At 48.4% G+C, this 69,871-nt stretch overlaps 2 protein-coding genes and 1 long non-coding RNA gene across 7 annotated transcripts; 2 read left to right on the forward strand and 1 right to left on the reverse strand.

Moving 5' to 3' along the window:
* Positions 1–14,823: 14,823 nt before the first annotated feature.
* Positions 14,824–25,937, reverse strand: NDUFV3 (NADH:ubiquinone oxidoreductase subunit V3). Of its 3 annotated transcripts, XM_043874592.1 has the most exons (4): positions 25,682–25,839; positions 23,734–23,854; positions 17,641–18,729; positions 14,824–15,409 (listed from the first exon to the last, which is right to left on the reverse strand). In XM_043874592.1, exons 1-4 carry the CDS (start codon positions 25,727–25,729, stop codon positions 15,249–15,251), a joined length of 1,419 nt encoding a protein of 472 aa, XP_043730527.1. In that variant the 5' UTR covers positions 25,730–25,839; the 3' UTR covers positions 14,824–15,248. The 3 variants fall into 3 exon arrangements, with proteins under 3 accessions (XP_043730527.1, XP_043730526.1, XP_043730528.1); XM_043874591.1 differs by lacking the exon at positions 23,734–23,854 and having other exon boundaries at positions 25,682–25,937; XM_043874593.1 differs by lacking the exon at positions 17,641–18,729.
* Positions 25,938–26,000: 63 nt separating this feature from the next.
* LOC122675624 lies at positions 26,001–35,380 on the forward strand. Its single transcript, XR_006335302.1, has 3 exons — positions 26,001–26,244; positions 34,568–34,695; positions 35,326–35,380. It is a non-coding gene; the product is annotated as an uncharacterized LOC122675624 (long non-coding RNA).
* A 6,339-nt stretch (positions 35,381–41,719) lies between these two features.
* On the forward strand, positions 41,720–60,332 carry WDR4 (WD repeat domain 4). Of its 3 annotated transcripts, none has more exons than XM_043874868.1 (11): positions 41,720–41,870; positions 43,384–43,449; positions 44,730–44,873; positions 48,523–48,679; positions 49,179–49,291; positions 51,386–51,446; positions 56,119–56,217; positions 56,910–56,974; positions 57,768–57,951; positions 58,686–58,755; positions 59,335–60,332. In XM_043874868.1, the coding sequence occupies exons 1-11, from the start codon at positions 41,782–41,784 to the stop codon at positions 59,529–59,531; spliced, it is 1,245 nt and encodes a 414-aa protein (XP_043730803.1). In that variant the 5' UTR covers positions 41,720–41,781; the 3' UTR covers positions 59,532–60,332. The 3 variants fall into 3 exon arrangements, with proteins under 3 accessions (XP_043730803.1, XP_043730804.1, XP_043730805.1); XM_043874869.1 differs by having other exon boundaries at positions 59,236–59,365; XM_043874870.1 differs by lacking the exon at positions 41,720–41,870 and having other exon boundaries at positions 43,407–43,449; positions 44,730–44,821.
* Positions 60,333–69,871: the final 9,539 nt, after the last annotated feature.

The following is a 69,871-nucleotide window of genomic DNA, read 5'->3' on the forward strand; positions in this document are numbered from 1 at the left end:
ACGAGCCATCCTTCTCCACGGGACGAAATGTGCTCTAAGGACAGGTCACATGTGGTACACAGGGGCAGGTGTTACTGTTATCTTTTCAACCTTTTTATTTTGGAAATTTTTGTTTGCACAAAAGTAGAAGGAAGGGGCTTCCCTGTGGTCCAGTGGCTAAGACTCCACGCTCCCAATGTGCAGGGGGCCCGGGTTCTATCCCTTGTCAGAGGACTAGATCCCACACACCACAGCTAAGACCTGGAGCAGCCAAATAAATAAATAAAAATAAAATATTTTTTTAAAAGTAGAGGGGAGAGTATCAAGAACTTGTGTCAAAAAAAAAAAGAACGTGTCACCTATCATTCGGCTATAAGATTATCAACATTTTGCCAATTTTTTATGACTTTTTTTCCTCAGCTTTTTATTATTAGAGTAATATAGTTGATTTACAATGTTGTGTTAGGTTCTGACATGCAACAGAATGATAATATACTTATCTGAATTCTTTTTTTGGATTCTTTTCCACTACAGACACTAAATATAGTTCCCTATGCCATACAGCAGGTCCTTGTTTATTTTATATATAGTAGTGTGAATATGTGTATTAGTCACTCAGTCGTGTCTGACTCTTTGTGATCCCATGGACTGTAGCCCACCAGGCTCCTCTGTCCATGGGGTTCTCCAGGTAAGAATACTGGAGTGGGTTCCTGTTCCCTCCTCCAGGTGACTATATTAACCCCAAACTCCTAGTTTATCCCTTCCCCACCCTTTCCCCTTTGGTAACCGTACATTTGTCTTTTATGTCTGTGAATCTCTTTCTGTTTTGCAATAAATTCATTTGTATCTTTTTTAGGTTCCACATAGAAGTGATATCATATGATATATTTGTCTTTCTCTGACATACTACACTTAGTATGATAATCTCTGGGTCCATCCATATTGCTGCAAATGACAATATTTCATTTTTTTTTGGTAGTTGAGTAATATTCCATTATATATTTGTACCACACCTTCTTTATCCATTCCTCTGTCAACGTTGTGCCAATCTTGTATTTCCCATCCTTTTCTCTCCTCACACAGTGAGTGAAAGTCGCTCAGTCATGTCCAGCTATTTGTGACCCCATGGACAGTAGCCTACCAAGCTTCTCTGTCCATGGAATTCTCCAGGCAAGAATACTGGAGTGGGTTGCCATGCCCTCCTCCAGGGGATCTTCCTAACTCAGGGATTGAACCTGTATCTCTGGCATTGAAGGCAGACTCTTTACCATCTCCTCACATAATTTAAAACAAATCCCAGACATTGTACTGTTTTCAACACAGTAGAATGCACGTGTTAAAAATTCCACTTTATGGGAAAATGGGAGGCCCTGAAAATTGAAGACTCTCACCCAAGATGAAACACCGAGTCTATGGGGGAAGGTTGGTACCAGAAGCCACTTTCCCTCCATCCTAACAGTCCTCCTGCCAACCGAAGTTACCTTCTGCACACGGGCTGTCTTAGTCGTGTGCCGAGCACATCACCCACCACACAACGCCGGAGGTATTCAAACAGACTCATCACAGTTATGTCAGCCCACAAGTATTTAAATTAAGAGCTCACTCCCTGAAAGTAAAAAATCAAAACTGCTCTAAAGAATAACTAGGAAGCTAAATGCCCAAAGTTACACTTACTCAGAAGAATGTTATGTAAAATCCAAACATATGGAATCATAAAGAGTAAATATGTGAACTTTTGTTCAACTGCAACCCTGAAAATACTTGTTTCTGTTGTTTCACTGGCAGCACCAACTTTCCTGTGAGGAGAGTGACAGCAAACACCACCTCCTGCCAAGACATCCAGAGTTTCTGGGGTTTTCTATTGAGTTTTGGATGCTGGGGCCTCAAGGGAACATTGCCAGACATCTGTGCCCCGTGCCGGCCTCCCCACAGAGGGCTGTGGCTTCCTTGGCAGCTCCCAGAGGCTTGTGGGCTGACTTGGGAATTTCCTTTTGTCCCGTGAGGTGCCCCCCTGGCAGATGTTGTATAACAGGATGTTTGGCCATCTTCCTTCCTGGGAGGGGGCCTTCACCCCCGTGACCACACCCAAGTTTGCTAATGAGGCGACTGTGTCCTCTGAGAGCTTCAGGATGGAGGCACAGCTTGCCAGAAAGACCTCCCATGGGTTTAGAGAGCGAGAACTTTGAGCCGTGTGACCTCCAGAGAGGGGAGGGGGGCTGAGACTGGATTCAGTCACGTGACCAGTTGTTCAATCGTGTGTTTATAACAAATCCCTAATAAGAACTCCAGACACGGGAAACTCAGATGAGCATCCAAGTTGGCGACTCACATGGCTGGGGGCAGGGGCCCCTACGTGTGCCCTCCCAGACCCCACTCTGTGGTCGTCAGGACAGCAGTTTTGGAGGGGGTGGTAGGAACCTCAGAATATATAGCCAGTTGGTCAGAAGCACGAGGGGCCTGGAACCCCCAAAGTGCAGATGGTGTCCAGAGTGAGGGCGGTCTTCTGGGAGTCTGCACTGACCCTGGGGTTGGTGTCAGAGTCCCACGGCCCACTCACCCAGGGCCCAGGAACCGCGTCGAGGGCAATCGTGTGACCACCCCCAAGTCTCCGCACAGCACTTCAAGGGCCTGGGGGCCACCCCCTGAGGGGAGGCAGGACCTCCAGCCCAACGTCTAGCCAGGGGCAGGTGAGGGCTGGGCCAGCCGCCCTAGTATCTCCCCTGTCACTGCTTCACATCTTTGGAAACAGAACAGTTATAATTAGATTTATTTTTTATTTGTTTGTGGTCACATGCGGGATATTAGTTCCCTGACCAGGGATCGAACCCAAACTTCCTGCAATGGAAGCACAGAGTCTTAACCACTGGACCACCAGGTAAGTCCCTGTATTAGATTTTATCAAATAGCACACGTCAGTAGGAGCTCAAATATAGAAGCAAACATAAAAATGTAGTTGTTGATAAATGAAAACCTCTCATGTCCCCAGGGGCCCTCCCTGTCCTCTGGAAGAGGTGTTCTTCTCAGGGAGCTCCCACATTTACCGGGGAGGAGGAAGCCAGACTGGCTCTCACAGTGAAGTTGGGGATGCTACCCACCCCCCACCCCAGCCAGGAGTCCACCCCCGCCTCCTCCTGCTCTGCGCCCTAAGGGACCACCGCACCAGCTGCCCCAGAGCTCCTCCTCTGGTGCCCAGGTGGGCTGATCAATGCAGGTACCATCTGAAGTCAGAGAGCAGCTAGAAAGCGAGGGGTCAAGCCCGGGTCCCCCCCACCCCCGCAACAGCCTGCTCCCGGGCTCCAGGGACGCCCCCTCCTTGCCCTCCCTTGGGGGCTCTCAGCTCTTGATAACCGGACGTGGGGAGCATCCCTTGACCACAGCTGGCAGCCAGGACAGCAGAGTCCTGAGATGACTGGGTTTGTGTGTGCGGGGCCCGGTCAGCGTGGGGACAGCGGTGGGGGCGACAGAGGGGCAGCAGGAAGCAGCCTGTGCCCTTTGAGAGCAGCCGCCACCTGCCCAGCACTGAGGCTCATTGTGGGGGAGCCCGAGTGGTTCTTGCCAAACCGAGATGGGGCGAGAGGGCAAGACTAGCAGAGGTCACTAAGGACAGGGCAGAGGGCATCAGTCCTCAGCTGGCAGGCCAGACCGTCCACACCTAGACTCTCTGTGCGGCAGAGACGGTAAGGCCCCTCTTCTACTGTGGGCCTGGGGTTCCCTGAATGTCAGCGGTGAGAGACCCACCTCAAGGGCCGACAGCAGCAAACTCCAGAGAAGCCAGCCGACCTGCAGACTGGCATCTCAGGACCAGGAGATGCCAAGGGTGTTGCCAGGGCAACATGGACCCTCCGGCTCACTCTGATGCCCCAGAGTGGACTTTCTCCATGTCTGGTCCAGTCCCACTTGCCTCTCGGTGGCTGAGCCCCAGGAAACCCCTGCCCCACAACTTGGGTAAGATAGGCTGTCTGTGAGTTCTCAAGCCTCCCACAGGGCTCACAGAAGATGTTCTTTACACACAGACCCTCTAGTATCCTGTTCTTTGTCTCATTCACAGTGAGCAGAGTTTCATCCCTGTGAAACCAGCTAGACACAGAGACAAACATTTCCATTCAGTGAACCGAGCCCTCCCCTTTCTGACCCTGCCTATCCAGCCCAGAACCACTCTGCTGGGATGCTCTGATCTCTGGGTGGGTAAGATCCCCAGGAGGAGGGCATGGCAATCCACTCCACTATTCTTGCCTGGAGAATCCCGTGGACAGAGGAGCCTGGTAGCTACAGTCCATGGAGTCACAAAGAGTCAGAATTGACTGGGAGACTAACACTTTCACTTTTTTGGATCACAGCCTCCCTTGACTGCAGCAGCCTGAATAAAACCAGTCTCCTCTCTTGTTTGTTCTGTCCTCACAGCCCCCACCCTGGGCCCAGGAATCAGCGTTCTCTCTGCCACTCTTGGGCGATTCCTATGAGGTCAGGTTTAAGCAGCTTGGCCCAGGAGGCAGGGGCCTGGGGACTTCTCCAGGGCTGCACACTCCGAGCTCAGACAGACACTGCGCCGAGCAGGTGGGGGCGTGCGGGCGGCCTGCTGGGGGATTCCGCTTTCCCAGTGCAGTTCTGTCTCCTGGGGCTTGTGTTCACAGGCTGCTCTGATTTGCCCCAGGGGGAAAAAAACAGACCTCATGAATAGAAACAGATTGAAGTAAATCAATGGTAGGAGTTTTGAGGTCGAAGCAGCCTTCTTACACATGCCTGGGACCCGGGGTTCTTTCCTCGCTAGTCCTCCCCACGCAGGCTTTTACTCTTTTGTCACCATCACCCCCGCTGACAATGAGTGATTCCCCTCCCTGGGGATATATCAAGGGCTGCGATGCTGCCAGGTTCCTTGGCACGGAATTCCTCTCTGAGTCACAGCCCGAGGCCATTAGCAAGGGGGGAACAGCTGCGAGGGCCACACAGCTGCGAGTCATTTGAAAATTTTATGATGAATAGAAACGATCCATTATACAGACTTATGCATTATATATTAACCTAATACCTCTGCAATTACACCAGCAGCAGTCTTTTGTTGTCCACATGTTTTCCTAAGGACCCTCCCACTCCCAAAACAAAACGTGACCATCCAGTGACACTACAGAAAATTTCCTTCTCGCTGTGTTGTCAGATCCTTAAGAACAAATCTAACTTTCTGTGAAAGGAGGAAAGAGTAGAGGAAACCCCTGGAATGCTAACAGTGTGGAAAAGAGAAAGATGCATCTTAGATTGAATAACCAAAAGATTCAGCAAAAATACAGGGACTATCAAAGATGCTGAAAAAGAAGTCGTAAATGTGGTTCAAACCCCTGCAAGCTCTTCAAGCTGTCCCCCGCATTCAGGTGAGCTTGGTTTGCAACGGGACATCTGGTGCTGCCCTCACAATGCTGTAACAGACTCGATGGCACAGTGAGAAGGGGGAACGATGGGAATGGAAAGCCATGAGCAAGAAAAGGATCTGCTAACTGTTATATAAAGGGACTTCCCTGGTGGTCCAGTGGTTAGGACTCTGCGTGTCCACTGCAGGGGGTGTGGGTTCCATCGCTGGTCGGGAGCTAAGATCTCACACACTGAGTGGGCAAAAAAGAAAAAAAAAAAAATATATATATATATACACAGACACACACACACACACACACACATATTCTATAGAGAATGGATAAATCAGGTCATACTATATACCACAAATAAAGTGATATATATATATCAAATGTATATATTTCAAATATATATGTTCAATATCCCAGGATAAACCATTATGAAAAAGAATGTACAAACATAACAGAATCACTTTGCTATACAGCAGAAATTAACACAACATTATAAGTCAAATGTGTGTGTGTGTGTATTAAGTCACTTCAGTTATACCTGACTCTGTGACCCCATGGACCATAGCCCGCCAGGCTCCTCTGTCCATGAGATTCTCCAGGCAAGAATACTGAAGTGGGTTACTGTGCCCTCCTCCATGGGGTCTTCCTGACCCAGGGATCAAACCCACATCCCTTATATCTCCTGCACTGGCAGGTGGGTTCTTTACCACTAGCCACCTGGGAAGCCCAAATCAGCTATACTTCAATAAAATCAATTTTTAAAATAATAAAGAGAAAGAGCTGCCTGAAGGAACGCAAGGCGTGGCTGGAGCTCATCCCACACATGAATCTGGCTGCACTGCATGGACCATCACCTCTGTCCTAAGTCTGTCTCCCTCCTTCCTGGTTAGCATCATGGGTAGGACACTCAGGTCCCAGCACCTACGTCAGGCTTCAGCAATCCTTTCCCCCTTTCCTTTGTTTTCATCAGCTCTGTCCCTTCAAAATTCTGAGAATAGCTTTTGGTGGCGTGAAGCTCTATTTCAGTGCAATAAACCTACATTTTCATTTGGCGCCGGAGCATTGTTTCTTTTCTGATTTCTCCCGATTCCAGCAGCAGCGACTTGCCATATGCTCCCAGGGAGACGGTACTCTCCTTGGGCTTCTCCCAGCTGGCTTGGAGCAGAGGATGATATATTTTAAGGCTCGCTCTTTAAAAACCTTGGCAAAGCTTCTGACGAACTAAAAACATCAAGATCGACTTGTAACCTGGGCTCTGATTCGTTTGGATTTTGTGAGATTTTAACACCAGTGCTTAGAAGAAAGAACAAAAGGCTAGGGGAGCCGAGGTGGCAGGTGGGACTCCATCCACTGAGGGCGGGTCCTGCTCTGGAGCAGGGCTGGGTGTCCCGGGACAGAGGGAGTTGCCCTGTGGCCCTGGAGCCTGGAGGCGGCTCTTGCCAAGGGGGTGCAGGTGGTCGGTCAGGCCTCCACCACCTGAGAAAGCACAACGAAGCTTCTTCCTGGCCTTCCCAAGTTTGCCCTTTAATGTGTTTGCCTGGTGGCCTGTTTTAGATGCGAGGCTGGCTCTGCTGTCCCTGGGCATAGTCTGCCCCGACTTGTCCTACCTGCTACATCCCACATTCAGCAGGTGGGGTCGACAGAAGAGACATCTTCAACCTCATTGGCAAAAAAGAGTCGCTTTTTTCTTTCTTTAAAATTGTTTTCAAAGATTTAAAATTCTATTTTTGAGTAACGAATTCACATACTTCAAAGATCCAAATGGATAAAGGAGCACACACAGAGAATTTGTGCTCATGTCCCCATCTGTCATGGCATAACTCTAACACATCTTTAATCATTCTTGCAGCCCTACTATCCACACCTTTGTGGAATCCCCTCCTTGAGTGTGGGCAGAATTTGCTTAACTGGATCCCGAGCAGCCCACTTTCTGGGGCACCCATTTCTGTCTTCACTCTCTGCCCAGCAGAGGAGCTGACTCAGGTTTACTGTTCCATCACCAGCGTTACCTGGTTAACCCTTGATTTGTAAGTGTCAAGCCCAACAGTATAAGAGGGAGGTATTTTCATATGTACAAGTGCTGCGGGAGTGCTGGTAAGAGGCTCAGGTGGTTTGGAGGGAGGGTGTCAGCACCCCTTGCCTTCCCCTGGCTCTTGCTGCACTCCCGTGTCTAGAGAGGCCTGAGGTGGGTCGGTGCCCTGGTCCACACCCCTTTCACCATCATCCTGTCCCCCTGGCAGAAGAAAGCCTGGCTTCTCACCCTTCTGGAAGCCTCCTCCTATACACCATCCCAGGACACCCCCACCGGTCAAGGCCTCAGGACCTCACGGTGGCATTCCCATCTCCCCTGGTCTTGTATGTGTGTTTCTGTGAGGAACACAGTGTAGCCTTAGACACAGGAGTTTTGGCTGTCGGGATGTTGCGTATCTGGGAGAAGGGATGTGAGAACAGTGGTCACATGGAGCTCGACCCTTCCACGTGCTAGTGAGGAAGAAGCACTGGTGTCCTTGGTCAGTAGAGCAGACTCAGAGTCAGACTCCCTCTCCAGGCCGAGGGGAAGGCTCCCAGCTTCATCCAGGAGATAACCTTTGAGAGGTCCGAGACCCCCCGCTCAGCTGTCCACCCATCACAGGGCTGCGACAGTCAGTGCCTGCAGGATGCAAGTGGGCCTCCCCATCCCGGCATCTTCTGTATTTTCCCGAGAGGAAGCGCGTGGTGAGCGCGTGGCTCAGCTGCACAGTTTTCGTGACTTCAAGGAGACTTGAGAAGGCCGCACTTGCCTCTGACAGATCAAGGCAACAACCTCAAGTAAGAGAAACAAATACTGGAGAAAACTGAACATTTCATGTGTTCGCCAGACTTGTAGGGAAAACAGTCATTGATTTTTGCCAAAAGATAATTGGATACTATAAATCCATGCTTTTTTTTTTTTTTTTTTTTTAAGAGGGGAGAGGGGCAATCTTGCCTGCTGTCACTCATTCCTGCCCACACGTACGTATGTGTTAGATTTAGAAGAGCTTAAAGGGAAGTGCTGAGGCTTTTGTGTGAGGAGATGCACTTGGCCATCATCACAGCACATGTGCAGGCTGAACATTGACCCCAGCCCCAGAGGTGGCCCCCCTCCCAATCCACTTTTGTAGCTGAGGAGACATGCCTCAGGCCCCTCCTGGGGGGAGTGGGGGACCAGCCAAGGCTTCACACAGTAAAGTGGGTATATCAAGCCATTGATCAAAATATGTTATTTTTCTGGATTTTGTGAGGCTTATGGCATCTACCAACTTAAAAAATTTATAAGCTATGTTTTTTTATTTTAAATAACTTTCACTTTCATAGTTAATTTTGAATTCATAATTCTGCATTGTCTTTGTTTGAAAGAGCTCTCCAGGGACTTTCCTGGGCTCTCCAGGGATTTTCCTGGTGGTCCAGTGGTTAAGACTTGACACTCCCAATGTAGGAGGCCTGAGTTCGATCCCTGGTCAGGAAACTAGACCCCATGTTCCGCAACTTGATGTTTGAATGCTGAAACTAAGACCTGCCGCAGCCAACATGAAAAAAAAAAAGAGAGAGTTCTCCAAATTCTGTAAGACTCAGGCCCCAGAAAACCTGAAACCATCCTTGGTAGGGTCTATACTTTCTCTCTGTCTCTCTCTCTCTCTCTCTTTTTTTTTTTTGCTGTTAATTTTCATTGAAAATTAGCCTTAAGTACTAGTCATTCACAGATACAGGAACTAACTGAAAAAATAGTTGCATTACAAGTCACTAAGAAAGACACATCCAGTAAAAATTTACTTTTTAAGTTTAGATGTGTTTGTTAAAATTGGACTTTATAAGTAGGTTAGTAAGACTTGTAAAAAAATGCTTTAAGAAAAATTAGGTTTTTATTAAGATTGAATACTGTTTTTTAAAAGCTTTGTTTTTTCAAAAAATAAAAAAATTTAAATTTTAAAATAATTGCAGAATTTTTAAATATTAATTTTTAAAAGTTTCTTCTGTACAAGAATCCATCAGATATAAAAGAACTCACCTGACACTTTAAAAAATAAAAAGCATGAAATTATTAACTGTTAACTGATGGAGAGAAACTGAAGTTAGAAACAAGGAATTGCTAAACCTCAGAAACACGCTTTTTTCAAGAGACACTGGTCCCTAAAAACCCCACTAAATCGAGAAACAGCCCACGTGAGCCATGCAGAGAAACAGCCACTAGGCTGTTCTTGGAGTTTCTATTTTAGGCCCCGACTAACTCTCTGAAAGTCGAGTCATTCGGCCTCCAGGCTGCCTCCCCGCTGCCTGCGAAGTCCCCCAGGCTCCTGGGCTTGGTGGATTCATCCTTAGTCAGGGTTTGTGACAGTTTCATTGTCTTGCCACCCTGACCCCCTTGTTCTGTGCTAGTTACAGGCAGAGGGACTGTGTGGTCAGCCTGGCCACCACCACGCCCCCCAGTCCTGGGTCATAGCGAGCTCACTGGGTCTCCGAGTGGCCGGATTTCACTGTCTCTGCCTTGTTCTTCTCCCACCAAACAACATGGTGATGCATGATCGGAAGAAAGGAGTTACAAGATGGTGTGTGTGTGGGGGGCGTGGGGGTCAGGCAGAAATGACACGGTATCGCTGAAGGTTAGAGGTCCAAATGCATGGGAAAAAATAGAAAAGGAAACGTATTAGAGATATGTGTGTGGGCACTCAGTCGTGTCCGATTTTTTGTGACCTCATGGAAGTAGCCTCCCGGACTCCTCTGTACTTGGGATTCTCCAGGCAAGAATACTGGAGTGGGTTGCCATGACCTACTCCAGAGGATCTTCCCGACCCAGGGATCGAACCCATGTCTTCTGCATTGGCAGGTGGGTTCTTTACCAATGAGCCACCTGGGATGCCCCATTTAGAGATATGTTGCAGGAAAATTTCCTCAAAGTGAAGAATTGTGTGAAGTAATGGAAAACACAGATAAAACAAGAAACAGGGACATGTGATTACTATCACAGCAACTTGCTTCTTTTTTTTTTTAATTATGAAGTTTATTAATTTGGAGATTTTTTTTTTTTTGGCCACACTTTGTGGCATACAGGATCTCCGGTCACTGAGCATGGAAGGAACCCATGCCCTCTGCACTAGGAGTGCAGAGTCCTAATCACTGGACCACCAGGGAAGTCTGCAACATGCTTCTTAACATTTCTAAGCCTGAAGAAAACATGTACTCACCCACAGTTAGGGGAGTGGGTTATTTATGAGTGCATACTGCAGACTACAGATGCAAACCACTGGACTGGGTCCTTCAGGGAGGCAGCTGGCTGCAGCCATCAAGGTCTCCCAGAGTCACCTGGCCACCCCACTGAGAGGCGCTGGGTTGGAGAGCAGGACACCACCCCTCTGCCTGGAGGCACTGCCGTGACCTGTCTCTTCTCTGCCTCAAGTGTCTCCCTTTTCAATTTTACTGTCCACGTAACTAGTATTTGTAAAAGTGAAAGTTCCCAGGGACTTAACAGATTGTGGAGAACAGAATAGTGAACTTGCCCGTGCCCAACACCCAGCCTCAGCAATCATGAACATTTATTTTCCTGTTCTTTCTCATCTCTGCAGCTCAGCTCTTCCTTAATTTTTGTCAGAATATTTCAAACACATTACCAGCTTTTCTATTTTTTTTTTTTTCAAGAGTGAAACCAGGTATCTCACTTCTTCTGCAGGACAGAACCTGTTATATGGACTGCATGTTTGTATCCCTCTCAAGTTCATATGTTGAAGCCCTGAGCCCATGTGGAGGTATTTGGAGGTGGGGCCTTCTGGGAAGGAAGTAGGGTTAGAGGGGCCATGAGGGTGGTGCTCCCAAGAGGGGATTAGTGTTCTTCTATAAAGAGATACCAGGAAGCTTGCTCTCTGACTCTCTGCCACGAGAGGACACAGGACAAGGCAGCTCATGTGCAAGCCAGGAGGGCGGCTCTCCCCAGGCACTGGATCAGCTGGCACCTTGATCTTGGACGTCAGACTCCCAGCGTGGAAGTTACTCCCAAAGGAACGTCACTTTGGCTGTTAAATGTTTTACCTCTTGGTCTTCATTTAGATCTCTTCTAGAAGAAAGCCCACAGGAGGGCAGAGGGAAGGAGGCGGGGGGAAAAGGCAGTAGAACTGGGTGCCAAGCACCCGAAGCAAATTCGTTTAGCCCACCCTTCACTGAATTAAATGACCTGTGGCTGCCCCATAACACTGGGGTATTAAAACTGTGGCTCTCAGACAAACCCAATCTCTGTCTCTTTTTGTAAGGCCCACACCAAGAATGGTTTGGTTTTTTTTTTTTTATTAGTTGGAGGCTAATTACTTTACAATATTGTAGTGGTTTTTGCCATACATTGACATGAATCAGCCATGGATTTACATGTAAAAACTGATTTCAAAATAGCTTTATCCACACAATCAAAAGCATTTGTAGTTCTTTTATTCCCCTAAATTGAAGGTATATATTATAGTCAAAGAGTTGTGCTCAAATTATTTTGAATTAGTTGTCTTTTCCCTCTGACATAGTTATGTTATTAATTCAAGATACAGTTGAGTTTACTTTTTTCTGTTTGCATTCAGTTTTAATCTCCCAATTCACAATTACTTAATTTTGCTTTTTCTTTTTTTTAATCTTTTTTTTCCCCATTTATTTTTATTAGTTGGAGGCTAATTACTTTACAATATTGTAGTGGTTTTTGTCATATATTGACATGAATCAGCCATGGATTTACATGTATTCCCCATCCCGATCCCCGATCCCACCTCCGTCTCCACCAGATTCCTCTGGGTCTTCCCAGTACACCAGGCCTGAGCACTTGTCTCATGCATCCAGCCTGGGCTGGTGATGTTTTTTTTTTAACATCTTCAAAGAGTTGAAGAAAAATGACAGCCACACTGATGGCATGTATGTGGCAAAGTCGAAAATATTTACTATCTGGCCCATTTATGGAAAAACTCCTCCCTCCCGTGCTCCCCAGATTTAAGAGCAATTTGGTTTGCTTGGTTTCTACCTCACACAGCCTTCCTGCAGACTGTAGGGCATTGTGGTATTAGCAAAGTCATTTTACAAGTCTTTGACTGCATTCTGCACCCAAGGTATAGGACCATGGTCGGACAGCGCTGTGGGATAGCCACTACCAACATCCTTGGGTTGGGAGACGAGGAGATTAGAAACCATCAAACACAAAGCCCGGGCTTGGAAGCAGGATCGGGAAAGCCACACGATCATCTGCTGGGTTTCTGTTATTAACCAGCTGCCAGTGAGCATCGGAGCCAGAACCCACAATGAGCAGGTCCCCATACAGCCTCCTGCAGTCCCAGGGTGTGTGTCGTAACAGGTGTAAGAGAACCAATATCCAGAAAGATGCCAGCATTCAGGTGACATGACATGAAAACCACAAAAAGAGAGGCAAATCTTGTTGAATTCAAAATGTATTAAGCCAACTTAAAAATCTCACAGAAATGAAAGCAATACACATGTTCACGAATCACTTGTGATTCATTAGCCTGGTTTCTGGAAATTCCTCTTCAGAAAACAACAGAAAATACAAAATGAGTTACATGCACACAGACGTTTTGGCAGCACTCTTTTTTAAAAGAGAACGTGGGAAATTACACAAACTCAACGAGCTGCGCTCAGTGGGTAGCTGTGGCTGCACTGCCCAGATGAAGGCTCTGGGGTCTGAATGCAGAGCCGTGCCTGGTGCTATTTATCGTGGCTCCTGAGACTTTCCAGAGGGTTAGAGCCAGGGGGAAATATTACACAGATTGAAGTATATCCAGACTTGTTTTGATGCAAAAAGAACTACAACTGAGAGGGTAACAGGCAGGAAGGCTATGGGTCCCCAAGTGCAGGAAATAGACTGCAAGCGTCAGATGTTTTTTTCTTTCTCTATACAAAATTAATAGGTTTCTTTTAAAATTCTGTGTTGCCATGATGGCAACTGGTTCCACCAGAACTTCTCTCAAACCTTGAGCTAACCAATGCATTTTTCTTATGGAAATGTTTTTCTTAAGCTATGTTAATGAACTATGTATTTACCTTAGACTTATCTTTCTTCAAGTCTCTGCCTAAGACTCAGAACCAATAATGGCTCAACAAATCAGTATGTTTTACTCATGAAAATGTTCTTAGGCTGTATTAATGAGACTATGTACTTGCTTGGAAATCTGCCTTTCTTCAAGATTCATGTCAATTGTTTTATGGCCTGGGTTGACTCAGCTTGTGCCACTGTTATCTCAAAATGCAGGTTGTGGATGAGGGGCCTGGTGCCACTCTGAGTTTTGAGACATTTCCTCTCTCCAATTAGCAGCCTGCTGATGGGTGTATAGCTTCTTGCTGAAAACTAGCAGGAGGGCACTCTTTTTGCCCCCTTCTGATGTCTGGGTCAGAAGCTTTCTCTTTTATATTTTAATAAAACTCTATTACACAAAAGCTCTGAGCGATCAAGCCTCATCACTGGCCCCAGATTGAATCTCTCTCCTCTGGATGCCAAGAATCCCGGCGTCTTTCATGGCTCAACAACAACCTTTCAGAATTCTCTGTGGTATTAACAGCCCAGGCAAGTGCACTCTGGCATGAGACCACAGCCCTTCACACACCTCCACACATCACAGGGGATCCATAGGCCACAGTGTAAGAAGCTATTAAATGAATAAAAAATAAAAAAAAAACACAACCCAGGATAGAAAGCTGTATGTACATTATATGGTTGTAGCACCAGGAAACCTGTTCTGTATTAACCATGGTCGGATGAGCAGAGATTTCAGGTTCTATGTTCCATTTGCTTTCTTTTGGTAATGGGTCTTAGTACTCTTATAATGAAAAATGTGATTAGAGAACTTTGTTGAGTCGCTAAGCCTCCGGGGCGGTAATGAAATCTGAGACAGATGATCACAATACTAGTTTTCCAACCCCACGTTTTCAGTCTTGGTATCCTTACTTGGACTCATTTTAAGAAAAGCAGATTATAGAAATGTGAGGCAGAAGTTATAACACACTGTACTGTTTGTTGTAAACTGACTAGAGGCCAAGAACCAGAACTGAAATGAACTAAGGCCCACAAGCTCGGGCACAGAAACAAGCAAGGAAGCATGACAACAGGCAAACCAGGAAATGTCCCAGTGTGTAGACAGGTGTTCTGCTGCGTGGCCCAAGCAGGCGGACAGAGCCTCTCTCTCAGCAACGATCTCAGCTGGATCTGTTACTTCTCAGAGTCCCCACGGGGCCTGGGGACACACAGAGGGACAGACAGACACCGTGGGATGCACAGAGCCTGCTCCCACTTGCACGCTCCCCAGCCTGGGTAATGTCACCCTGAGGGATGGGAAGTCACCGGGCCATCCCAGAAACCCTCCGTGGGCAAACAAGCTCATCCTGCCGGGCCACCTGGAACAAAGCTGCAGGACCCCATGTACCACTTTCACCTGTCTGTAATCCCACGGCTCCACAACTCCCCAAGTCTACATCACATACCCAATCCAACGGAACAAAAGAATTCGGATCCTTCTGATCTAAAATGCCATAATTTATTATAATTTCTCTGCAGTGCAGTAGTTACTTAAAATGTATACAACTCCTATATCTGATTCATCAGGAACTAGGTCTTATCAGAATGCCCCGCTACACTCATCGACTCCACACTGGTGAGCCAGAGAACATCAAGCTGACCGGGGCTCAGCACAGTGGAATCACACAGAGGGAAGACACCTCTGACTCTCTAATTGTGTGGATCTGTCCACTGAGCCGTACTTTATAATGAGAGAGAAATCCCCGCACCAGGTGTCTCTAACACATGGAGACTGAACCATCAGAGGAGTGCTGCTAATTCACTACTCGCCAGGATTCTACACGCCGGGTCTCGTGACTGTCTAGAGGATTGCAGGCAAGAATGCAGACAGACACAGAAAGGGTAATCTTTAAACTGGGCTCTCAGTGGCGGGGGGACTCCCGTCCTGAAGAGGGTTGGGGCATCCTGAACTTGGAGAGGTCCAGGTTTAGGTCTAAGAAGGTGTATGTGCTGTAGTCATGATGCTGGAGGTTCTTGTAGGTGGTGTTGTCAAACGGCTCGGTGGGAGTGGCTGATGCAGGCTCTGCGGGGAAAACACAACAGCGGGTAAGTGGGAAGCTTCTGAATGGGTCAGCTTTCTCTCTCTCATACACATACCCCAAGCAGTCTTCATAAATCCCACATGTAATAAACACATTGTCTACTTAGAAAAGAAAAGCCCAGAAAGCAACAGTATCTTCAAAAGCAAAATAAAGAAACTTGATTAAAATTTACACTAACCATGTAAGAGGTAGAATAGCTTTTATAATGCCTTTATATCTTACTTTGTGTAGACCCTGGACTTCTCAGAATTTTGCAAATGCCAAGAACAGTTATGGAGGGATGTGCAGGTCATTTAAAGATGCAGGAAAAAAAGCAGATCTATTAAAAATCTATCTCTAACAGCAATAAATCATTTACAGAAGAAAAATTTTAAAGTGGCAACTAAGTGAGACTTCTAAGTCTCCAAATACAAGAAAATCAGATAAAGTCCAATGTTTTTGATGATAACACAGTTAAGGGGAACTAGAAACGAGATGTGCAGCTTTTGTTGTTTAACTTTTTCGAAAAGAAGTTGTTGATAAACTTTAGATTCAGACTAAAAAACACTTAGCCTTCTCTATGTGGAAGAAAGAATTAGAACCCACACACCTACACAATTGGTGCTCTTAATACCACGTGTGTGGATGAAGCAAAAGACACCCCACTTCCCTGTGATGTGCCCTGAGACACAAGGATGGCACAGGGGAGCCAGCCTGGGTCATGGCTGATTCCGGATGGGTTCTCATGGCCCTGAAACTACTGTTGTCCAGACTCCGTTCACTTCTAATCATGCTGCAAAAAAGTAACTACAGTTTCCCACTATTTGAATTCATATCAAAATTTTCATACCAAAGTGTTTTTCATTTTCTTAGTCGCGTTAAAACAAACGATGTCTTATTAAGAGAACTGATCTCTTTCCCGTCTCAACAAGCAGGGTATCTTCTCGTGGGGACAGCTCAGGCAGGTGCAACCTCACAGTCCATGTGTAGGGGGGGAGCTGACAGAAGGGAATCGAACCCCCACCCTTCCCCGGCAGCCCAGTGGCTGGGCTGGGCGAGCTACAGCTCACCCCCTGCAGACGCTGCCCTGAAAGTCAGCTGCACTCTGGGTAGCGTCTTCAGCCTCCAAAGGGCAAAGAGAATGTTGGAAAAATAACACAATCATAAAAAATTAGCCAAATTGTTTTCAAAAAGATCTGCAATCTGAAAACTCCCAATTCTGTGTTACCCTGAAGGTCTGACAAGTCTATAGCAGAGTGACTATGATAGCAGCAGGAAAGCAGTTTTTGGGGTCAGGAGGAGGCTGGCAGGTGCTGGCTGCAGCTTCATATGTTCATGAAAGAGGGAGAAAAGGGGAGGGAAGAAAACACACAATACTGTAACACATTGAGGCAACAACAATAATTACAGGTAACGTACACTAGCCTAGAAGAGGCTTTAAACAGAAGAGTGCAGACAGGAAGAAGCTGGGTTTGTTAGTGATGGGTGCATTTCAAGAGCCACAGATCCTAAAACTGGAGACCTGCTTTCCCATTTTGCTGTGGTCCCCCTAAAGCACACTGTATTTTATGAAGTTCGATGCACAAGAAAGTGGTAAAATAAGAATAAACAGTTTCCCTTTAAAAATTTAGGGAAGCAAAAAAGCCCTTCATAAAAACTCAGTACAGAAAAACAAAGCAGCCTGCTGTGCTCCTCAGGTGGATGAGAGGACACGTCCAGGGTAAACTAGACTCGGGCAGTTCAGAGCTGCCTTAAGGTCCAGCTTCAATCCCTAAAGTGAGCTCTACCCTTAGGCATAACGATGCTAAACACAAAGGCCTGTTCAGCTCATCTGAAGGCCATTTCTCCAAGTGCAAGCACCGCTCCTCACCTGGGGAGTTTAACAGAACCCTCCCACCACCCCTCACTCAATGAGGTTCCCTGCAGGTTCAACACCCTTCAAAATTAAGAATGAAGATGTTCATCTGCCTGTCGTCACAAGTTCTACTGGTTAAGAAACAGTCGGAAGCGCCAAGGGCAAACTTTTTCATTGTGAAATAAATCTGAAATGTTTCAGGAATTTCTACCCATAATTAACATACACTCCCCAGCTTATGTGAGACAGTGCTACCGGCCACAGGCCTACTGGGGAACCTGATCGAGTGTAACACTTGTTTTCATCGCACCGTTCTTCAGAGCCTGACCTCCCCACCCAAAGGACAGAAAGAGCTCTGAACCCCAAGGCAAGGTGTACCCTGTGTGTGGTCCTGGCCTTCCACTTGAGCGGCAGAGTCCTCCATGATCCCGCCCTTCTCCTCAAGCTTCAGGACTGCAGGCTTTTCATCCAGAACATCTTTATTCTGAACAGGGGCTGGCTTCAAATTTTGCATGGGTAGCTGATCTTCCAAAATCTCTTCCTCAGCCTTTAAGATTCCTTCTGCTGCCTGCTTTTCCACTTTTTCTGTTTTGAACAGGGGAAGAGCCAGCTCCCCATCTGCTTCTGGCACTTGTTTCTCCAAAAGGCTCCCTCTGGCCTCAGGAGGGGCTGGCGGCTGCCCCCCGGCTCTGGCTCCTGTTGATGGGGTGGGCGCCGGGCTGCCATCGGGATGTGTGGACAATCCCCACGTTGTTCGGTCAGACAAGACTTTTTTAACTTCAAGTGGCTTTTGGCTTTCTTTGTCTATTTTGTTTGATCTAGATATCTTCTGCGATTGCTTCTCCTTTACATTTTGCTTCATAGACTCCTCAGCGGCGTGTGACTTGGGCGCTGCGGTTCTGGGTTTGGGGTCCTTTCTGTCCTCCAGGGGCTGACCGGAGGCCCCTCTTTTCTTTACCTGGCGGGGCCTCTCTGCAGGGGTGAGGTCCAGCTGTGGCTGCTGTGCCACTGTCTTCTCTGTGGCCGATATCTCAGTTTTGGGGGCCCTATCTGCAGAGGAACGTGAGGCCTCTGCTACGGGAGACCCTCCCCTGCGTTTGCTCTTCACCTGAGGACCTGCTCCTGAGCGGGCGCCCTCCTCGTCAGACTCTGAATCCGAGGAGCTGGATGAAGATGAAGACGAATCATCCGTCCCTCTCCTGCCCCACGGGGCTGCTTCTGAATCTGGACCCTGTTTTCTGAATGGAGACACGACTTTCTGAGGAAACTCTACCAAAGTCTTTCTTGACAAAAGCTTCGGAAGCCCTTGGTCTGTGTGCAGCACACTGGCATCGAGGTTAGGGCTTGCTAGCGTCCTGCTTTGGCTCACAACTGATGGGGAGGAAGTGGGTGCAGATAAGGGTTTGGATACCGCATCTGCTGTTGGGGGGGCGAGCTGCTGGCCCCTCTCCTTTGGTTCCACTACATCTAGGAAACGGCATAAAGAGGATTATTATTTTTCATATCGAGTAAAACAGTGTGAATTCATCAAGGTCACAGACATTTCATTACATATCACCTTGTTACTGACAGTATCTTCAACATCATCGTATTACGAACTGCTCCATGGAAACCCACTCTTAACGGAAAGCCAAGCCACACAGGAGAACAATTAAAAAAAAAAAAATCGCAGATGTCTTCCTTGATAGCTGAAGATTTTTTAAGATGGGTTTTTTTAAACAATAGAAGAAGTAACAATCTTATCTCCATTTTTCACAGTGAGAGCTTCCTGATGATAATTATTTTTTAAACTACTATTTCATCTCAATTTAAGATAAATTATAAAGATATTTTCAGATGATGAAAGTTTTAGAAATGCCTGATTTCTCAAATCCCTAAAGAAATTGATGCCTCTCAAATATTTTAAAAATGACCCATATTGCATGAACTTGACCTTTTAAACAAAAGAACAAAGCAAAAGTGGAGAAGAGAGTCTGGTTTGGGTCTGGGGGAAGCACATGCACGAGTTTAAGAGTTGGGGGTGGGAGGGAGGGGATACTGGGAGTCAAACGAAGGTGTCCTGAGAGGAACAAGAGTCCTGCAAAATCATGTCCTTCAGCGGTTTCTTCTGCCAAAGAAAACTGTTTCAAGACCAAAAAGGTCTAAAATAACCGAGTATCATATGTGTCATTAGAAACAGTGAGTCTTAAATTGTTACAGTAAGTGGTATTGTAAGTCTTAGATGTTGTAGAGTCAACCAGGAAAGAAAATGAAATCCCACAAAACATTCATTAGTTCTATTTTCACTCAATTGTCTCTGATGATAAATCTTTTTTAACCATACAGATAAGAAGAGAAATATAGAACAGGTTTTTATAAATTAAAATTACTTTTCAAGTCTAAAGCAAAATTTAAAAAAATATATTGCAGATGAGCAAACTCTAAATGCACTTCCTATTTTTCAAGTCTAGGAGACTATTTTATACTAAAAAGTATACCACTTCTTTAAAGTGGAAAAAAATGTATTTCTAACTTTACCATTTTACTGGTATCCAAAAAAAATCTCTTAATTGTTTTCTGAGATCAGGGACTATATATATACACACACACAGACTATATATATACACACACATATATATACAGACACACATATATACACATACATATATATACACACATCAGAATGACAGGAAATGATCAAAGAAAACTGAGAAATAATCAGAAATGGGCCAGAGAGAGGGCAACGGGCAGTGTAAGAGGCTATGGCTGAACAGCCAGAGCTGGGGTGCCAGCTTAAACCCCCGCCACGCCCTGTCTGAGCCTGCAGCCACGCACCGTCCCAGAACCCGCATTCTGACTGCAGGGACAGAACAAGCACAGAGCCCCGGGATCACATGAAACATAAGATCAAGGTGAACGCATGCACATGCACTCAAACCCTCTCATTCCGTCTTTCTGAACCATACCTGAAACAGCACAGAGGCTCTGACAAGGAATGTGTAACATACACTGGCCTCCAAACCCTGCTAGCCTGCTCACCTCTACCACTGATCCACTTTTATGCTGAGCATGAATTTTCCAAGTGTGAAAAATTAACTTCTATTAAGGCTTATTTTAGATAGGCTACTATCTAATTATAATGCCTCACCCTTTCAAAATTTATTATGAAGATTTTCAAAAATGTAAGTAAGTTACTAAAACATTAGACTTACCACCTACTGAAAGCAAAAAGAAAATCTCAAATGAAATAGTTTATTTTGTTTGAAAAAGGAAACTTTGGTCTACCATACTAAATAAGAATGTTTTAAAATATCTTCTCTGCAGGCTTGGTTACTGGGAGAACCCCAGAGACAGGCTAACAGACGGAACCACAGTAACGCAGCTGCCTCTCATCAGGAGCCAACCTCCGACGCTCTGCAGCGCAGGCCCAGCATGCTCTGTGACGTGGAGGGAAGCCGGCTGCGATGACCACAGCGGCCACCAGTGACCCCTGCCCACAGTGCCGGTGGGGACACCACGTCTGCACTCGGCCGAGTGGGCTCCTGCCGCCTGGAGACAGCCACGTGTACCGAGCAGCGCGCTTGCTCTGAACTTCAGCATGACCCTACCTGTTTGTTTTCGTGAAACTTGCATTTCTAGCGGCGGGACACCTGCACACTCTGACAGCGTTCTAGTTTAAGTGTGACTTTCCTCGAAAGACAAATATGCGAGACACAAAGCCCCTAGAATAAGACCAGTCACAGAGCCTCCCCTCCCAGCACAAGAGGCGGACTTTCGGGGGCGGGTTCTAATCCTCAGAGGCTGTCACAGCCCAGATAAATAAAGGTCTACAGACACAAGTCACAGTGCAGAGGCAGCACTCTCCTACAGCTTCTGTCTCTCCTCTCCACTTGAATCTCCTGAGTATCTTTTCTCACTGAAAATCAGGCGTGGGCACAACTTTCAGTTTTTTAGTAGCACCCTAACTGAAAACGGAGGTGACTTAGGTGTTTAAAACAGATGAGATGAGCAGCTCCACATCTTGTCAGCGGGTCACAAAACTAATTTCAGAAACAAAGGTACATTTCAACAGGATGCGAAACAGTTTTTCAATTTTATATGGTAACAAAAACTTCTTTTCACATGATTTTTACTAGTAAAGAAAAGTTGGGCTCTTTTTTTTGGCTTTAATAAATACACAAGAATTGATTTTTTTCCACCAACAAGACAACACACTGCTTATAAATATAGACTGGGGATCTTACTGCTGGGGCTCAAATCAGGCTCCACTATTGACACAGTGTGACCCTCCGTGGCTCAGGAGTCTCTCCCCTCTCCACTTTCTCATCTGTAACACAGGGATGTTAAACATAGGGCTTCCCTGGTGGCTCAGTGGTAAAGAATCTGCAGGCAATGCAGGAGATGTGGGTTTGACTGTGGATTCAACTCACTGATCCCTGATACCTCGGGAGAAATACTGAGGACTGCACATGCTGACTTAGAAGCAGGATTTCTTTTCTTTCATGCAGGGACTGGCATTACTTTTTAAGTTCTGAAATACAAGTGTAAAGTGCATTAAAGACAGTACAGCTCTAAAAGCTGTCTTCCCACCTGACCGCACACACACATCACACAGGTCATCAGCCTCACACTGACCTAGCAAGACTGGCCTGCTGACCCTGCTCATTATGAAGGGACTTGAGGCCTGCAGGGTTTGCTGTGGCCAGAGGTGGAAGCTACGTGAGCCCAAGGCCAACCCCCAGCTCGGTACTCCTTTCTCACAACTGCACCCAAAACCATCACAGGATGAAGCATTCCATTTCTATTCACATATAGAAGCACATTTCTAAAAAAGGGGATCTTTGGAAAAAGGAAGAGACTTTATGTTTAAGATTGTTGCTGTTTAGTCCCTGTCATGTCCAACTCTTTTGTGGCCCCATGAACTGTGGCCTGCCAGGCTCCTCTGTCCATGGCATTTCCCAAGCAAGAATACTGGAGTGGGCTGCCATTTCTGTCTCCAGGGGATCTTCCTGACCCAGGGATTCAATCCACAGTCAAACCCGCATCTCCTGCATTGCAGGTGGATTCTTTACCACTGAGCCACCAGGGAAGCCCTATGTTTAAGATAGCTATTTTAAAATGTGTAGATGAAAACTGAAAAAGAACATGGGCTTTAAAAACGTGGCAGGTGCAGGATAGAAAACAACAGTCTTCCTGTTGAATTTGGGCCTCCAGTGGATGAGCACGCAGACACACAGGGAGGGTATATGTCCTTAGCCAAGATGGATGGCATGTGAAAGGCAGCTGAAGGCTCTCTCAACAACACACAGATATTTTATAACCTACCTGTGTTTTTGTGTGCAGATGAACAGGGGACAAAAGCATCTACACACTTTCAAACACTCAAACTGAGGAAATAATATCTTGATGAAAATAAGACAAACTCAAAACAATCATTCTAAACCCCATATAGTCAAAGATTTACAAAGAGACTGTACATTGTATATGTATATTAAGAGTTAACTGAAAAAAAAAAAAAGAGTTAACTGAGGTTTCATCAATTAAGACTAAACGCAATGGGCCTCTTAAATAGTTCCTTGGATAGCAAGGGTCAAACCAGTCAATCCTGAGGGAAATCAACCCTGACTATTCATTGGAAGGATTGATGCTGAAGTTGAAGCTCCAGTCTTTCGGCCACCTGATGTGAAGAGCTGACTCACTGGAAAAGACCCTGATGCTAGGAAAGACTGAGGGCAGGAGGAGAAGGGAGTGGCAGATGATGAGATGGTTGGATGGCATCACCGACTCAATGGACATGAGTTTGAGCAAACTCCAGGAGACAGTGGAGGACAGGGAAGCCTGGTATGCTGTAGTCCATGGGGTTGCAGAGAGTCGGACTCAACTGAGTAACTGAACAACAATGATGCATTTCCTATATTCCCCCATGAGCATGTACTACACTGGATTCAGGGGCAACAGTCAAAACTGGCGGTAAAGTCAAAATGACCATGGAAAGAACTAGAAGCAGATAACCACACTTCGTTAAGAGAGTCCTGATGGAATTGGAGCCTACTCCTAACTCCCTCTCCAAAGTCATAAAGACACCTGCAGTCCCCGGCTATGACCATGCAAAGCCTGGGAGACCACTGACAAGTTCCAGAGACACAGAAAAAAAGTCAGTCAGGGAGGAAAAACAGGGTGGGGGTCACAGCCACCTCACAGGAGCACGTAAGCACAGCCATCAGATACCACAGAGTCGGCATATGCTGTATCCCATTGCTACCCATGCAGTCTGATGTTTAGAAAATACAGAGAACCAGTTCAGAGTCAAAGACTATGATGTTACTGCTGTGTTTGGTCTAAAACTAGTCACAGATCTTCTGTCTGATTGTAATCTGGACACCCTTTAAAAAATGAAGCATCAAATTATGTAGCTAGAAAATTCTAATGCCTAGGAAGCTGACTTATTCACTCTGCCTCCTCTCTTACTTATAACGACCATGAAAACCTTACTCTTTGGTGGGCTCTGCTTCTTGGGGTTCGGTGGTAATCCCTTTTCATTCTTTCCTGATTCTGCAGAGAGAGAAACTGCAGGAGCAAGTCCTCGAAACACGCCTGCTTCCAGAAGCACAGTCTGACAAAAGAATGGCACAACAATAGAAATTTTGGAGTAATACCATTTATAACATCTATTACGGCATGAAAATTATGAATAGTATTATCGCGACATATAAATGCTGTGAATTCATATGGCATATTTCTAACAGTTATGATAATTTTCAGCATCTACATATATTATGGAAAGTTTGGAAAATACAAAAAAACTTCGAGCAAAAAACGCCTGAGTTCAAGGACAGTCACTACTAACATTCGAGTATTTCTTCCAAAGTGACTTTCTCCTAAGCATATTTTTTTGTAGTCTCCAATTACCTATCAATCTACAAAATACTTGATTCTTTTCATAAAATGTTTTCCTGTGCTTAGAATATAAAGCAGAAGCACAATCTAGCCACTAAAAATGCTACTGAAGATGAAAAACAGTTGCTTCAAAACTGTCTACTATATACTGTAAGTGAACACTTCACACTTCACGAGTGTTCATTCACTCAGTATATACTCACTAAGCCTACTATGTGCTAGACACAGAACACAGGCACCTACAGTACCCACATGAAGGTGAAGCATTTGTTTTTTCTGGTTATGACGTCAGTTCAGTTCAGTTGCTCAGGAGTGTCTGACTCTTTGTGACCCCATGAACCGCAACATGCCAGGCCTCCCTGTCCATCACCAACTCCCCGAGTCTACCTAAACCCATGTCCATTGAGTTGGTGATGCCATCCAACCATCTCATCCTCTGTCGTCCCCTTCTCCTCCTGCCCTCAATCTTTCCCAGCGTCAGGGTCTTTTCAAATGAGTCAGCTCTTCGCATCAGGTGGCCAAAGTATTGGAGTTGCAGCTTCAACATCAGTCCTTCCAATGAACACCCAGGACTGATGTCCTTTAGGATGGACTGGTTGGATCTCCTTGCAGTCCAAGGGACTCTCAAGGGTCTTCTCCAACACCATAGTTCAAAGAGCATCAATTCTTCGGCACTCAGCTTTCTTTATAGTTCAACTCTCACATCCATACATGACTACCGGAAAAACCATAGCCTTGACTAGACGGACCTTTGTTGACAAAGTAATGTATCTGCTTTTTAATATGCTGTCTAGGTGTGATAAATTTCCTTCCAAGGAGTAATCATCTTTTAATTTCATGGCTGCAATCACCATCTGCAGTGATTTTGGAGTCCCAAAAAATAAAGTCAGCCACTGTGTATATGTATTCATGAAAGCTTGAAAAATGAACTGGGCCAAGATATGAAAAGGAAAACAGTGGCCTCTCTCACAACAGAGGCCCCCTCCATTATCTGTATTTTGCAACGATTAGAATAGTTACTGCTTTTGTCAAAAGAGTCATTTTTAATACAGTGAAGTGGACTTAGCTTTGTCCAGATGGAAAAAGTTCTTTCTCCTTTTCATTTCACAGATGAGGTAACCTAAGCTAGCTTCTGAGTGGCTGCCTAGTTACCAGGTCAACCAGGTTCTTGAAAGTTCCCTTATTTCCCCTTGGGCTAAATAACAGAGACACTGACCCCAAGGATTCTGGCGGGGCTCCGCGCGGGACACCTGCGGCCCCTACACCTGTCCGTGGCCTGGCTGCACACCGGAGGCTCCTGGGGATAGGGGTCCAGAGGGGGCGGTGGCCGGGGTCGCCGGGACCGTCGTTGCTCCCAGGCCTGGCTCCTAATCCCCCCAGGCCAGGTTCCCGAACCCTCACCCCAGGCCCGCCGACCCCGGAAGCGGAGTCAACGGCATCCCCGGGCGGCTGGAGGTGACCGTCAGGCCGCAGGTCTTGCCCCGCCCTCCGCGGTCTCCCGGGGCTCCGCGAGCTCCCGGCCGCCGGTCTGGCCCCTCTTTACCTTCAGCGCCCCGGCTCGTCCTTGCCGTAGCAGAAGCGAGGCCGCCATGGCTGTGACTCGGGCGCCAACAGGACGACCCTCCCGCCGAGCAGAGGTCGCACCAGACTGACGCGACGCGGCACCAGCACTGCCGCCTGAGGGCCCGCCCCTTCGGATGATGGGGCCAATCACAGGCAGTGAAGGGGCGGGGCACGGCAATGGCTGCTGCGCGCGCACCACCGCCGAAGACCTGCGCGCGCATCACCGTAGCCTCCAGGTTCCCGGCGGAGCAGCTCGGGGCCAGGCTCCCGGGAGGAGCCGCCAATCACAGGCGGAGGGTTTCCGCTGACCGCGGCCGCGCGGCAGGATGGGTGCTGGGCCGCCAAAGCGGTCTTTGTGGGTGTCACTTCCAGTCCTCCGACCGGCGTGGTCACCCTGCAGGGCAGCATCAGGTTGGACCGTGGACGCTCTTTGACCTGTGAGCACCGTAGTTCCAGAACCAAGGGGACGAGAAATGCAAGCTTTAGTTTACCTGTTTGTAGCACACGAGGCAAAGCTCTCTCCTCCGAACCCTCCTCTGTTAGGTATAAACTTGGGTAGGGGTAGTTAGTTATTGACCTCCTTCTCACCCTGTCGATCGTGCCTTCACGCGTCTCTGCGGCATGCCTGGTCACTGGAAGTATCCCGTTCAAGAGGAGCGGACCCCTACCTCAGCTCCACCAGGAGAGGCCCTCCACTTGGCTGGAGACTCATTCGGGTGGCAAGATAAATGGGTAGAACAGGTCCAACAGGAAACCCTGCCCCATTTGGTTTAAAAAAAAAAAAAAAGCAACCACATAGGATTAACAGAAACTGGTGACTAACAAGATTCTTGAGCTTGTCAGAGTAGCAGCTAAAGGAGGGACTTCCTTGGCAGTCTAGTGGTTAGGACTGTGCCCTTCCAATGCAGGGGGTGCAGGTTCCATCCTTGGTCAGAGAACTAAGATCCCACATGTTGTGGGCATGGCCAAAAAAAAACCTAGCTCAAGGAACAGCTTGCTGAAAGTTCTGCTTTTAACCTGCCTTCATTGACCAAACTCACTTATTTACTTTTGACTCCTTTTTGTTGTTTTTTGGTCAATAAGTTGTGTCCGACTCTTTGTGACCCCATGGACTGCAGCACTCCAGGCTTCACTGTCCTTCACTATCTCTGGAAGTTTGCTCAAATGCATGTCCACTGTCGGTGATACTATCTAACCATCTTATCCTCTGCCACCCACTTCTCCTTTTGCCCTCAGTCTAGTGGCTCAGATGGTAAAAAATCTGCCTGCAGTGCAGGAGACGTGGGTTCGATTCCTGGGCCTGGAAGATCCCCTGGAGAAGTGAATGGCAACCTACTCAGGTATTCTTGCCTGGAAAATTCCATGGACAGAGGAACCTGGTGGGCTACCGTCCATGGGATCACCAAGAATCGGACATGACTGAGTGAGAAACACTTTCCCAGCATCAGGGTCTTTTCCAATGAGTCTGGTCTTTGCATTAGGTGGTCAAAATATTGACGCTTCAACTTCAGCATCAGTCCTTCCAATGTTGATTTTCTTTATGATGGACAGGTTTGATCTCCTTGCTGTCCACGGGACTCTCAAGAGTCTTCTCCAGAACCACAGTTCAAAAGCATCAATTCTTCGGCACTCAGCTTTCTTTATAGTCCACCTCTCACATCCATACTTGACTACTAGAAAAACCATAGCTTTGACTAGATGGACTTTGTTGGCAAAGTGATATCTTTGCTTTTTAATATGCTGTCTAGATTTGTTACAGCTTTCCATCCAAGGAGAAATCATCTTTTCATTTCATTTCATTTGACTCCTTAGCCACGCCAATAGAGAACAACTGTGACGTATGGTCACTACAATAAAACAGATTTTAGTTGTTTTCCAGGAAATTGGGGTGAACACCTGGTCAGTTCAAGCTGGTTAAGACTGGTTGGGATCACCAACCCTAAAACTGGGTCTGTGCCAGGTGTCTGATGAATGACCTTTTGACGTCAGTAAGCTGGAAACTCCACCCTCAGATCATGCTAAGGGCTTCCATTTTTGACCATGCCTCTCATGAAAAAGCATGCAAGTCAGAGACACCGGAGCCTCAACTGTTTCCTGATTCCAATCTTCCCCGTGCTTGAGATCACCTGCTTCCTTATCTCATAAATACCTCAAGCCCCTCAACATAGGACAGGCAGATTCAAGATTTGTTCTCTCATCTCCTCACTCGGCTGTCTTGTGAATGAGCCATTTCTCTGCTGCACACACTCTGTGTGTGCTGGAATTGCATACACAGTCTCAGCGTTTGGCCTCCTGCACATCACAGATGACCCTGGTTCAATAACACTCAGACCCTTGTCAAAGGGGACTTGAGTCAAGTGGATGCAATGGGACCTGCCACCGTCCACACTGGGAGGCAAGGACAAGGACTCAAGCCTTAGGGTAATAATGAGGAAGGTGTCCTCGTCACTGCAGAGAAAAGGAAGAAAACATGCAGATGGAAGAATCATCCTTTGCTCAAACCTAATTAACTGTTGCCTACAGGGGAAAGTTCAGGCTTGTCTTTGTGAATTTCGCTTATTTTATAGGTGATTAAGAATATGAAGGTGATAAACCACAGGGTCTGAAATTGGAAAGTCCACATCACCCTCATTCTTGGGATCCAGACACCTTGGTTCTCTCCCACCAGCGTTGGGGTAGACATCTGGCTTGGTTTCCAAGTGGCTTAGTGGTAAAGAATCCATCTGCTAGTGCAGGAGACTCAGAAGACCTGGGTTCAGTCCCTGGGTTGGGAAGATCCCCTGGAGGAGGAAATGGCAACCTACTCCAGTATTCTTGCCTGGAGAATCCCATGACAGAGGGGCCTGGCTGGCTACAGTCTGTGGGGTCGCAAAAGAGTTGGACAGGACAACAACAGACATCTTGAGTCCTAAGACTCAATAACAAGGAAAGCAAAAAGACCTCCTGCAGTTAATGAGGTGTGGTCATCAGCCAGAGTGGCTTGAGGAGGTGGTACTTTGAGGATAACCGTGGGAGGAAGTGACCCACTTGTGGGGGGGTGCATCTTGATGGTTTTTCAAAGAAGCGATATGATTATGGGTGTGAAGGTGACTATAGCAACCGTGTATAAGATCAGTGTCGACTGGAAAATAAAAATGTACAATGTGAGAGTTGGGAGTTAAGCTTTATTTGGGGAAAATGAGTGTTGCCTGGGAGACAACCTCTCAGATAACTGAGGAAGTTCTCTGAAGAGGTGGGGGGAGGTCAGTGTTATATATGATTTTAGTGAAGGGAGTTCAAGCACACATTTCAGCAGAGGCTCGCTGCTAGGGGCAGATGTCACTGTTAATGATTCTAGCACTTTTCTAGATACAAGGAGATGGAAAAATTGGGCTCATAAATTCTCCTGAAAATATCTACCTACCCAAAGCCCTGTTCTGCCAGTTTTTCCTGGAACGCAGAGTGCCTTGTTCCTGATCTGCACCCTGAACTACTTCCACGGGGTATTGTGGCCCGTGACTTCATCCATGTAGAGGCAGATGTCAAGTGATGATTTGTAGTGAGCGCAAGTGCCTAAGCTTGAGGGCAGCAAGACCTCATTGGAAGCTGCTGCAGTCAGGTGAGGAGGCTACTACATTTGGCCAAAAGGAACAGAAACTACAGGATCGGTGCAAGAGGCAAATAGAAAAATCAAGCGGAAGCCAGAGAAAGGGCCAGTGGTTTCACAAGGATTTGTGAATATGGGATTATATCCTATTTAATGGTCAGCTGGAAAACTGTAGACTAGATTTTGCTGACAGTGGGGCTGTTGCTCAGTTGTTAATTCTCTGCCCAGAGTCTTTCTGCGGGCACCAGTCACCTCTGCCTGAAGCTCTAGCAAGTGCTGACCCAGCATTTTTAGGCAAAACCTCAAAAATTGTTTGTCAATATTCCTTAATTAATCACATAAATTTATTTCTAAACTAGAAATCCCACCCACCCATCTTAAAAATCATCAACATGCACACCCCACCCCCCAATCACTGGGCCACTTCCTCCCATGGTTACCCTCAATGTACCTCCACTTTGGCTGATGACCCCAACTCATTCACTGCAGTTTTGTTTTGTTTAAAAACTTTTTAAGATAAACTAAATAACTGGAACATCACTTGGACCAGTGATGGGTCCTGAACTCAAACAGGTGTTTGGGCCAAAAAGGAAAATAAAAACACTCAGCTATCACACCTTCTGCATGTATGACCTCACTCTGCATTCTGAGTTTAGACATACATGCTTGGTAAGCCCCAAAGGAAATGTAATTTTTTAAGTTGAAGTATGGTTAATTAACAATGGTGTTAATTCCCATTATACAGCAAAGTGATTCAGACAGATTTTATATATATATATATATATATATAAACACATATTCTTTTAAAAATATTATTTTCCATTATGGCAAAGGAAATATGCATTATCCTATGTAAATAAATACAATTTAATTATGTGTCTTATATGAAGATTATTTTAAAAAAGCTTTCAGTAGCTGCGTAGTTTTTCTTATTTATTTATTTTGATTGGAGTAGAGTTGATTTACAGTGTTGTGTTAGTTTCAGGTATGCAGCAAACTGATTCAGCTTTATATGTAGGTATATTATAATAATATGGGTATATTCTTTTTCAGATGCTTTTCCCTTATAGGTTAACACAAAATATTGAGCATAGTTCCTTGTGTTATACAGTAGGTCCTTGTTGCTTATCTGTTTTATATATAGTAGTGTGTTTATAATAACTGTCATTTTAAACTATTGTTTACAATGATACATTATATGCCTTACTAAGTAAGGTAATTTTCTTATTTTATTTATTTTTTGGTTCTGCTGTGTCTTCGTTGTTGTGCATGGGCTTTCTCTTGTTGTAGAAAGTGGGGGTTACTCTCTAGTTGTGTGCTCTCTTTGCCGTGGCTTCTCTTGTTGCAGAGCACAGGCTCCAGGCACACGGGCTTCAGGAGCTGTGCCTCGTGGGCTCTAGAGTGCGGGCTCAGTAGTAATGGCACATGGGCTTGGTTGCTCTGCAGCATGTGGAATCCTCCTGTACCAAGGATCGATCCTGAGTCCTCTGCATTGGCAGGCATATTCTTATCCACTGTTACCACCAGGGAAGTCCGATAATTTTCTTTTTGATAAAATAACTTTAAAAAAACAGGTTGCTCAGCAAACAGGAAAAGTAAATTGAAAAGCTTTTATATAAGGAGAAAAGAAAATAAGTTGAAGTTAAAGTGCGTGCGAGCTCAGAGTCCGACTCTTTCCAACCCCAGGCTTTGCAATGCTAGGCTCCTCTGTCCACGGGATTCTCCAGGCAAGGATACTGGAGTGGGTTGCCATTTCTTCCTCCAGGGGATCTTCTGTACCCAGGGATCAAAACCGCCTGTCTCCCACGTCTCCTGAAATGGCAGGCAGATTCTTTACCACTGAGCCTCCTGAAGTTATATTGCATGTAACTAAAACCATGTTTTAAAATATATGTAATGACTTCTGTTTCTAGCAGAATGTGGTCACTAGACATGATGAAAAACCCTGGAGTTACAGAACATGTAGCAGTGCTGGGTACAATGTACCAGCATACTATCAAATAACCAGCTCGGTTCTCATTCCAGTTCTGTTTTCTGTGATCCCTGTGGGTCCTTGTTCATACTTGCTGTGCAGGGATGTACTGGAAGCTCGTGTTTCTGGGCTGTTCTCCTGGGGAATCCCCAAGTCCTGGGGTGAATGTGCATTCCTCCAAGTGGACTTGGGGTTTGCCTCCCAACTCTTCTAAGTGTTGCTTATCTTGCCCAACTGAGATCATTTTTTTCATAGCTTGGAGTGTCCTGGACTACAGGAAGTGTGTGTCTCCAGGGGCCAAAAAAACAGAGAAGCCAGAAGCCACAAGAAGGCAGCACTGCCCTGGGAGCATTTGCTGATCTCAGTAAGCCAAAGTCTTGGTTTAACTGACATCAGGGTAAGAGGAGACAAGACTTTGGCCCTGTGAATACTTGGGAGTGACCTGGAGAGAATCAGAGGGAACCCTTGCAGAACTGACCCTCAGTGACAGGGTGAACCTGGGCAAAGCCACCCACTAGCAAAAAAAAAAAATCTAGCAAAGAAAGGCCGCAGGAAATGTGTCTCTCAGGTGAGGAAAAATGTCTTAAGGTCTATTCTCTCTTGAGTCTGGGATTAGAAGACACGTATACCTCCCTTGGTTCAGGACATTCTAAGCTGTTTAATTACATTGAAATTAAAATTTCTCTTTAGGAAAGGGACTCTTGTGTTTGTTTTTTAGATTCCACATATAAATGAAATCATACAGTCTTTGTCTTCATCTGACATTTCACTTGGCATAATATCCTCAAGGTCCATCTGTTATTGCATAGACTACATCTTCAGCCATGTATCTGTAGATGGACACTAAGGTTATTTCCATGTCTTTGTTAGTCGCTCAGTTGTGTCTGACTCTTTGCGACCCCATGGACTGTAGCCCACCAGGTTCCTCTGTCCATGGGATTTCCCAGGCAAGTGGGTTGCCATTTCCTCCTCCAGGGGATCTTCCCAACCCAGGGATCGAACCCAGGTCTCCCACATTGCAGATGGACTCATTTCCATCTGAGCCACAAGGGAAGATTATTGTAAATAATGCTGCTTTGAATAGGAGGAGGCAGTTATTTCTTCAACACAGTGATTTCATTTCCTTTGGGTTTATTTGCAGAAGTGGGATGGCTGGGTCCTGTGACAGTTCTACTTTTTATTCTTTGAGGAACTGTGCCAGTTTATTATGTTCCCACCAACAGTGTACAGGGGTTCCCTTTTGTCCACATTGTCAACAGCATTTGTACTTTCTTTTCTTCTTGATATTAGTCATTTTAACAGATGTGAAGTGCTGTCTCATTGTGGTTTTGATTTGCATTTCCCCGGTGATTAGTGACGTGAGCACCCTTTGATGTACCTGTTGGCCTTTTGAATATCTTCCTTGGAAAAATGTCTTTTCAGGTCTTTTGAGCATCTTTTAACTGGATTGTTTTCCTGCTGTTGAGTTGTATGAGTTTTTTATGTATTTTGGATGTTAACTCCTTATCAGATATATGATTTGCAAATATTTTGTCCCATTCAGTCAGTTGCCTTTTCCTTTTGTTGATTGTGTGTTTGCTGTGCAGACGCATTTTAGTTTGATGTGGTTTGACTTGCCTTTTTTTTTATTGCCTGTGCTTTTGGTGCCAGCCAATTAATCTCTTCCCAGACCAATGTCAAGGAGCTTCTTCCTTGGATGAAATGTTCTGTGTATATGTATTAGGTTCATCTGGTCTAAAGCATATTTCAAGACCTATGTTTATTTATTCATTTTCTGTCTGGATCACCTATCCATTGTTGAAACGGGGTACTGAAGTTCTCTATTGTTCTTGTATTGCTGTCCACTTCTCCCTTCAGCTCTATTAATATTTGCTTAATATACTTAGATGCTCCAATACTGGATGGATCCAAATTATATCTTTATTTCTATCTATATCTATAACATGTGTATGTGTTGTATCTTCTTGATGAACTGACCCCTTTATAGTCATGTAATGATCTTCTTTGTCCCTTGTCACTTTCCTTTGTGACCTTGTGGGCTGAGATGTTCTCTCAGCTGTGCTACCTTAGGGCAGGAGTGATGCAGGTCACGTCAAACTGCTTCTGTTACCTTGTCCATGTCTTCGAAACACATTTATTCACTCTAAGTATGTGCTGGAGCTCATCCACTGGAAACCTGGAGTCCTACAAAAGCTGTTTTTCATGGGTGATTGTTTAAGACAGTGTTTTTCCATGGCTCCCAGACAACGGTCAAGAGGCCACAGGCTACTGCAGATCCCACAGCTGGGACTGAGGTCTGAATGTCTATTACCTGAGACCTGGGTGGACGAGACTTGCCTGGTTCCATGGCATATAGTACTGGATCCCAATTTTTACAACAGCACTTTTGTCTCTGAATGGATACTAAATTTTTGTTGTTGAGGTGGGGGACATGGTGAAAGATACTTTATTCAGCCCCATTGTTGACATCGCCACAAACTTTTTGGGGAGTGGAAGTGGCAACCCACTCCAGTATTCTTGCCTGGAGAATCCCATGGACAGAGCCTGGTGGGCTACAGTCCATTAGGTCACAAAGAGTTGGACACGACTGAGCAATGGAAGAAGATAGAATAGCTCAGTTGGTAAAGAATCTGCCTGCAATGAAGGGGACCCTGGTTCAATTCCTGGGATGGGAAGATCCGTTGGAGAAGGGATAGGCTTCCCACTCCAGTATTCTTGGGCTTCCCTTGTGGCTCAGCTGATAAAGAATCTGCCTGTGATGCGGGAGACCTGGATTTGATCCCTGAGTTGGGAAGATCCCCTGGAGAAGGGATAGGCTACCCACTCCAGTATTCAGGCCTGGAGAATTCCGTGGACTGTACAGTATATGGGATCGCAGAGCGGAACACGACCGAGCCACTTTCACTTTCACTGGAACAAAGCGCCACCTGCTGGCCTAAGGGAAGTGGACAGTTTAAAGGCCTCTGGACTCCCAACTTGCTAAAGGCGGCATAGTTTAAGACAGCTGCTCAAAGGGCATATTTTCCAAAGTGACCAAAAAAAAAATGCTGGAAAAGGAGGGATATCCAGGATGGCAGATACAGCTTGGGGAACCCTCCCAGTAAGTGGAACTTGCTGACTCAGAGAACACTTTCTGTCCCTGTGTGCCCTGTGGTCATTTTCCTGGTGATTTCAGAATTGCTGTGGACCAGCGATTGTTCTGTGCATCCCATTCCTCCCCTTGTCAAATGGAAGCATTTATCCTGGTTGTCCTTCCTCCTTTTGCTGCTATGTGTTGGGCGTGTGGGACAGACCACTCCTGTTTGTAGTCTGCAGGTCTCTGGACCGAGAGGAGCCACACCTAAGGACCAGCATCCGACCTAGTATAGACCACGATACCCTGGACTTTAAACCTAGTCCTGGGACCAGATGAGACCTTGGGGGATCTTGGGAGGAGGTGAGACTTCTTCAGTTGCAGGGATGTGAACAATTGAGGCCAAAGAGTGGCCTGTGGCAAATTTGACTGAAAACTGGCCTTGGTTCTGAGAGGGTAACAGGCAGGAAGGCCAGGGGTCTCCAAATGGAGGAAATAGGCTGCAAGTGTCAGACATTTTTAATCTCTCTTAAGCGGCAGGAGGAAACAAACTAGCGATATTTTTTTCCTTCTCTATACAAATTTAAAAGGAAGTTTCTCTTAAAATACTGTGTTGCCATAATGACACCTGGTTTCACTTGAAGTTAACTATTCTCAAACCTTGAGTTAACCAATGCATTTTTCTTATGGAAATGTTTGTCTTAAGCTATGTTAATATACTATGCATTTACCACAGACTCTGTCTTCAAGTCAGTTGTGCCTAATGGCTCAGAACCTACTTGACAAACCAGTATGTTATACTCAGATATTGTTCCCCTAATCTATGTAAATGAAACTATTTGTATGGTAATCTGCCCTTCTACAAGATTCAAGTCAATCGTTTTATGGCCTGAGATGAATCATCTGGTGCCAAGATTATCCCAAAATGCATCTTATGGATGAGGGGCCTGGTGCCATTCTGAGTTTTAAGACATTCCTTTCTTTCATTAACAGACTGCTGCTGCTGCTGCTAAGTCACTTCAGTCGTGTCTGACCCTGTGCGACCCCATAGACGGCAGCTCACCAGGCTCCCCCGTCCCTGGGATTCTCAAGGCAAGAACACTGGAGTGGGTTAACAGACTGCTAGTGACTATATAATATCCAGCTGAAGACTAGCAGGGGGGTACTCTTTCTGCCCCTTTCTGATGCCTATGTCAGAAGCTTTCCCTATCTCCTTTATACTTTAATAAAACTTTATTACACAAAAGCTCTGAGAGATCAAGCCTCGTCTCTGGCCCCGGACTGAGTTCTTCTCCTCTGGAAGCCAAGAATCCCGGCATCTTTTCATTCAGCAACAACCTTTCATCTCCCCACTCTTCCCTCTATTCAGGCTCTTGTGATGTGACTTTACAGCCCCTCTCATCAGGAGGGGGATTTATCCCTCCCATCCCTTGGATCTTGCTGCCCTTGTGACTTGCTTTGTCCAACAGAATATCAGAAGTAACAGTGTGGCAGCTTCAGCTCTGGGTCTTGTGAGGCTTTATGGGCCTTTTGTCCATTGTACCTGCCGTGTAGAAAGCCCCAGCATTCTTCTGGTGGATAAGAGGCCAGGTAGAGTAGAGATGAGCCACCCAGGCCATCGTAGACCACCCAGTTCTCTCTTCCAACCAAGAGGCAGGCCACATACACATAGGCCAAGGTGTAAACACCAGAAGAATCTCCCAACAAAGGCCAGCCCAAATGATGAATCTACGGAATCATGACCTAAATAAATGCTTATTGTTTTAGGCTGTCCAATTTTGTGTTTGTTATGTATTATGGTAATGGATAATGGATTTGTTGTTGTTCAGGTGCTAAGTCGTGTCTGACTCTTTGCAACCCCATGAGCTACAAGCATGCCAGGCTCTCCTGTCCATCACTGTCTCCCAGAGTTTGCTGAAATTCTTGTCTATTGAGTCAGTGATGCTATCTAATCATCTCATCCTCTGCTGCCCTCTTCTCCTGCCCTCAATCTTTCCCAGCATCAGGGTCTTTTTCAGTGAGTCAGCTCTTCGCATCAGGTGGCCAAAGTATTGGAGCTTCAGCTTCAGCATCAGTCCTTCCAATGAATATTCAGGAATGATTTCCTTTAGGACACTCAAGAGTCATCTCCAGCATCACAGTTTGAATACAGTTACTAATAACACTGCTACTGCTTTGAGAAAATTACCACAAGAGATGGTAGAAAGCTAAATGACACTCCATTTTTATCCATATGGTAAATGATTAATATGCCCTCATTGTTTTATAAATTTCAGAGAAGTAAAACTTGGTTATAATTTAGCCACATTAAGAAATTAATTTTTAAAAAGTCCAAATTATCCAGAAGTGAAATTTGAGTAGGGAGTTTTGGGTAATATGCTAGAAAAATTAGATAGTAAAATATCCAGGCATTATATTAATGCTAAAAATTATAGTTTACTTATATATAAAACAGTAATAATGATAAAAGCCATTTAAAACAGTACCCTTGTAGACGTACATTAATATCAGATAGCATACAACAAAATAAATATAAGTTGCACCATAAGAAACGAAAAAGAAAAGAGTGTGAAAATAAAAATAAGCTGAAAAACATTTCAATTTAGACTTGATTAAAATTAAAAAGTATGGACCTAGCAGAAGCAGAAGATATTAAAAAGAGGTGGCAAGAATACACAGAAAAACTATACAAAAAAGATGTTAATAACCCACATAACCAAGATGATGTGATCAGTCACCTAGAGCCAGACATCTCGGAGTGTGAAGTCAAGTGGGCCTTAGGAAGCATCATTATGAACAAAGCTATAGGAGGTGATGGAATTCCAGTGGAGCTATTTCAAATCCTAAAAGATGATGCTGTGAAAGTGCTGCACTCAATATGCCAGCAAATTTGGAAAACTCAGCCGTGGCCACAGGACTGGGGAAAGTCAGTTTTCATTCCAATCCCAAAGAAAAGCAGTGCTGAAGAATATTCAAACTACTGCACAATTGCATTCATCTCACACAATAGTAAAGTCATGCTCAAAATTCTCCGAGCGAGGCTTCAGTGTTCAGATGTTCTGGATTTAGAAAAGGCAGAGGAACCAGAGATCAAATTGCCAACATCCGCTGGATCATAGAAAAAGCCAGAGAATTCCAGAAAAATATCTACCTCTGCTTCATTGACTATGCCAAAGCTTTTGACTTTGTGGATCATAACAAACTGTGGAAAATGCTTCAAGAGATGGGAATACCTGACCACCTTACCTGCTTCCTGAGAAACCTGTATGTAGGTCAAGAAGCAACAGTTAGAACTGGACATGGAACAACAGACTGTTTCCAAATTGGGAAAGGAGTGCGTCAAAGGCTGTATATTGTCACCTTGCTTATTTAACTTATGTATAGAGTACATCATGCAAAATACCAGAGTGGATGAAGCACAACCTGGAATCAACATTGCCAGGAGAAACATCAATAACCTCAGATATGCAGATGACACCACCCTTATGGCAGAAAGTGAAGAGGAACTAAAGAGCCTCTTAATGAAAGTGAAAGAGGAGAGTGAAAAAACTGGCTTGAAACTACATTCAGAAAACTAAGATCATGTCATCTAATCCCATCACTTCATGGCAAATAGATGGGGAAACAGTGGAGACAGTGAGAGACTATATTTCTTGGGCTCCAAAATCACTGCAGATGGTGACTGCAGCCATGAAATTAATAGATACTTGCTCCTTGGAAGAAAAGCTATGACAAACCTAGACAGCGTATTAAAAAGCAGACATTACCTTGCTGACAAAAGTCCATATAGTCAAAGCTATGGTTTTTCCAGTAGTCAAGTGTGGATGTGGGAATTGGACCATAAAGAAAGCTGAGCACTGGAGAACTGATGCTTTTGAACTGTGGTGTTGAAGAAGACTCTTGCTTGTTCCTTGGACATCAAGGAGACCAAATCAATCAACCCTAAAGGAAATTAGCCCTGAATATTCATTGGAAGGACTGATGCTCAAGCTGAAGCTCCAATCCTTTGGCCACCTGATGCAAAGAATTGACTCATTAGAAAAGACCCTGATGCTGGCAAAGACTAAAGGCAGGAGGAGAAGGGGACGAGAGAGGATGAGATGGTTGGATGGCATCACCGACTCAATGGACATGAGTCTGAGCAAGCCCTGGGAGTGGTGATAGACAGGGAAGTCTGGCATGCTGCAGTTCATGGGGTCGCATAGAGTTGTACATGACTGAGCAACTGAACTGAACTGAAAATGAAAAGGTAGGGTATAGTTTATGAAATTTGACTTAAAAAATCTTGAGAAAAATGTCTTATTGGCACAAGTATTGATTCTATTCAAATTCAAAGTGTGATGCAAGTGATTTATCATCTCAAAAAGATCATAATGATTAAGTTTTGTTCACATCTGATGGTTAGGCACAGATCTTTAAGTTTTCATTTATACATGTTCTGAGTCTTTTGATATAACGCAGGATTCCTCTTAAAGTTTATGTTTTGGTCTCCAATTATACTGCAGCTCCATAAAACTGTAATTATTTCTAGTGGTTGTAACCTATAACATGAAGATAATGAAGCTTCATGATCAATTTAAGTATGCAAATGACATTTAATTGTATTTGTAAGAGTATGTGTTATAGAACATTTAGGAAGATGTAACCCATAGTTGTAAGGAAAATTTAATTCGCTTGTGAGCCTGGTGATGACTGGCTGGCCATCTCTGGTCTTGGTATTGTTATCCCACCCAGAAGAGAAACTGTAAATTCACCTGCATGCCTGAAAAATACCCCAGGCCATGGACTTTCACTGTGCAGCCTAGGTTAGCTGAATAGAAAGGATGTTTATAGCAGATTCATTGTCAGAAACACTGTGAAGTCTCTTGCTTCCTGTGGTTACTGCCCAGTGTCAACCCCGCACTGAAACTCCCTTGCCATGGTCTCTGTGTTCCTCTCTGGTTTGTTTCCTGTCTCTCCTTCTCTTTCCCTCCCGCAGCCCTTGTGTTCTCTGTTCTGTGATACACAGACTCTCTTCCATCTTCTGCCTCCATGAAAGAAAGCCCCCTCCTCTTTTAGAAAATATTTTATTTTGTAAAACTTTTAATTTTATATTGAAGTATAGTTGATTAACAATGTTGTTTTAGTTTCCGGTGTAAAGCAAAGTGATTCTGTTATACATATACCTGTATGTATATGTATTCTGTTTCAAATTCCTTTCCCATTTAGGTTGTTATGTAACATTGAGCAGAGTTCCCAGTGCTATACAGTAGGTTCTTGTTGGTTATCCATTTTAAATGGAGCAGTGTGTACATGTCAACCCCAAACTCCCTAACGTTCCCTCTCCCCACCCTCCCTGCCTGGTAACCATAAATTTGTTCTCAAAGTCTAGGAGCCTGGTTTTGTTTTGTATAAGTTAATTTGTATCATTTTTTAAAAAGATTTCACATATAAGTGATATCATAAGATATTTATCTTTCTCTGACTTTACTCATCTCTAGATCCATCCATGTTGCTTCAGATGGCATTATTTTATTCTTTTTAATGGCTTAATAATATTCGATTGTATATATGTACCACATCTTTTCTATCTATCCCTTTGTTGATGGACATTTAAGCTGCTTCCATGTCTTGGCTATTGTAAACACTGTTGCAGTTTGGGTATGAAAACAGTAAAGAGGTTCCTTAAAAAACTAAAAACAGAGCTACCATATGATCCTGCAATCCTACTCTTGGGCATATAACCAGAAAAAATGGTCCAAAAGGGTACAAGCTTCTTTTACCTTACTGCCTTTCAGGAAGACTGGCTTTCCTCAAGCGTTTTGCTTTGCCACCTTTAAGTCTGGGTGTAAATTCAAACTTGAATCAATCCAGAGGTGGGATTTGAATCAGTCATAGTTTTCTATGCCTCATGCCTATGGTAATTCCTTCACTTAATGCAGAAACAGCTGATCCTTTAAGACAACTGGGCTTCCCCGGTGGCTCAGTGGTAAAGAATCTGCCTGCAACGAAGGAGATGTGGGTTCGATCCCTGGGTCTGGAAGATCTCTGGAGAAGGAAATGGCAACCCACTCCAGTATTCTTACCTGGGAAATCCCATGGACAGAGGAACCTCTCTGGCTACAGTCCATGGCATCAGAAAGAGTCAGACGCAACTTAGCACACATAAGACAATTAGTTGTTCCATTTATTTACTTAGCAAATATTGATCGAGCACTGACTTCATGCCAGATTTTGTGGTTCAAGCTGGTGCACTGGCAACCTGCCAACTGAGTCAGCATCAGTCCCTGCTTTCGTGGCATTTGTAGTCTGGAGACAAGATATTAAGCAGATTATCAAGGGTGTAGTGCATATAAACAATGAAAAGTCAGGAAAGGCTTCCTTTATTAAGTGTTGACTCCACTGGAGTGAAACTGAGTGTCTGGAATTAACTAGGGAGATAGAAATGGGGTGTGGAGAGAATGTTTCAGGTGAAAAGACTAGCGTGTGCTAAGGCCCTGTGGTTGCTATTATCACTGTGCCAATGAACCTCAACGATAGTCATGTCTAGAGCACTAAGAATGAAGCAGACCTGGTAGGGAATGAGCCTCCAGGGTAGGCAGGAGCCAGGCAACATGCAGTCTCATAGAGCAAGATCAGGATTTGTTTTCTGTACCGAGAACAATGAGAAGCCACTTGTTGATTTTAAGCAGGAGGATGAGGTGATTGGAACTGTGCTCTGAAACGTCTCTCTGGCTTTAGCACGCAATGTGGATCTGCGGGGGTGGGGGTGGGGACAAGCGCGGACGTGAGAACAGAGAGCAGAGGGGTTGCCCTGGTGTGTGGCGCGGCGGAGGCCATGGACACGGGAAGAAGGGGCGTCCAGGAGTATTTCCGCGATCAGATGACCAATGTGGAAGATGGGGGTGGAGAATCCCAAGAAAACATCCAGCAAACTGGTGCTGGTGTTGCCACTCCGTGAGCATTAAGAACACTGGAAAAGAGCCCTTATCCTGTGCTGAAAAACAGTAGTTCAGCAGTTTTGCTCTTCGGGTGTGTCTGCCTCAGCTCCCATCCGGCGGCTTCAGCTCTACGCCCTCCTCAGATACCACGTTCGGGACCTAGATGCGAACTCAAACCCTCTCAGCTCTTAAAGGACCAAGTAGGTACCAGACCGGCCAAGTCGCCTAGCCACAGAGCGAGAAAGATCCAGAACTAGCTTTATGCATTCTGGAGGAAGAAACGAACACTAAACAAGCAAGCGGATTCCCTCCGAACAAAACTGATCAGCAACCGACCCTAAACGGCGCGAACGCCTGATTGCCGAAAGAAGGGAGAGAACACCTCCTGCGCATGCCCGCCGCCGGCTCGCGCGCGGGAGCGAGTCCGGATGACGTCACCTCGCGGAGTCTACGGATGACGTCACTCTCTAGCGCCGGCCGGAAGAGGCGCTTGACGGCGCACGTGGGTGGAGGCGCGTTGGGCGGGCACATGGCGAGTTCTGCGGGGTTGGCGCTGTGCGGGCATGCGCTGGTGGTGCGGGGCGGCAGCCGGTTTCTGGCTACCTCCACTTCGAGCAGGTGAGGGGTCGTTCTGGAGCAGAAGCCCAGGTTGCGGTCGTGCGCCAGGGTCTTGAGATTCCGGTTCTCCCGCCCCGCTGGGGCTGCACCTGCCTTGGAGTAACCCTAGGGAGCCCCGCTGCTGCCTGTGAGGTCTCCGGTGCCGCTTGAGCCCGGCTGCGTGCCTGCGCCTCGGAATGTCCGCTCTCCCTGTCCTTCTCCCAAGACCTGCCCAGGGCCCCGCGCCCTCAGCGGCGGGCCTGCGGCATTCTTTGCCGGTTCCGCTCCAGACACTTCCGGGCTCTGTGGGGTCCGGGGGACGCACATCTCTGGGGCGTGGGAGGAAGACAGCTCTTGGCCTCTCTTGGGGAGAGGGGTTTACTCTCGGGGACCACGTTCGTCGCGCTCTCTGCACTCGCTTCCCTCTCTCTGCATCGCTGCCTGCTTCCTCATCCCCGCCCACATCCCTTGACCCCGCTTTGCTTGCCCTTCGGGGCGAGGGTGTTACCTGACACGTCCTTGCTGGAGGTTACCCTCAGAACCACAGCCGCTTTCTCCCTAGTGGCCATTTATAAGGTCGTCCTTTTGCTTTCTCTAATTTCACGCCCCTTATCGTTCCCGGAATTTTTATGTTTGTTGGTCGACTAGCCTTGATCCAGGAACCTCTTGAATATTAGCAGTGGCCAGTTTCGGCCCCGTATTTCCTTTCCCAGGGTAGTTTTGATTCTCCCAAACTTGAAACATACAGTGTGTCTGTTAAATGTAAATGTGCGCAGTGTTCTTTGTTCAGAGTTTGGTTTCAGAGATTCAATGAGATGTTAAGTCTAGATTTCACAAATTATTCACAAACCTGTTGTCTGTCCCAGGTTATTTTATTTTAGAGCCGTAGCACATGCCACAGTGGGAGATGAGAAAATTAGACTCCATCTGGTTGATTCAGTTCACACCTTTTGAGGAAACCTAGTGGCTGGCTGGCAAGGTTTCTGACTTGGAGGACTGCTGCTCATCCTACACGGCAGTGCTCCATATGAAGAGTTTGGCTACAGTCACTTTAAAGGCTGCGAATTAGAGCGGTGGGATGGGGTGGGGGTGCTGCTTAGGGCCTGGTAGGGGAAGTGGGTGGTTTCTATACTGGTAAGCGCTTGGCAGGCACTGGAGCTTTTCTAAACAATTACCCCAAGTTTTAAACTTGGGTGCGTAAGGCTAAATGAAAACTGAGTCACATGGTCATCTTGTGCTGATTTTCTAGTTGTTAAAGAATGGTATATTCCTGTTGAGTTTTGGTCCTCATTTATTTCACTTAACTGATTTTTATGCACAGACCATGGCAGTTATGTATGGCAGATACAAATAGGTTCAGCAAATTAAAGCTCCTTAGCTGTTCCCTGAAATATCTTACGGAGACAAGTTCTTGTGGAGAAAATCCTTACTGAGGATGCAAATATTTTTTTGATCCAGGTTTTTTTTTTTTTAAAAGTGAACATTGTAATGAACAAAGTGCTTCATTTAAAATATTGCTGTTATTTTTCTTTAGTGATGACGACAGCCTCTTCATATATGATTGCAGTGCTGCAGAAAAGAAGTCACAAGAACGTAAAGGGTGAGATGGTGCAGAAGCCTCTTCCGGCTCACTGATAGTTTCAGTAATGGGACTGTTTAGTCTAAGAAGTAAATTGTTGTTTTATTTGCTGAATTCTTCATTTCTGTTTTCCAACTGTGTGGATAAACCAGATACCACCTCCAGAGAGAAATGTGCTATTGACTTTCAAACTAGGCATTAGGAATATGAGACCTTTTAAAAATACTTTAAATTAGTTTGTCAGTAGTTAACTATTTTATTGGTTCTTTGAAATAACAGGCAATTTCAAATGCATTGAAAGCAGGTGTATGAAATTAGCTAATTGAAAAAAGAAAAGTATCGTCTTTAAACAAATTTTTTTATTGGAGTATAGTTGATTTATAACGTTGTGTTTCGGGTGTACAACAAAGTGAATCAGTTATGCGCATATATATATATGTATATATCCACTCATTTTTAGATTCTTTTCCCATATAGGTCATCACAGAGTATTGAGTAGAGTTCCCTATGCTATATAGTAGGTCCTTATTAGTTATCTGTTTTATGTATAGTAGTGTATATATGTCCAGAGAAGGAAATGGCAACTGACTCCAGTACTCTTGTCTGGAAAATCCCATGGACTGAGGAGCCTGGTAGGCTGCAGTCCATGGTGTCAGAAGAGTCAGACACGACTGAGCGACTTCACTTTCACTTTTCACTTTCATGTGTTGGAGAAGGAAATGGCAACCCACTCCAGGGTTCTTGCCTGGAGAATCCCAGGGACGGCAGAGCCTGGTGGGCTGCCGTCTATGGGGTCACACAGAGTCGGACATGACTGAAGCGACTTAGTAGCAGCAGCAGCAGTGTATATATGTCAGTCGCAATCTCCCAGTATATCCCTTTCTCACTCCTTTTCCCCTCTGGTAACCATCGGTTTGTTTTGTCATTCTGTATGGTGGTTTTCTTTAGAAGAATTGGACTTGGGACCCCCTTTTTTAAAAAAAATATGATTTGATCCCTGCCTCTGGTTGTGGATCAGTTCATGTCCTTAAGGGAATGGTCCATAGGATCTCCGAGGGTCTTTCCAGCTCAGCCCTTGGGATTCTGGCGTGTATGCTGAGAGACTTTTCTGTATTAGCTCTACTCCTTAAAATTAGAGTGGTCTTGATCTTCTCCATGTTCCTCAATATTTCTTGTATCCTGACTACATGAACCTCATTGCACTTCCTACATCTGATCACATTATAATCACACAGGACCAGCCTGAATGGCACAGCTTCAGTTGCTCAGGTAAGGCCTGACCTGTCTCCTGTCTTTCTCAGGGAGGACGGACAGCCCGTGGATCAGGGGAGTGACACCGTTCTGGCGTCCACCTTCTCCAAGTCTGGCAGCTATTTTGTTTTAACTGATGACAGTAAGCGTCTGATTCTTTTCCGTACAAACCCATGGCAATGTCTGAGTGTCAGGTATGAAATGCTAACGTTGAACTGTTAACGATGTTGAACGCACAACTTACACTTGCATGCCAGTAACAGTCGTGATAGTAGCCATAGTGTCAGTAGTTAACAAGTGGTACCTGCCCTGTGGCAGGCGCTGTTTTGAGTGCGGGGCTGGTATTAGCAGATTTAAGTCTCATAGCAGGCCGGTGAGTGGGGTGGGGGCATTGTTCTCACCCGCCCTCCCTGGCCAACAGTCCCTCAGCTCAGCTGGGCCCTGTCCTGGTCTCTAACTACAGAGTTTGTGCTCCTGGCCACCAGGCCATCCTGCTTCCAAACAGTGTTGTTTCTCCAGCCCCTGAGAGTGTTGGGGGCTTTGTGTAAGGCAAGGCACCTGGGCCACAGTGTTGACTTGGTGAGTTTTTTAAGACGGTGCACTCACTTGAGTATCTGAAAGGCTAGGGCTCCGTGTTTATGGGAGAGGATGTCACCTGCCTTTCCCTGGCAGCAGTTTCCTCACCATCTGTTTCTGCCCCTGGAACTTGGAGTCCCCCTAGAGATCACCTTCTCTGAGGCCATGAGGCCATAGGCCCGGCCTCTCTATGGACGAGGGAGAGTCTTCACCACAGGGGCTGTGCCCACTGTTCGGGCTCTTGACCCTTGGGTCCCTCGTTGGAACGCTGACCGCTTGGGGAGGTGTGGGGCCATGTGCAGGGCCTGCTGCTTGAGTGCAAGTTGGAGGTGAGCTTGCGCTTGCTCTGTAGGCAGCAGTTCTGGACTTGCTAGAAGGCGAACGAAGGAAGGAATTGTCCCTTCTGTGTGCGTCCATGGGTAGCAACTCTGGACATGGGTACAGGAGCGTCCACGCAACCTGCCACAGTCCTGGGTCCTGATAGCGGAGCTCCTACCCCTCGAGAGGGTGGGCATCTGGGGCTCTTGGGTGCCCTGGCTGTTCTACAGGAGTCTGAAGAGGGAGGAAGGAGGGGTATGTGTGGCCTTGTTAATGAGGGAGTTTAGGTGAGACTCCTTGAACCCAGGGCAGGGCAGGTGTTCTTGGTCCCTGTGAACGCCCGGGTCTGTCCCCAAGGGTGTGGGCTGAGGGGAAGGTCCCATGTCACGGGTTCTCTCCATAGGAGACCCGAATAACGTGGGCTGTAGACTTCAGTGGTCTAGGTGCCTGGTGCTTTTTTTTGTATGTTTGCTTCTGGCTTTTAAGTTGATATCAGCAGAGTAACTTTGTGTAGGAGGTGCTTGCAGTAGGTGGTTTAGAAGACAGGTGATGTAATTTTATGATGTTAAGGAACCAGATTACAAACTCCAGGGCCTCTGTCCTGTTGACTGCTGGGTAAGGGGCGGGGTCAGTGTGAACTTCAGCTCTTCCCACGCATTTCCTTGGAACTCAGCGCCTTCCCTCTGTTAGGAAGCTTTTGGAGAAGGGGAGCAGGGTTAGTTTTATCACCGAGGCAAGGACAGCAGACATCATCCTGGAGGGGGCGCTTTACCTTTGGGGTACAAGCCCCTTTGGGATCTGATGGGCCCCCTCAGAACAACACCCACCCTTGGTACGTCTTGACATCCAGTTCATCCACGTTTGACCAGCCGGGGCCTTGAGTGGGACCCCTTTGCAGCTCAGAGCTGGCTCCAGTGGGCCCTTTCTCTGGCCCTGGCAAGGAAAAGGGGCTCAGGTTGCCTGGGGGGTGGCCTGAGAAGAGGGTCCTGGGCCATGAACCCAGTGACTCTGTGGAGGCAGGGAAAGTGCTGGGACTGCAGTCCCTGCAGAGGCTGAAAATTGGTGCCCCCAAGATTCCTCCTGTTGGGGTGGCATGGCCAGCCTGCCTGACAGTCCTGTCTGATGACCTGTCCCCCACCTGCAAGCTGACACCCTTGAACCTTAACTTCCAAACCCCCTCCGTGCAGCTCAGTTGCATCCTGGAATTGGTGTCAGGATGCGTTTAGCCTGAAAAGCTGGAAGCCCCTGGCCGGCGAAGGGCCTGGAGGAGGTATGGCGTCCCGCAGATGTGGGGCTGCCATGGGGAGTGGACCAGCTTTGGAGGGGTCACGTCCTCCCCGGGCAGACGAGCTTCTTGGGACCCAAGCCCATTGCTGCTGGAGGCTGTCCTGGTCCTAGGGTGCTGTGCACAGCCGGGGCTGTGCCTGGGCTCCTTGAAGCTGCTTATCAGCTCTGCGGATTCTGACTAATCCTGCCTGGAGTCTAATTACCTTTTTCTGTCATTGTTTTCCCTGAGTTTATCACATTATGCCGCCTTGCAGGGCCTCACAGGGCTGCACTGGCACCGAGGGGCGGAGATGGTCCAGTGGCTGCCGAGCCCCTGGCAGCACCCCTGGGCCAGGTGGGGCCTCCCGCTCAACTCTCGGTCCCCTCATCCTTCTCCCAAGAGGCGGGCAGGGGTCTGATGGTCCCTGTGGGGGGAATGTAGTTCCTTTAAGCTTCAGTTTCTGTCTCAAGCTGACACTTGGTGTCCTGGCTGCTGTGAGCCAGGATAGATGCCAGTTGTTTTTCTTTTACTTAAAAAAATAAAAAATTTATTTGGCCGTGCTGGGTCTTCATTGTTGCACGCATGCTTTCTCTAGTTCTCTTGCGCGGGGGCTACTTTACTTGCAGTGCGTGAGTCTGTCACTGCAGTCTTTTCTTGTTGCAGAGCGTGAGCTCCAGAGGCACGGGCTTCAGCAGTTGGTGGTGCTCGGGCTCAGTTGCTCTGAGACATGTGGGATCTTCCTGGACCAGGGATGGAACCCATGTCCCTGGGGTTGCAAGGCAGATTCTTAACCATCGGACCACCAGGGAAGCCCGGATGTCAGCTCTTTACAGGAACAGCGGGTCCCTGCCAGCCCTCGGTGATGACAGAGCCGGGGCCGGCTCTTCTGCGATGAAGCCTCATATGTAGATAGATGGCAGGTGTTTGTGCGTGAAGCGGTGGCATGGCTCCTGTCTGCTGTAAGGTACCTCTCAGTGGAGACAATGGAAAATGACAGCAGGAAGAAATACCGTGAGCCCCGGCCCAGGACGCGCAGTGGGTGGTCGGCCTGTGTTGGCACAGCTCTAGTTTTGCTCCTCGTGGCTCGTGGACATGACACATCTCATGACTCTCATGGATCAGGGGTTTGGGTCTGTGATGCGCCCCCAGTGGAGGGTCGCTGGTGGCGGTTCCCCCGCCGCCCCGCCAGCTCTTGGTGTTGGACCCTCCTGTCCTCAGGTGCTGGGCACAAGCAGTGCTTGTAGGATCCTGGCCCAGGCGGCAACGCCCGCAGTGGGTGGGTGGGAAGCCAGAGGGCAGGGGCGTCCTTTGTGGTTTGGGTTGCGGCCCGGAGCATGTTTAGTGTTTAGGAAACTGGGCTTGTCATCTCCCACATGTACAAAGAGGCCAGGGCGCGTTCTATCAGGACAGTCTTTAAACACAAGGCCAGTTGAGAGGGTTAGATACTTAGATACTCACCACCCAGACCTTACCATTAGTACATTTTGAGCAGAAACAGCATCATAAAAGTAGATTTGTCCAAGGCACTGGCTCTGTCTCCATCCTCACAGTCGCTGTGTGTTTTTGGCAGCATTTTTGGTAACTGCCACGTGGCAGGAGCCGCCGGTGAGGTGGCTTGCAGGTCAGCGGCGGCCCTGGTGCCGACCCCTGTAGGCCAACCACGGGCGTCTCTGGCCTTGTAGGACCGTGGTGAGGAGGTGCACGGCCCTGACCTTCACGGCCTCTGAGGAGAGGATCCTGGTGGCGGACAAGTCTGGCGATGTGTATTCCTTCTCGGTGCTGGAGCCGCACGGGGGCGGCAGGCTTGAACTCGGACACCTGTCGATGCTGCTGGATGTGGTGCGTGGGCAGTGGGTTCACTGGCTACAGTCGGGATCAGGGTGAGGAGCGGGCGGGTGTGGGCTCTGCCGTGGCAGGGGCAGCCTTGCTGACCTGGGGTAGGGGCTGCGGGGGCGAGGTTTCGGAATGTGAAGCAGGGTGAAGGAGGGCAGTCGAGTTAGGGGGTGGCTGGGTGGTCTAGTCGAGGAGGAGGGGTTTGGGAAGAGCAGATGTCTGGCCCCCAGGCACTGAGAGGCCCATGAGGCCTGGGCTGCAGCGGGGTGGCAGCTGGGCTGGTGTGGGGCCCTGTAGGGAAGGGAGGGGTCGGACCTGGTGAGTGGCTAGATATGGGGACACACGAAGGAGAGAAAAGTGACCAGGTGGGAAGACGGGAGTGGGCAAGGCCGGGCATCCAGATACAGCCGAGGCCCTTGGGGGACACCTGAGCTGAGGCCCGGGAAAGTGGGGTGGGAGCCGGCGTGCTGACCGCTGGGCCTGCCCCTTCTCACCTCGTGCACAGGCCGTGAGTCCCGACGACCGCTTTGTCCTCACCGCTGACCGGGACGAGAAGATCCGGGTGAGCTGGGCCGCAGCTCCGCACAGCATCGAGTCCTTCTGCCTGGGGCACACCGAGTGAGTCCCCCACCCCACTCCCTGCCCCCTGCAGAGGGAGGCTCTGGCTCTCAGCTGCGGAGGCTCCCGCCCCGGGAGGAGGCGACTGGCCTTAGCGCCTGGCCTGCCACCTGACGAGACCCTAGTCCAGCTCACCCCCGGTACCAGGGCCTCTGGAACTTTCAGAACCTCCTTCCCCGTTCAGAACCTATTTGCCGGAGGTGTTCTGGGTAGCATCCAGGTTTTCTCTGCAGCATCCAGGTCTCGATCCCCAGCTCACCGTCACTGCAGGCTGTCTGACCTTGCCGCCTGCAGGAGGCCCTTCCCCTGACAGCCACTCTGGTCAGTTAGGGTCACCCGTGGTTTCCACATGGCTCAGGGCTTGTTTCTGGAAGGCACATCCTTCCTCAGGGTCGATGGCCCGGCAGCACCAGGCAGTGGTCCATGGTCAGTGGGGGTGGGTATCAGGGGATGAGGAACACGCGTTGGTCATTTCCATCGTCCAGGCAGCTGTCTTCCGGCCCCCGAGTGCTCTTTCAGTGAGTGGACTTTGAAGTTAACCTGAGGGAGGTGTTTCTGCAGACTGTCGATCATCTCAGGCAAATGGCTGATGAGGGTCTGCGGGCAGGAATAGCAGTAGAATTGGCCCAAGTGTTGTAACGAGGTGGAGGAGGGACTGGTGGGGTGGTTCAGTTCTGAGCTTGCTCCTGTTTCCTTGGTTTTGAATGGAACGTAAATGTTGGCCTTGAAGAAGGTCGCTGCTTGCTGGGTTTGTGAGTGTATTCTGTAGTCATCCTCAGAGCGGAGTCATTCCCATGACCCGCCACCCCCACCCCCTTCCCCTGCCCCCAGTCTCCGCTGCGCCCCGCCTGCCCCAGCGGGCACACTCTGCCTTAGGGCCTTTATCCTTGCGCTTCTCACCTCTGGGCATGTTCTTCCTGTGGCTCAGCCCCTCCTTCTTTCCTCTGCTCTCTCAGGACCCCCCTGGAGAATGCCTGCCCCCACCCCGCTGTTCTTTCTTCTCAGCCTTTGCTGTCAGGTTCAGACCCATGAGCCACCCAGGTGTGAAGTGAGGTGTGCCGTTGGTGTGAACGTGGATTCCAAAGGCAGTATGAAAAAGCAGTGTAAAAACAGCTTGTCATTCATTTGTTACATTGATGCCGGTTGAGAGGGTAACACTTTGAGAATGCTGAGTTAAGGCAAAAACCTAGTGTTAGAATAATCTTACCTGAGTCTGTTTATTGGTGTGGTTACCGGCAAAGGTAAGCTGCTCTTGGTGGCTCGCGCTGGGGCTGGATGGGCCGTTCCGAGCCTGTGCCGACACCCAGGGGCTCCTTATGGCCTGGGCCTGTCTCTCCCCTGCCTCCTGGGGGTGGGGTTTCCGTCAGGTTTGCTCCTTGCTGTCTGCAGCCCTTGGCATGGTGCCTGGCACGCAGTAGGTGCTCAGTGGGTGTTTCAGTGAGTAAATGACCAGTTGTCGCTCTTGGTTAAGGCCCTGGAAACTGCAGTTTCTGTCTGTTTACTGTTGAGATGTTGAGGCGGCCCATACCCGCTGTCACGGTCACGCTGCTGCGATAAACACAGGCCAAGTTCAGCATGTACTTTTGTTCCTTTTGGAGGGCATTTCGGGATGGTGGTCCTGGGGAGCAGGACTGGCCCAGGCCAGGGTGAGGCTCCAGGTGGCTGGGAGGGGGACTGGTGGATGTAGGGAGCTGTGGAGGTCCCTCCTTGTCCGGGGCTCCCCGGGCACCCGAGTGCTAGATGACGTTAGAGATGGGAATGCAGCAGGCAGCTCTGGTGGGGGCCAGTCTGGGGGGGTGGGCTGCTTGGGTGCGGCGCAGTGGGTGCGACTGGCTGGTGGTCAGTGGTGCCGCTCCCCCCCTGCCCTGCTGGCATGTCACCCTGGCGTCTCAGACCCACTGAAGTGTGTACCCTGGGGCAGCTTCCGAGCAGGGCGGGCCCTCTGGGGCCTTCCTGGGAAGCGCGACTGGAGTGACATCATGTGCTCCGCACACAGTCCTGTTGCTCCTCGTGGTTTCTCCTGGGGTCTGGGTCGAGGATATGGGCCGGACGGAGTCACAGCAGCCCAGCTCACCCTCTGCTTCTCCCCTGCAGGTTCGTGAGCCGCATCTTCGTGGTGCCCAACCACCCTGAGCTGCTCTTGTCGTCCTCCGGGGTGAGTGCTCCGCTCCCCTCCTGTACCCCCGGTGGGGGGGCGTGGGTACCCCGCGTGGGGTGGGCCTGCTGTGAGCAGCCTGTCTTCGGCGCCCAGCTGTGGTGTGAGGTCAGCGTGTGCCTTTGTTGAGTGGCCGTCCACTCGGTGTTGCTCGTGGCTCCCTGTCGAGCTGACTGGCTCGCGCCCTGCTTCAAGCTGTGTGCGCGCGTGCATGTGTGTGTGCGCTGCGCTGGAACAGCAGTGCGTGGATTCTGGGCTGAGCGGTCCTTACAGCATCGTGATCTCAGTTAAAGAGTTTGGTAGACGGTCCTTTCTGAATCCTAGGAGGACCTGGTCCTGTCCCAGTGCCGATGCGCTCGGCCCTTCTCTGTGACCCTTCTGTCGCATGTGAGTGCATGGAGAAGGCCGTGCACTTGGCCGAGGAGGAAGGGTGGTCAGTGAGGACGGCTGCCCGGTCCCAGGAGCCGGGCCCGAAGCCTTAACAGCTGGGTGACTGGGGGCACCTTCCTCTCGGGATGATTAAGCAGCACTTGGCTGACGTGCAGGTCTGCATTACTAACAGGGTCTGAGTCTTGCTTTCTCTTCAGAAGCTCTGCCCACAGCCTTTCACCTTTGTCTCTCCACCCCTTTAGCTTTTTCTGCAACTCGGGGGTCTGGGGAGGACTGGGGGGGCCTCGTGGACCCCTGACGGGCAGGCCTTCCGGGTGGCAACCGCATCCTGTTAACCTTCTCCACACGTGGTTTCTCTTGGGCCTTTACTTTTCTCTTCTCTCGTCCTGTTCTGGAAAGCTATGCATGGTCCTGTGAGAGAAAAGAAGAAAATAAACGTGCCGGAGTTCCCGGTGGCAGCCAGCTTCTGTGGGTTTTGTTGTAAGCCTTTTACAATAAAGGAAAGTACTCACGGGCACAGAGAAGTGTACTGACCGCCATTGGTCTGGTTGCTCAGCTTTACCACGTCCAGCATCGTGCTTCTACTCCTTTTCAAAGAAACGCAGGAGTTCTGGCACTGGCCATCCTGGGGGCCTGTCCCACGTCCTGGGGGCCTGCCCGCCCCCCCCCCCCCATCACATCCTGGGGGCCTGCCCGCCCCCCGTCACGTCCTGGGGGCTGCCCCACCTCCTCACCGGCCACCCCGGCCCAGGCATGGTGTGTGTGGTGTGTGCCCTGCATGCTGTGAACTGCAGTTTGTGTGTTTATGTGAAAAGCCAGCCGCTGCTCTCAGGCTTAGAATGGAAACCAACACTGCCCGCCCTTCCCCTGCCGAGGCCAGCCCCCGGGGACCTCGGCTGTGTCCTTTCGGCCGGTGCTTCCAGGCCGCACAGGTGACAAGCGCAGACAGCCCCCGTTTGAGGGCGCACGTCGTGGGGCAGGCTTCTGAAGGCGCGGGGATTCGGGGGCCCGGCTCGCGGGAGCTGCCCTCTGCCTGCCCCAGCTTTCGGTGGTCGGGCAGGTGGGTGGGGCTCCGTCCAGTGTTTCCCTGCAGGTCAGGTGGTCGAGCTCCAGGGTTTTCTCTCTGGTGTTCAGTTCGCTTGGTTTTCTAGTCTGAGGCCGTTAAGTCTGGGTCCCCTGTGTGGGGTCTGATCACCCTTCTCTTTGGACGGGTTTGGGGGCCTTCTCACCCCATAGTGTGAAGAACGAAGGGGCGGGGTGAGGGGGGCTCACAGGGGCCCCTGAAAATCGCTCACAGTCTGTGACTCTTTCTTTCTGAACCTCAGGTCTACACCTGGGGGTTTTGGGTTCCTGCCTCTGAAGCTGCCCTCACCCCACTTTTCCTGGAAACTGTATCAGGCGGGCACTGGCCCTGTCGTCTCATTCTCTTTCCTTTTACGTTTCTTTTCTTGTGTTCGTGCTCCCTGTTCTACTCTGTCTTCCTGCAGGAATGTTAATTTCTGCCCTTGTCCTTGGATCATTCTTTCTTCACAGCCCTGCATCCTGCGTGCAGACCTTTGCACTCCCTGAGGTGGTGTGACGTGTGGGGTTTTTAAGAGGTTTTCCTGTGTGTGTCCCCCAACCCCCCACCGGTGTGTTGCTCATTTTTCGAGTTTCCTCGATGTCTGGTGCCCGGGTGTCAGAGTTGGGCACCAGGCCTCATCGGATGCCAGCGTGCACCCGGCTCCATCTCACTCCCTGTCTGGCCCTTCTCTGTAGATGTTTCATGCTGTATCCTGCCATCTTGTGATGAGTGTTGTAGCAGATATTTCTTAACATTACCCTCTCTTTTTCACTTTACTGAGGTAATAGTTTATAACACCTAAGTTTCACATGCACAACGTTCTGTTTTGACTTCTGCGCACTCTGCAGCGTGCTCACACGCAGTTTAGTTTCCAGGCATTGCAGTCCAGTCCAGTGGACCCCCTTCACTCATCTTGCCTTCCCCCCTGGTCACCACGACTCTGTTCTTTGTATCCGTGTGTGTGTGTGTCTTTGGCTTATTTTTTATATCCCACTTAATGAGTGAAATCATATGGCATTTGTCTTTCTCCACCAGACTGATTTTACTTGACATGATACCCTCTAGGTCTGTCAATGGTTCTGTTGCAAATGGCGAGATTTAATTCCTTTTTTATGGTTGGGCACGCGCGTGCGTGTGTGCCACTTTCATCTGTTGATGGGCTCTTAGCTTCTGTATCTTGGCTATTGTAAATAATGCAGCAGTGAACATAAGGGTGCATATATCTTTTCAAAGTAGGGTTTTTGTTTTCTCCTCAGGAGTGAAATCGCTGGATCATTTGGTAGCTCTGATTTCTTGAGAGACCTCCATAGTGTTTCCCACAGTGGCTGCACCAATTTACATTCCCGCCATCGGTGTACGGGGGTCCCTTCTCTCTACGTCTTCACCAACATTTGACATTTGTTGTCTTTTCGACAGCAGCCCTTGGCAGATGTGGGGTGCTGTCTCACCCCATGACTCACATGGGGTGCTGTGGTTTTGATCTGCATTTCCCTTATGATTGGGGATGTTGGATGTCTTTTTCCTGTGCATGTTGGCCATCCGTATGTCTTTTTTAGAAAAATGTCTGTTCATATCCTCTTCCCATCTTTAAAGGTTGAAAAGTGGTTGTTGTTGAGTTGTATGAGTTCCTTGTCTACTTTGGACATTAACCACTTATCAGATGGATGATTTGCAAATATCTTCTCCCATTTGTTTGGTGGTGGTTCTGTTGGTCATTTCTTTTGCTGTGCAGAAGCTTTTTTGATGTAGTTTCATTTATTTTTGCTTTTATTTCCTTATCCTGAGGAATTTTATTTGGAGAGATCTTGCAAGACCAGTGTCAGCATAACGCCTGTGTTTTCTTCTTACAGCTTCAGGTCTTACATTCGTCTTTAATCCATTTTAAGTTCATTTTTCTGCATGGTGTGAGACTATGGTTCAGTTTTATCCTTTTGCACATGACTGTTTTCTCCACACTGTTTATTGAAGAGACTGTCCTTTCTCTGTTGTATGTTCTTTGTTCCTCTATTGTAAATTGTTCATCTGTGCCTGGGTTTGTTTCTGGGCTTTCAGTTTTGTCCCATTGATCTGTGTGCCTGCTTTTCTGCTATTAGCATACTGTTTTGATTATTGTAGTTTTACAGTATAGCTCAAAATCAGTGTGTGAAGGGAGTGTGACACCCTTCCCGTTTATTATTCTTCGTCAAGATTACTTTGGCTCTTCAGATCTTTTGTGGTTTTCATATACAGTTTAGGATTTTTTTTTGGTTGTTGTTTAATGTCTGTGGAAAATGTCATTGGAATTTTGATAGGGGTTGGATTAAATCTTCAGTTGTTTTAGTTAATGATGAGCATTTTAACAATGTTAACTCTTCTAGTCCATGAGCACAAATATCTTTGCATTTGTTCATGTCTTTGGTTTCTTTCAACAATGTCTTATACTTTTCTGAGTATAGGCCTTATACCTCCCTGGTTAAATTTATTCCTGGGTGTTTTATTCTTGATGCAATTATGTGTGGGGTTGTGTATAGAAACTCAACAGAGTTTTGAGCATTGATTTTGTACCCTGAAACTATTCGTTTATTATTTCTGGTAGTTTTTTGCTGATGTCTTTAGGGTTTTCTGTAAATAAAACCACATCATCTGCAAGCAGTAGCAGTTTTACTTCTTCCTTTCCAGTTGGATTCCTTTTTTTTCCCTTGTCTGATTGTTCTGACTAGGGCTTCCAGTACTATGGTGACTAGAAATGGGCACGCTTGTCTTGTTCCTGGCAAACCCTTTTTTTGCATTTATGTTATTTTTGGAGCTCACATCAGGCTGTACCAGTTGATAGTCTCATGGGTAACAAGTGGACGTTCTCTTTGCACCCATTCCCGAGCAGTGACGTGGACAGTTCTCAGTGCTCATGAGCCTCACGTATTTCTCCCTGTGCGGATGCATGCTCATCTGTGTGTGTGCACACGTGTATGCATGCATGTGTGCGCACTGCAGTCCCAGCCCACGCGCAGCAGGCCTCGTCTTTGACCCCCAGCACAACAGGGTGTCTTGTGTCCTTGTCCGTTGAGCTGAGTGGGGTCCCCTGTGTGTTCTTATTGGTCTGTGAGATGCTTTGTACAGTTGTCCCTAAGCAAAGAGTGTTTAGCTGGGTGGGGGGGGGAGTGCGCTGGCCGAGTTATCGTCCCCATGACCTGGTGAAGCCTGGATGCCCCACTGGGCGCTAACCGTCCCTGGTGTCTGCAGGACCGCACCCTGAGGCTCTGGGAGTACCGAAGTGGCCGTGAGTTACACTGTTGTCCCCTGACCAGCCTGCAGGAGCCCGCAGAGCCCTGGAGTGACAAGGTAAGCCCACACGTTTGTCTCGGGGCCTCTCCAGCTGCTGGGATCCTGTGGAAAAACTTCCCTTTACCTTGGAGAAGTTTTCCTGCTGTCAGTGCAGACTCCCCCTCGGGTTTCTGCCGCCACCGTGCCCCCGTTGGAGCCGTGGCAAACAGAGGCCTGTGTGTTCTGCGGCCTCCTTCACAACCGTGCCCTCCTCAACCTCCTGACGCCCCTGGATGGTGAGGAGAGGCAGGGCACAGAGGGGACCAGAGCGAGCGGTTCCCGATGCTGGGCCTGGCTGCACCTGCACGAGCCCAGGCCGCCCCCCAGCCTGCTCTGAGAGCTGTGTGGCCCCGCCACGTCCCCTCCGCTCCTCCTGGCTCTGACCGCAGGTGCGTCCTCTGCCAGGACCTGTGGATGCTCACGTACACGCTGTCCATGGTTACACCCCCTCTTTTCTTCCCCGTGTGCTCTCTGCCCGCCTTTTGACCAATTCCGTTGACCTTGGAGATGCTGCCCAGGCTCCGTGAGGCCCGTGTGTCAGAGTGGCCTGTGAACCGTGCCCTCCCTGGGGTCTGGAGAGTCCAGCAGGGTCTTCTCTTGCTGTGGTGGACCACACACAGGGACTGTCTGTCCTGCAGTGATGCCCGAAGTTAGAGCAGGGCAGCCGGCATCCAGTCCTGGCCAGCCGATGTCACTGCTTTTCCTTCCAGAGGTTCGCCGTGTCCAGGATCACTTACTGGAGCCAGGAGGACTGCGTGGCACTCTCGTGTGACGGGTGAGCCCACGTGGACACGGCGTCGCTCCTGGTTCCTGCAGGCCCATGAGGGTGGGAGGAGGCCGGGGGACGAGAAAGGGGTCCCTGGCTCAGCCTCGCCCTGCAGTGACCTCAACTCCGAGCCCCGCTGCTGCGGCAGGGGAGGGTTCCCTCCTGTATGCCGGCATCTTACTCTCCCGCCAACGTGAAGGCAGCCCCGGCCTCACTGGCCTGTGTGTGTGTGGCCTCCGGCTGGCCTCTTGTGCAGGTGGAATCCTGGCTAAGGGTCAGCTGTGGTAGCGCCCACCCCAGTCAGGCCCAGCTCAGCACGGGGGACCCCGGGGGCTTCAGTGCAGACGAGGTGGGCGTGGGGAGCATGGCCGCCCAGTTGTGCCCTCCTGAGCATCGTCCACGTGCTGGGAAGGGGATTGGGGGGCCTCCCACATTCTCACCTGTCCTGACAAGCACCCTGGGGTTGGCATCTGAGCTCATTAGAAAAGGAAGACGCAGGATTAGAGGGTCAAATGCTGCCTGGGCTGGGGGTGGGGGGCTGAGCTCACTGCCTGGGGTCTGTGCGCTGCTCAGTGCGTGGAGCGGCTATCTCCTCTGCACTGTTTTGTCCTGGCTGTGTAATTAGCTGCTCCAGGACTTGGGGACGGAAACCTTGGTGAGCTCACAGCTCCTGGGGGCAGGGACGCAGGAGTGGCTGGGTGCTCGGGGCTCAGGGAGTCATGAGGTGGCAGCTGAGACGCTGGTGGGCCGAGTGCCCCTCGAGCCACGGGCACTGTCCTCACCGTCCCCTCTCTCCTGGCAGGCTGCCCGTGGTCTACATCTTCCAGCTGGATGCTGCCCAGCGACAGCTGGTTCCAAGGCAGCTGCTGACTTTCCAGCACCGGGTGTGGGACGCTGCCTTCGAGGAGGGCCATGGGCTGTGGGTGCTGCAAGACTGCCGGGAGGACCCCCTTGTGTTCTACAGGTCCGTGGGCGGCCAGTGGCAGGTAAGGGGGCTGGACCTGCTATGCCCCAACCTGGGAAGAGGGGAGATGGCTCTGACCCCTTTCAGCTTGATCGCGTCCATGCCAGAGGCTGTGTCCCGGGGGGGCAGGGAGCTGGGGTGCCTGCTGGGTTCCCCAGTGTCCTGCGTCTACACTGGCGTTTTGGGGGCTGTTGCTATCGTTGGTACCCTTTCCCTGTGACTCCTGGTCACATGTCTCTTTAGGAGAAGAGCCTGCAGCTGGGGGCTCCTGGGTGGGTACCTTTCAGACTTGCAGCCTTAGCACAGTCTTGTACTTCGGGTCTGCTGGACGCCGAGGGGCCCCGTCCTCGCAGGTGGCCTGGGTGGGCCTGTGTGTCACCTCCCGCCTGGCCTGTGGCTCACCAGGTGCCATGGTGAGGGGCAGGGGATGCTCGCAGAGCTCTCTGCACACTTGTGTGTCCTTGACGAGTGCTCAGGGCTGCCCAGCAGCTCATTCAGGTATTTTTATCTGAAGGGGTGAGCCAGTGCCCCTGGCCTGTGCCTGCCAGGTTCCAGGCACCTTAGCGTCACCCGTGATGAGCCAGCAGCGCGCGTCCCCGGCTCTGGGTGACAAGCCGCGGTCACTGCTGTGCTGGACGGGCCGGGTGGACTGCCTTGCTGCCTCGTGGGGGTGCGGAGGGCAGGCTGTCCCATGCCTGTGCAGCAGCCTGGGGGTTTCTGTCCTCTCTGATAAAGGTTTTCTGTTCATCTCCTCAGTCTGTTCCTGAAAGTGCCGAGTTGAAGAGGGTCTCTGCTCACGTTCGCGTGAACTGGGCCATGTTGGAAGGTGAGGACTCGTCCTTGGCCTGCTTTTCCTGGGTCACGTTCAGCAGGTCTAAGAGCGCAGTACCCAGCAGGGGTCCGCTTCTTGGGGTGAGGATGTGGGGCTTGTGGGGTGTGTGTCCCTTTCAGGGCAGGCGAGCACTGTGAGGCAGGGCTGGTTGGTCCCCTTAGAGAAGCGCTGCCCTGGTCTCAAGTTAACCTCAGTGGGGCCAACCTCCGGGCCACTTGGTTGGCAGGGTTCAGGTCCCTGCAGGTTGCTGGACAGGGGGCTGCGTGTCTCCCCTTTCCTTTCCGGGGTGCCAGAGGACACCCTGGTCGGGTGCCAACAAGATGTAGCCACGGCCCCTGCACCTGGTCTCCCGGGACCCCGTGTCCTGTGAGAAGTGAGTCCTTGGGGCAGCCAGGCGTGGCCATCAGGAGGTGGGTGTTCTGCGGGCAGTGCTCGAGGAGGCCCCAAGGTCCACGAGTTCATTCCCTGCTACAGGAGGGTCCGCCAGGTGCCCCTTAGAGGCAGAGCCCTGAGTCCCCGTCCATCCTCACGCCTGGTGTCGCCCCGGCATCCGGTTTCGTCCCTCCCGCGCAGGCTGTGCCGGCATGGACAGTGGCTTCAGCAGCCTCTACAAGGCCGCCTGCGACAACATGACCACTTACCTGAAGAAGAAGGAGGAGCGGCTGCAGCAGCAGCTGGAGAAGAAGCGGCGTGGGGCCCCGCCGCCCGGGCCCAGCGGGCCAACCAAGAAGATGAAGCCAGGGGAGTTGGCGCAGGGCTGCTCGTCCTAGCGCTCGGGGTGCCCCTCGGGGGGCGCAGTGCTGCCCTCTCCCCTCCCACCCGCAGCTCCCTGACTTCCTCGGGCTGGGCGGCGGCGAGGCCCACCCCGGCTCAGCGGACCCCTGGGGCCGTGCCGGGCAGCTGGACGGGACCATGGGCTCTAGAACATTCTGTCCCCAAAGCTGTGCCGTGGGTCAGCGTCACTGGAGACGCTGTTCGAGAGTAGTAAGTACACCCAGCACCTCCCTTCTCCTTGGAGGGTGGTCGCCCGCGGGCCTGGCGCTCGTCCTTCCTGCTTGTCCTGCAGCGGGCTTCCTGTCGGCAGCCTGGAGGCCGACGTCTTGCCAGCAGCACCGTGGATGCCTGCGCTGTTCTCCGCTTGCCCTTCTGGATGGTCTGCCGTGCTGCCAGCAGGCGGCCATGAGCCCCATGGGCTGTTAGCCCAAGAGGAGTAAGTACTGGCTCCCGATGCTCAGGCCCCGTGGGGCGAGGAGAGCTTGTCGCCAGCGTTGGTGGAGACAGGCTTGTTCACAGACGCGTGAGAACTGGGGTGCCCCGGCTGGACACTCACTCACTCCGCAGGGAGGTGACTGGTGACGTGTACGATTGATTTTGATCTGGACTTTGTGCACTGCAGCAGAGCAGGAAAGCCCGCTGTGTGCTAATTCCTGATCAATAAAGATGAGTTTTTCTGCAGCTTCTAGAAAATTGAGCAGCATCACATGGAACTGATTTCAAAATATATTGAGCAGAACTGTGTATGATGAGTGTGTTCTCTGTGATTAAAATGTTTACCTTTTGGTTTGAAGAAAGATGTTTTTGTGGTGTGGGGGGTGTTTCATGGGCATTGGACATAGGTCGTTTGGTGTATCAAAACCTGGAAGGCGTCAGATTGTTCCTTAGTGCCTTGTTTTAATTTAAACGCTGATCTGGAAACAATACTGTTTATAAACCTCTCAGGGTTGCTTCCCACAGCGGACATCAGGGACTGCCCCCCCCCCCACCCCAGCCCCTGCCCTGCCCCGCGGCGCATGTACCACACACACCTGCGCCTCCCCCCCCCCCCCCCCCCGCCCCGCCCCTCACCCATGGCGCCCCCCACCCCTGCCCCGGTCCCCCATCTGACTCGGGCAGGGTAGTCAGTTGGCGGAGAGAGGGTGGTACCTTCAAGGGTGGCAGGGTGCCATGGCTTTGTCCTGATATGGAGTGTTCATTCCTAATATGCTCTGAATTCTTGGTTTTAGGAGAAATTTGTTTGTTGTTAGTGGTGTCTTTATTTTTGACCATGCCGCTTTTGGGATCTTTGTTCCCCGACCAGGGATTGAACCTGAGGCCGCAGCAGTGAAGCTCAGAGTCCTAAGCGCTGGGCTGCTGGGAAGTCCCTCTTGTTGGTGTCTTGGTCTAAGATGGAGGCCAGCAGACTGGCCTACAGACCACAACCTGCCTGTTGCCCTGTTTTCTGTGGTCTGTGAGGTGAGCATAGTTGTTAGGTTTTTAAATGGTTGGAAAAAAATCAAAAGAAAAATGTTTCAATCTATGGGTGTCCGTCAGTAAAATCTCATTGGTCCACAACCACGTCTGCTCAATCGGGGGTGCTCAGCATCGGCTCCGGGGCTGCAGCGGCCGAGTTGGGGCGTTTGCTTGCACAATCTGAAATACGTGTGTTCCGGCCCTTCACAGAGAGGTTGTCTGTCCCCTTAAGGTCCCTGTTAAATTTGTGTTGTCAGTGAGCTGGTTGATTTCACCATGTTCCTTGTGGTCCCTGAGGCCCGATAGGTGGCATGGGCCTCTCTGAAACCCAGGTGCCCCAGCCCTGGAGATGTATGATCCCGGCCTCTCGCAGGGAGGCTCAGATGGACATCCGCAGGTGCGCCAGCAGCCTGTCGGGAGAGCAGAGCAGGGGCGGGAGGGGCTGTGGAAACCTGAGTTTCCCGGGACTGTGGTGAAGTTACTTCTGTTCTTATCAGAGCCATACACACATACGTTTGTATTTAAAGTGGATTTTTTTGGCAGATAATGTCTTTTTATCTTCCAAATACTGAATTTCAGTGCAAATCCAACTGAGCCACATTTGTGATTTAGAAGTTTATCTGTTTAAAAACAGATAAAATTAATTTTGAGAATAGAGTCCATTTACTCAAATTCAGCAGAAATAGTGTTTCCACGTATACTCTTTATAAATCCTATTTTATGAGCAATTATACTTTCTACTTTTAATCCTAATTGTTAGAAATCTAATGTGTACATTACAGAGGGCCTGTGTTTCAGAAAGCCTCAGGTAGCCCAGATGAACTGTGTGAATGACCTTCCCACACCCCAGTTCCCTCTCTTAAGCCTGAAGTTAGACAGTTAAGAGTGAACCCTTGAAACCCTAGGCACCTTCAGCCCCAGTAAAGGCAGCACCCCAGCCCATGTGTTTGCACGCTGCTCTCCTTTTGGCCTCGCTGGGTGGCCCACATGTGTGTTCCAGGACTGTGAATAATAAACCTCGTTCCTCAGAATTCCGTGTTCTTTTTTATTTTCTTTGGCCGTGCTGTGTGGCTTGTGGGATCTTAGTTCCTGGACCAGGTACTGAATCTGGGCCCTTAACAGTGAAAACTTGGACTCCTAACCGCTGGCCCACAGGGGAACTCCCTCTCTGATGGCTTTTGCTGAAGTGCGTCCAGGGACCACAGAAACCAGAAAGGCTGGTCCAGCCACAGCATCGGCCCCGGTGGGGGTCTGGGAGTTGATCTGAGCAATTCGGGTTATATGAAGCACGCGTGCAGTTATGTAAGGAAGCTCTGTACCATGTTCCAGAGTGGCTGTGTCATTTTACATCCCGTGAGTGCACGGTTGACCTGGTTTCTGCGTCCTCGTCAGCATTTGGCGTTGTCACAGTTTTATCTTAAGTGAGTCCTGAGAGTTCTTTATTGTTCCTTGCAGATACGGTCTGCAGACATAATCTCCCAGCGTGCGATTCCTCTTTTCATCCTTCGAACGTGGGGTCTGTCACACAGCAGACACAGTTTCTATCGATGGGATCCAGTTAATCAGGTTTTTCCTTTGATGGACTTTTGGTGTCCAGAACCCTTTGCCCTGGCCCCAGCCCCTAAGGATTTTCTCCTATCGTGTTTATAGGAGTTTCATAGTTTGATGTTTTACACTTCAGCCCATGGTCCATTGTGAGTGAGTTTGTATGTAAGATGTGAGGTCGTGGTCTCTGACTGGGAACATCTGCCTGCCCCAGCACCCCTTGTTGGAAAAGCCGTGAACAACTCCGGTGAACTGCTGTGTGGCCTTCATTGTGGAAGGGTGTTTTCATGGGACGTAGTTCTGGGTGGACATTTTAGTCCTTTAATTTTTGTTTCTTTGGAGATGGCCCTGCCTCATCTACATGGTACCTGTTTTCCTCTGTGCTGGTGGCCTCGGTGTCCATGTACAAAGTCTGTGCTTGGCTTCATGCCCTGGCAGCAAGTGTGGTCAGTGGAGGGTGCTGGGGGCACTGCAGGAGCCCAGAGTCCTTCCTTCCTGGGCTCTGATGTGCCTGCCAGAAGCAGGGGTTGCTCTGACACCCCACTAGGGTTGCCAGTGAGCGTCCACAGCACCCTAGCCACAAGGGTCCTGGCATGTGCCCGGCACCATGCCCAGCTCCCAGGGAGTCTTTCTCCCCCTGCCCGAGTGAGGTGCTGAAACCCTGGCAGGGGCTCTCTGCTCACCAGCCCTGGCCTGCAGAACCTTGGCCGCTCCATCAGCAGGCGCGTCACAGCTGAGCCCCTGCAAACGAGGTCTGAATTCCTCCGCCCCGCTGCCTCCCTGCGGGATGCTGCCATCCCCCACGGTCCATGATGCCACGCTTCTCCCAGCTCGTTCCTTTTTGGACCCTCTGCCTCAGTCCTGGAGGGGCTGGCTACTCCCAGACCTCGCATTCCCCTGGTTTTTAAAGTTCATTACATTTCAGTGCTTGCTTAGGCAGCACACATACTAAAGTCCTTAACATTTTAGTGGACAGTCTTAGTTTTTTGTAACTTTGTGTAATTCCTTACATTGGAATTTTCCTCCTGTTATTGTCTGGTTTCTATCTCTTGACTAATACACCTTCTTTACCCCACTGGATGCAGTGCGCCTTCCTTTCCTGGCTTTTGTAGTTCTCTCCATCACTGGTTTTCTGTAACTTGAACATGATGTGCTTGGCAGGGGAGGTGTATGTTTACCCTGTTGAGGGTTTGTTGAGTTTCTTAGATCTGTGGATTTATCATTTTTTAAAACTAAATTAGGAAGTTTCCGAGTATTGTTTCTTCAAATATCTTTTTTCCCTTTCTCTGCTCTCCTTGCCTCCTGCAACTCCAGTGGTATTTCAGACCTTTTGATGTGGGCACCAGGTCAGGGAGTCTGTGTGATCTCCCTTCAGCCTTTTTCTGTGTGTGCTTCATTGTGGACAGTTTCTATTTCTCATCTTCAGTTCCCTGATCTCTTGTGTGGCGTCTAAGCTGCTGTCCACCTGAGACTGAGTGTTTTCCGTATCAGATTTTTGTATTCTTCATCTCTGTAATCTTGATTTAATTCTTTTAAAAAATATCTTCCATTTGTCTTATCATACTCTCTAAAAAACCCTGGCGCATACGGTGCATACTTAAAATGATTGTTCTTTGATTCCATCTTGTCTGTCGTTTCCGGTCTTTCTGCTGATTTACTTCCTGTTTATGGCGTCTGCTTCCCTGCTGCTGAGCATGTGTAGGAAGTTTTTCTTTGGGCGCCTGATACTGTCATGTTTTCATGGTTGGATGCTGAGCTTTATCATCTTCCTTTAAAGGAAGTTTCTCTCCTGGCTGTCAGTTAAGCTCCTGCAGAGGAAGCTGACCCTTTTGGGGTCTGTTTCTGAGCCCATCGGGGCGGGTCTGGGGCAGCCTTTAGAGGGAGAGTGTCCCCCCTCTTCTGAGGTCTACCCTCCTGGGCATCCCTGTTTAACGCTGTGTTCATGACATTTCTCCACTCCGGGCTGGCCGGAGGGGCCTCAAATGACTCTGGATCTGCGAATTGTTCTGTCTTCAGAAGGGCTTTTGTGAGCCTCGCGGACATCACCCACATGTGAGCAGGTTGGTGTTGGAGCACAGACACCAGAGGGACACCCATTCTGCCCCGCAGCAACTTTCCCTCCCTGGGCACCTCCTCTTCGCCAGCACCCTGCCCCCAGCTCAGCTGCCCCGCCTCCGACTTCCCCTCCACCTGAAGCTGCCCTCCCTCTGCTGCTGTGGCTGGAGAATTACTCTGGGCACAGAGTGTTGAGGCCTCTGCCGCCAGGGCCAGGCTCCCGGTCAGTCCCGGGGGAGGGTGTCTGGACCCTCCTGCTCCTTGGGGTCTGCAGTCAGGTCACATTTGTCTTGTGATGAGCGTGGCCTCTTATCTCTGACCTGCTCATGAAGGTCCTGTGCCCAGTTGAGAGGCAGTGTTTCCTGTGGGAGGGAGATGACCTGAAAGACATCTTTCTAGCCTTTTCTCTGTTACGTGAATTGCACGTGTTTTCCAGTTTGACTTCCGGCCTTCTAGATGTTTTCTTTTTAATATGGCCTTTTTTTTGGTAGTCAGATTTATACATCTTTTTATGATTTTGGGGTATCATACTGTATTTAGTTAGTTATTTAATTGCTGAGTCCTGTCTGACTCTTTGGCGACCCCGTGGACTGTAGCCCACCAGGCTCCTCTCTCCATGGGACTCTCCAGGCAAGAATACTGGAGTGGGTTGCCATTTCTTTCTCCTGGGGTTCTTTCTGACCCAGGGACTAAACCTGTGTCTCCTGCGTTGCGGGCAGATTCTTTACCACTGAGCCCCCAGGGAAACCCTTCTCCACCCTATGTACCGTGACACGGCTGGTTTAGAAAGAGGAGGCAGAAGCGTGGGACCAAGGACACGCCCAGATCACCTGATGTGGGGAGGGCGGTGCGGGAAGACTGTGACTCCCCATGAAAAGCCTTTTAGTACCCCCCCCCGCCCCGAGCCTGGCTTTTTTACCTGTGAAATGAAAGCAAAGTGGTGCTAAGATTCACAGTGGGATTTGCCAGTTTTTGAAGCAGAAAATCACCAGCCTGACATTTGCTGTTCTGTTTCGCTGGTTCCAATTCCATGACAAAGAAATGAAAGGACTGAAATAATAAAGCTGTGTTCATGGTTCCTCGGCTGTTTTGTTTTCTGATTTTTGCTGGCCTGATGAGGCGGGAGGTGTCTTGAGGGAGAAGAGCCTGTGAGTGGCCAGGGTGGGCAGGAGCAGCGACAGAGGAGGTCAGGGCTCCTGGAAGCCGTGGTTCCTGACTCAGCATAGGTTAGGCTGGTATTCTTTGACGTTAATGAGCTCAGACCGTCAGCCAGAGAAGTCAAAAGGCTACAAGACATGTTATAGCATCCTGGCTTGCAATGTCTGCTTCACTTATAAAATCTTCCAATGACGGTGAATTTTCCATTGAAGTGGTTCTGGGACCATTGCAAACTTGCTTCCTCATGGTTTTTTGCCATGAGGGGCTTGTTCGCACAGCAGACATGGCAGACAGTGCCCTTGACCTAGTTTTACGTGACAGTTTACCTCAACTCTCCTGTTTTCTCCATCTAACCCCAAGAGCAGACTTAGCAGGCCCTGCAGCCATGAATCCAGCCAGGTTGAGTCTGGCTGTGCTGTGCCTGGTGGTCAGGGCCCCTCTGCAGCTGAGCCTTGGTGGGAAGCTTGCTCTGAGCCTTACAAAGTTCAGTATTCAAAAGACCCCGAAGCCAGCAGCATAGGTGGGAGCAGGCTTGTCTAGTAGGTGCTCGTTGGACCTACTTCATATGTGGTTAAATGAGAACAGGATGTTCGTAAGACTCATGAGAGTCCCTTGAACAGCAAGGAGATCAAACCAGTCAATCTAAAGGAGATCAACCCTGAATATTCATTGGAAGGACTGATGCTGAACCTGAAGCTCCAATACTTTGGCCACCTGGTGTAAACTGCTGACTCATGGGAAAAGACCCTGATGCTGGGAAAGACTGAAGGCAGGAGGAGAAGGGGGTGACAGAGGATCAGATGGTTGGATGGCATCATTGACTCAATGGACATGAGTTTGAGCAAACTCTGTGAGATATTGAGGGAGGGGGAGGCCTGGTGTGCTGCAGTCCATGGGGTCACAGAGTTGAACACTACTTAGCAACTGAATAACAACAATGTTCATAAGAAAGTTACTAACAAACTACCCAGAAAAGTCTTAGGCCCAGACATTCACAGGGGAATTCTACCAAGCTTCAAAGACCAGATAGTCCCAGAACACCATGAAGTGTTCAGAAAGTAGAAAAGGAAGCTTCCTAATTCCTCTTACGATGCTATCAGTGCTATGATATCAGGGACTTAAACCAGATAAAGACAATATAAAGGGGAAAACGTGCATACCAGTATCACTCATGACAGTGCAGAAGTCCTAAGTGTCAGCAGTAGCTGGCATCTAGCACAGAAATAATACATCATAATGGGTTTATTTTAAGAATGTAGTTTGTTCATTATTAGGGAATCCATTACTATCGTATATTGCATTAACAACTCTAAGGAAAAAATTCATAGTTTTCTCCATGGATAGGTCTTGTGTAAAATTCAGTATCATGATAGAATTATCTGAAAAAAACTTTCTTTTTAAAACGGTAAAATATACATGGAATAAGCCATTTTAGCACATTTTTAGGTGCACAGTTCAGTGACAGCACATTCACGCTGTTTACAGGCATCTGACATGATGCACCTCAGTCCTGAAGCCAGTCTGTTACTTTATGGAGAGGCTAGACACATTTCCTCCAAGATCAGGAACAAGGCATGAATGCCCACCACCTCGCCTACCATCTGCACATCTCACAAGAGGTATAACAACTGGTAAAGAAAAAGTAAAGCCATCTCTATTTGCAAATGGCATGAGAGTATATCTGGAAAATCCTAGGGGATCCATGATTTAAAGAAAATGCAGTGAGGTAGCTTTACCCCAAGTTAACATTAAAAAGTCAGTAGCCTTCCTAGATAAGAACAATAAATGTGAGACAGTCGAGAAAAATTTCATTTCCAGTTGGAGCAAACTACTCAGGAATAAATTTAGCCAGCAATGTATAAACCTCTACAATGACCATTTTAAAGCAGTCTTGAAAGACGCAGAAGTAGACTTGAACAAATGTAAAGACATCTCTGGATGGAATGACTCAACTTTACAAAGATGTCTCACAACTACAAATTCAAAGCAATTCCAATAAAAATATTAGCTGTTTCATGGAGTCAGGCAAGTTGATCTTGAAATTGATGTGGAAAAACAAAAATAGCCGGAAAACCATGGAAAAACTATGAGGGAGACTGACCCAACCAGTATTAACGCTCACCATCAAGCCTCTATCGAAAAGACTGGGGCAGGCATGTTGCAGAATAGGGAAGAAAATGCAGAATTAGCCCCAAGTATATCTGGAAGCTGTGTGTATGACAAGGGAATGACTCCAATTATGGGGTAAAGGTGAGTCCTTTAGAAAACCTGCTGGGACAATTGGATTGTCCTTTGGAAGAAGATAAGATTATTTCCATACTGCAAGGAGATCAAACCAGCCAGTCCTAAAGGTTATCAACCCTAAATATTCACCAGAAGGATTGATGCTGAAGCTGAAGCTTCAGTACTTTACCACCTGATGCCAAGAGCCATCTCATTGGAAAAGACACTGATGCTGGGAAAGACTGAGGGCATGAGGAGAAGGAGGTGGACAGAGGATAAGATGGTTGGATGGCACCACTGACTCAATGGACATGAATTTGAGCACACTCCGGGAGATAGTAAAGGACAGGAGCCTGACATACTGTAGTCCATGGCGTCGCAAAGAGCCAGGCGTGACTTAGTGACTGGACCACAGCATCACTCTATACACAAGAATAAAATCCAAATAGACTAGGAAGTAAAAAATGAAGCCACACAAGGAATAGAAGTAAAGAGGTAGATTTGTTAACTATGGTGTAGGGAGGGCCTCACTATGACTCAAAATCCAGAGGCAATAAAGGAAAAGTTTTGGTACATTTGACTACATACAAATAAGAAATATTTGCATGACAGAAAATACCATAAACCAGATAAAACCTGAACAGAAAAACTCAGAGAAAATGTTTACAAAATAGACTACAAAGAGTGTCTCTGTCTGTCCCTTTGTAGTACACTTAATGTATCAAGAGCTCTTCAAAAAATTGACAAAAGACTAAAAAACAGAGATGGGGGAAAGACCCAAATAGTTTGCAAAAAGATTAAAAAAGACTCAAACATGAAAAAATATATTCAAACTTACTCATAACTAGAGAAATGCAAATTAAAGCAATAATGAGATACTATTTCTCACTGCCAAAACCCTAAATAATTGCACAGTAGGATGGGGAGGCTCTGGGGAAACGCCCACTTGTAGGTTGCTAGAAGGAATGCAAACCTACCCAATCCTGGAGGGAAATGTGGCAATAACTAGCAAAACCACACATGCACTCATGTCCTTCTCCTCCCACTTCTTGGGATCCACCCTGAGGATACTTGTCAAACAATATGAAAATACATACCCATGAGGTTATTTATTGAGCATGACTTGTCACTGCAAAATGTTGGAACCAGTGCAAATGCCCACACAGGGAGGGTTAAATAAACAGGGTGTATCCACACGGTGCAGCTGTACCCATGAATGAAGACAATTTCTATGAACAAAAGCAGAGTGATTACTAGGAATAGTCATGTGTAAGGACTGCATGCACCAGTGCGTCTGTAGCATGGTCCTTTCATGTAAGAAAGATGGGGATCGAAGAAAAGACACAGGCAACTGCTCACTTGTGCAGAGAAATACAGGATAAATTAGCAACTGCAGAGGGTGTTTGGTTACCTGTGGGGGTGGGTAGGAGTTTGGAGCAAATTTCATCCAAGGGTACTTTGGTTTTGGCCGCACCTTACGGTGGGATCTTAATTCCCCATCCAGGGATAGGTGTATGTCCTTTGTGGTGAAAGTACAGGGTCCTAACCCTGAACCACTTTTTTTTGGGTAAATCTCCCATTCTTAGAACCATAATCAGTTCAGTTACTCAGATGTGTTCAACTCTTTGCCACACTATGGACTGCAGCACGCCAGGCTTCCCTGTCCATCACCAACTCCTGGAGGTTGCCCAAACTCATGTCCATCGAGTCGGTGATGCCACCCAACCATCTCATCCTCTTCTCCTCCTGCCTTCAATCTTTCCCAGCATCAGGGATTTTCCAGTTAGTCAGTTCTTTGCATCAGCTGGCCAAAGTATTGGAGCTTCAGCATCAGTCCTTCCAATGAATATTCAGGACTGATTTCCTTTAGGATTGACTGATATTCTTGCAGGCCGAGGGA

Source organism: Cervus elaphus, chromosome 19, assembly GCF_910594005.1.
Source record: "Cervus elaphus chromosome 19, mCerEla1.1, whole genome shotgun sequence".
NCBI classification, from domain to species: Eukaryota; Metazoa; Chordata; class Mammalia; order Artiodactyla; family Cervidae; genus Cervus; species Cervus elaphus.

What these genes read in the sequence shown, in the direction of transcription:
- NDUFV3 (XM_043874591.1), bottom strand. Translation starts at nt 25,922, where the DNA reads ATGCGCGCGCAGGTCTTCGGCGGTGGTGCGCGCGCAGCAGCCATTGCC. An exon ending in GACGAGCCGGGGCGCTGAAG is followed by an intron (nt 18,730 to 25,681) that starts GTAAAGAGGGGC and finishes GCCGTTTCCTAG; the next exon opens with ATGTAGTGGAACCAAAGGAG. An exon ending in AGGCCAGGACCACACACAGG is followed by an intron (nt 15,410 to 17,640) that starts GTACACCTTGCC and finishes TTTTCCCCGCAG; the next exon opens with AGCCTGCATCAGCCACTCCC.
- WDR4 (XM_043874868.1), top strand. Translation starts at nt 41,782, where the DNA reads ATGGCGAGTTCTGCGGGGTTGGCGCTGTGCGGGCATGCGCTGGTGGTG. An exon ending in TGGCAATGTCTGAGTGTCAG is followed by an intron (nt 44,874 to 48,522) that starts GTATGAAATGCT and finishes CTGGCCTTGTAG; the next exon opens with GACCGTGGTGAGGAGGTGCA. An exon ending in TGCTCTTGTCGTCCTCCGGG is followed by an intron (nt 51,447 to 56,118) that starts GTGAGTGCTCCG and finishes TGGTGTCTGCAG; the next exon opens with GACCGCACCCTGAGGCTCTG.